Source organism: Triticum aestivum, chromosome 7A, assembly GCF_018294505.1.
Source record: "Triticum aestivum cultivar Chinese Spring chromosome 7A, IWGSC CS RefSeq v2.1, whole genome shotgun sequence".
Classification (NCBI taxonomy): Eukaryota; Viridiplantae; Streptophyta; class Magnoliopsida; order Poales; family Poaceae; genus Triticum; species Triticum aestivum.
Genome location: NC_057812.1, coordinates 590076740 through 590148828, shown reverse-complemented (window position 1 = coordinate 590148828; position 72089 = coordinate 590076740). Strand labels below are relative to the sequence as shown.

At 41.7% G+C, this 72089-nt stretch overlaps 5 long non-coding RNA genes across 14 annotated transcripts in view; 2 read left to right on the top strand and 3 right to left on the bottom strand.

Annotated features, from left to right (window-relative positions):
- Positions 1-693, top strand: part of LOC123148480 (uncharacterized) — a 5057-nt gene extending 4364 nt beyond the window's left edge. For 8 of the 9 annotated variants that reach the window (XR_006473913.1, XR_006473921.1, XR_006473919.1 and 5 more), the window contains one exon: positions 1-693. This exon is cut by the window's left edge. This is a non-coding gene — a long non-coding RNA (uncharacterized lncRNA). The other variant, XR_006473917.1, reaches the window with a different exon arrangement.
- A 57742-nt stretch (positions 694-58435) lies between these two features.
- LOC123147554 (uncharacterized) lies at positions 58436-59391 on the bottom strand. Its single transcript, XR_006473296.1, has 2 exons — positions 59161-59391; positions 58436-59087 (listed from the first exon to the last, which is right to left on the bottom strand). It is a non-coding gene; the product is annotated as an uncharacterized lncRNA (long non-coding RNA).
- A 124-nt stretch (positions 59392-59515) lies between these two features.
- On the top strand, positions 59516-62294 carry LOC123152437 (uncharacterized). The gene is made up of 3 exons (XR_006476193.1): positions 59516-59894; positions 60005-61558; positions 62044-62294. It is a non-coding gene; the product is annotated as an uncharacterized lncRNA (long non-coding RNA).
- A 2411-nt stretch (positions 62295-64705) lies between these two features.
- Positions 64706-65553, bottom strand: LOC123154765 (uncharacterized). 2 transcript variants are annotated; one of them, XR_006477052.1, is made up of 2 exons: positions 65359-65553; positions 64706-65269 (listed from the first exon to the last, which is right to left on the bottom strand). It is a non-coding gene; the product is annotated as an uncharacterized lncRNA (long non-coding RNA). The 2 variants fall into 2 exon arrangements; XR_006477051.1 differs by having other exon boundaries at positions 64706-65116.
- A 720-nt stretch (positions 65554-66273) lies between these two features.
- On the bottom strand, positions 66274-69193 carry LOC123152436 (uncharacterized). Its single transcript, XR_006476192.1, has 5 exons — positions 68891-69193; positions 68690-68780; positions 68505-68582; positions 68140-68254; positions 66274-67439 (listed from the first exon to the last, which is right to left on the bottom strand). It is a non-coding gene; the product is annotated as an uncharacterized lncRNA (long non-coding RNA).
- Positions 69194-72089: the final 2896 nt, after the last annotated feature.

Genomic DNA, 72089 nt, shown 5'->3' with positions numbered 1-72089 from the left:
CATTCAATCAAATTATAATGCCGGCCGGGGAGGTCCTCCATGAGCGCTACTGAGCCGACATCGACTACTGCGACAAGAACGGGGTGAGATGATACAACCACCTTGTAAAAAGTGCAGTTACTAAATTATTTATGCCAACAAAAACACTGCAGCTGTTAAGCAAGACAGGAAAAGGTTATCTGCATCCTTCAGCGCAATTGGTTACTGCAAGAAGTGCAGTGTTTGTTTGATGAGATAGAAATCTGAAATTACATATGGTTCTGCAGATGCAGTAGCAACTTATATTTCAGTTGTGCATATGATAGCATGATCAACTCCCCCACCCCCAAGCTGATTTGATTCTATTTGGATCAATGGACTCACAAAAAGGGCATCTTCTAAAATTGTTACGATGCAACCATTTTTTCAGCTGGGCTTTGCAGTTATCTCATTTTCTATCTTTTCTTGGTTAGTTCTGGTACCCTCCTTCAAAGACACCGGCTGAGAAGGCAGCATGGAAGTTTGCAGAGGAAAATGGATTGGATGTGGTTGTGGTCAATCCAGGGACTGTTTTGGCCCCGATGATTCCGCCAAGGATCAATGCTAGCATGGCCATGTTTCTTCGCTTAATCTTGACAATGCTCTGGTCATAGTTTAAGATATTTTTCATAATTTTCCAGATAAAGAAATTTCTATAGTACTACTCTTTAATCATTATTAGTCCCTCTAGAATGTTTGCTGATAGGATAGCAATAATATCATGAGTAGCAGACTGAAGCAGGGGAAATTCATGAACTTGTGCAAACTGAACACATTCTTTTCCCGATGAAACCTTCATATAACATCAAAATTCATAAGCTTAAGAATCAGAAAACGAATGAGCCATTGGGTTAAGGATTTGTTGTTTTTCCCGTTGCAACGCACGGGCATTTGTGCTAGTAAACCAAAAAAAGTGGAGAAACAATACGTCCTTTAATATTAGGTAAAGATAAAGATATCCCAAGAATCAACATTCCAGGCCTCTTGGTCTATTGGTTGTGAGATACCGTAGCGTCCCTGAGGTCCTGAGTTCGATGTCCACAAAGACACAAATTTTTTTGAATCTTTTTTTAGTTTCCAGGAAGTTGGGGCGTGAGCCACCTGCGGCCAGCGGACGATCGAACGAAAGTTGCAGGGGTTCCAAGACGGACGAAAATCGTATGGGTCCCACCGTAAACCAAAAAAAGTGGAGAAACAATCCATCCTTTAATATTGTTGGGTTTCGTAGTAATTTTAAAAAAATTCCTACGCACATGCAAGATCATGTGATGCATAGCAACGAGGGGGGAGAGTGTTGTCTACGTACCCTACGCAGACCGACTGCGGAAGCGTTGACACAACGTAGGGGAAGTAGTCGTACGTCTTCACGATCCAACCGATCAAGCACCGAAACTACGGCACCTCCGAGTTCGAGCACACGTTCAGCTCGATGACGATCCCCGGACTCCGATCCAGCAAAGTGTCGGGGAAGAGTTCCGTCAGCACGACGGCGTGGTGACGATCTTGATGTACTACAGCAGCAGGGCTTCGCCTAAACTCCGCTACAGTACTATCGAGGACTATGGTGGCTGGGGGCACCGCACACGGCTAAGGAATAGATCACGTGGATCAACTTGTGTGTTCTAGGGTGCCTCTGCCTCAGTATATAAAGGACTAGAGGGGGGAGGTTGGCCGGCCAAGGTGTGGCGCGCCAGGAGAGTCCTACTCCCTCTGGGAGTAGGATTCCCCCCAATCCTAGTTGGAATAGGATTCGCGGAGGGGGAAAGGAGAGAGAGGGGGCCGGCCACCTCTCCTAGTCGGAAGGGGGAGGCGCGCAGCCCATGTAGGGCTGCCTCTTCTCTTTTTCACTAAAACCCATCATGGCCCATTTAGCTCCTGGGGGGTTCCGATAACCTTTCCGGTAATCCGGTAAAATCCCGATTTCACCCGGAACACTTCCGATATCCAAACATAGGCTTCCAATATATCAATCTTTACGTCTCGACCATTTCGAGACTCCTCGTCATGTCCGTGATCACATCCGGGACTCCGAACAACTTTCGGTACATCAAAATGCATAAACTCATAATATAACTGTCATCGTAACCTTAAGCGTGCGGACCCTACGGGTTCGAGAACAATGTAGACATGACCGAGACACGTCTCTGGTCAATAACCAATAGCGGGACCTGGATGCCCATATTGGCTTCTACATATTCTACGAAGATCTTTATCGGTCAGACCGCATAACAACATACGTTGTTCCCTTTGTCATCGGTATGTTACTTGCCCGAGATTCGATCATCGGTATTCCAATACCTAGTTCAATCTCGTTACCGGCAAGTCTCTTTACTCGTTCTGTAATACATCATCCCGCAACTAACTCATTTAGTTGCAATGCTTGCAAGGCTTAAGTGATGTGCATTACCGAGAGGGCCCAGAGATACCTCTCCGACAATCGGAGTGACAAATCCTAATCTCGAAATACGCCAACCCAACATCTACCTTTGGAGACACCTGTAATGCTCCTTTATAATCACCCAGTTATGTTGTGACGTTTGGTAGCACCCAAAGTGTTCCTCCGGTAAACGGGAGTTGCATAATCTCATAGTTATAGGAACATGTATAAGTCATGAAGAAAGCAATAGCAACATACTAAACGATCGGGTGCTAAGCTAATGGAATGGGTCATGTCAATCAGATCATTCAACTAATGATGTGACCTCATTAATCAAATAACAACTCATTGTTCATGGTTAGGAAACAAAACCATCTTTGATTAACGAGCTAGTCAAGTAGAGGCATACTAGTGACACTTAGTTTGTCTATGTATTCACACATGTATTATGTTTCCGTTTAATACAATTCTAGCATGAATAATAAACATTTGTCATGATTATAAGGAAATAAATAATAACTTTATTATTGCCTCTAGGGCATATTTCCTTCAAATATTAGGTAAAGATTTTTGGGACTAACCTATTAACCCAGAGCCCAGTGCCAGTTTCTGTTTTTTTTTGCCTATTTTAGGGTTTCGAAGAAAAGGAAAACCAAACGGAGTCCAATTGACTTGAAACTTCACGGAACTTATTTTTGGATCAGAAGAGGCCCAGAAGACTTGGAGTGCACGTCAGGGGATCTACGAGGAAGCCACGAGGCAGGGGGGCGCCCACCCTCTGGGCGCGCCCTCCACCCTCGTGGGCCCCTCGTGCCCCCCTGACATACTACTTCTGCCTATATATCTCCATATACCCAAAAAACATCAGGGAGCACAATAGATCGAGAGTTCCGCCGCCAAAAGCCTCTGTAGCCACCGAAAGCCAATCTAGACCCGTTCTGGCACCCTGCCGAAGGGGGCAATCCCTCTCCGGTGGCCATCTTCATCATCCTAGTGCTCTCCATGACGAGGAGGGAGTAGTTCTCCCTCGGGGCTGAGGGTATGTACCAGTAGCTATGTGTTTGATCTCTCTCTTTCGTGGTCTTGAGGTGATATGATCTTGATGCATCGCGAGCTTTGCTAGTATAGTTGGATCTTATGATGTTTTCTCCCCCCCTCTACTCTCTTGTAATGGATTGAGTTTCCCCTTTGAAGTTATCTTATCGGATTGAGTCTTTAAAGATTTGAGAAAACTTGATGTATGTCTTGCTGTGTGTATCTGTGGTGACAATGGGATATCACATGATTCACTTGATGTATGTTTTGGTGATCAACTTGCAGGTTCCGCCCATGAACCTATGCATAGGGGTTGGCACACGTTTTCATCGTGATTCTCCGGTAGAAACTTTGGGGCACTCTTTGAGGTCCTTTGTGTTGGTTTGAATAGATGAATCTGAGATTGTGTGACGCATATCGTATAATCATGCCCACGGATACTTGAGGTGACATTGGAGTATCTAGGTGACATTAGGGTTTTGGTTGATTTGCGTCTTAAGGTGTTATTCTAGTACGAACTCTAGGGCTGTTTGTGACACTTATAGGAATAGCCCAACGGATTGATTGGAAAGAATAACTTTGAGGTGGTTTCGTACCCTACCATAATCTCTTTGTTCGTTCTCCGCTATTAGTGACTTTGGAGTGACTCTTTGTTGCATGTTAAGGGATAGTTATATGATCCAATTATGTTATTATTGTTGAGAGGACTTGCACTAGTGAAAGTATGAACCCTAGGCCTTGTTTCAATGCATTGCAATACCGTTTGTGCTCACTTTTATCATTAGTTACCTTGCTGTTTTTATATTTTCAGATTACAAAAACTATTATCTACTATCCATATACCACTTGTATCACCATACGCTTCATATTTTTAATATCTTTAGAGAGTATGATGGAAACGAAAATTGTGCCAAAGTGTTAGAAGAAGAATGCATTAAAATGTTTGGCACTAAATATTTGAATGATGAGCATGATTGCAATGTTGTTAGTATGAATTCCTTGAATATCCATGATGCTAATGATATGCAAAGCCACAAGCTTGGGGAAGCTATGTTTGAAGAACATGATATTTTTTGTCCCCCAAGTTTTGGTGAGAAAATTTATTATGATAAAAGCATGCCTCCTATTTATGATGATTATATTGATGAAAGTGGATTTGGAGAGGTCATGACTTTATTTTGTGATGAATCCACTATTTCGGAAGAGGTTCCAATTGATTATGGGAACAAAGTTGTTATCTATGATGATTATTGTGATAACTTGTATGCTATAAAGAATAATGATAACCATGAAACTTGTCATCATGATTTTAGTTTTCAATTGTATTATGCCTCACATGATAGTTATTTTGTTGAGTTTACTCCCACTATTCCGAATGAGAAGAATTTTGCTTATGTGGAGAGTAATAAAAATTCTATGCTTGTAGATCATGAAAAGAATGCTTTAGGTGCTGGTTATATTGTTGAATTCATTCATGATGCTACTGAAAATTATTATGAGGGAGGAACATATGCTTGTAGGAATTGCAATAATATCAAGTTTCCTCTCTATGTGCTTAAAATTTCGAAGTTATGCTTGTTTTACCTTCCTATGCAAGTTGATTATTGTTCCCATAAATTGTTTGCTCACAAAATACCTATGCATAGAAAGTGGGTTAGACTTAAATTTTCTAGTCAGATTCTTCATGATGCTCTCTTTATGTTTCAATTCTTATCTTTTATGTGAGCATCATTGAAATCATCATACCTAGCTAGGGGCGTTAAACGATAGCGCTTGTTGGGAGGCAACCCAACTTTATTTTTATTCCTTGCTTTTTGCTCCTGTTTAGTAATAAATAATTTATCTAGCCTCTATTATGGTTTTTATTTTTGTGTTTAATTAGTGTTTGTGCCAAGTAGAACCTTTGGGAAGACTTGGGGAAAGTCTTTGCGATCATGCTGTAAAAAATAGAAACTTTAGCGCTCACGGGAATTGCTGCAATTTTTATTTTTAAAGTGCTATTTAGTTAATTCTTTTTTAAGATGATTAATAGATAAATTCCTCAGGTCCAGAAATTTATTTTAGAATTTTATGAGTTCCAGAATTATACGTTTGATTCAGATTACTACAGACTGTTCTGTTTTTGACAGATTCTGTTTTCATCGTGTGGTTTGCTTATTTTGATGAATCTATGAGTAGTATCGGAGGGTATGAACCATAGAGAAGTTGGAATACAGTAGATATTACACCAATATGAATTTAGAATGAGTTCATTACAGTACCTTATGATGGTAATTTGCTTTCTTATACTAACGGAGCTTACGAGTTTTCTGTTAAGTTTTGTGTTGTGAAGTTTTCAAGTTTTGGGTAAAGATTCGATGGATTATGGAATAAGGAGTGGCAACAGCCTAAGATTGGGGATTCCCAAGGCACCCCAAGGAAATATTCAAGTACAACCAAAAGCCTAAGCTTGGGGATGCCCCGGAAGGCATCCCCTCTTTCGTCTACTTCCATCGGTAACTTTACTTGGAGCTATCTTTTTATTCACCACATGATATGTGTTTTGCTTGGAGCGTCAATTTATTTTGTTAGGATTTTCTTGCTGTTATTTATAACAATATTTTGCATCTTTTATTCCAATAAAAGTGGCATTGATAGTCTTTACTATGCCTATGTTACAAGTCTTCATGTTGCTGTTTGAAAACAGAAAGTTTACCGCTGTTACAATAATTCCCTAGAAAAGTCAGAATGTGATAAAATGTTGAAACCTTTTGCATATTAAGATCTGATAAATTTACTACAGTGGGAATTTTCTTTCATAATTTTTGGAGTTAGGGAAGTATGGATCTTGCTGCACTCTTTACAGACTATCCTGTTTAGGCAGATTGCTGATATGTTTGCATTGTTTGCATATGTTTGCTTCTTTAATGATTCTATTTGAGGACAGGACTATTAAATATGCAGAGTAATTTAGTATGCAATGTTGAATAATAATTTTAGTGATTTGATACAGTAGAGTATGATAAGGTTTTGGCAATGGTTTATGCTAACTTATCTCACGAGTCCTTGTTGAGTTTTGTGTGGATGAAGCTTTTGAGATTTAGGGAGACCGTGATATGAGAGGAATTAAGGAGACACAAAAGCTCAAGCTTGGGGATTCCCAAGGCATCCCAAGATAATATTTCAAGAAGTCTCAAGCTTCTAAGCTTGGGGATGCCTCGACTGGCATCCCACCTTTCTTCTTCAACAACTACCGGTTAGTTTCGGTTGATCCTAAGTTTTTGCTTCTTCACATGATGGTTGCTATTCTTAAAATGCCATTTTATTTTGCTTTGCCTGCTGTTTGAATAAAATACCAAGATCTGAAATTCTTAAATGTTAGAGAGTCTTCACATAGTTGCATAATTATTCGACTACTCATTGATCTTCACTTATATCTTTCGGAGTAGTTTGTCGTTTGCTCTAGTGCTTCACTTATATCTTTTCAGAGCACGGTGGTGCTTTTATTTTGTAGAAATAGATGAAATCTCATGCTTCACTTATATATTTTTTGAGAGTCTTAAATGGCATGGTAATTTGCTTAAATAATCCTAATATGCTAGGTATTCAAGATTAGTAAAAACTTTCTTATGAGTGTTTTGAACACTAAGAGGAGTTTGATGCTTGATGATTGTTTTGAGATATGAAGGCAATAATATCAAAGTCGTGCTAGTTGAGTAGTTGTGAAATTGAGAAATGCTTGTGTTGAAGTTTGCAAGTCTCGTAGCATGCACGTATGGTAAACGTTGTGTAACAAATTTGAAACATGAGGTGTTATTTGATTGTCTTCCTTATGTGTGGCGGTCGGGGATGAGTGATGGTCTTTTCCTACCAATCTATCCCCCTAGGAGCATGCGCGTAGTACCGAGGTTTTTGATGACTTGTAGATTTTTGCAATAAGTATGTGAGTTCTTTATGACTAATGTTGAGTCCATGGATTATACGCATTCTCACCCTTCCATCCTTGCTAGCTTCTTCGGTACCGTGCATTGCCCTTGCTCACATTGAGAGTTGGCACAAACTTCGCCGGTGCATCCAAACCCCGTGATATGATACACTCTTTCACACATAAACCTCCTTATATCTTCCTCAAAACAGCCACCATACCTACCTATTATGGCATTTCCATAGCCATTCCAAGATATATTGCCATGCAACTTTCCACCATTCCGTTTATCATGACACATTCATCATTGTCATATTGCTTAGCATGATCATGTAGTTGACATCGTATTTGTGGCAAAGCCACCTCTCATAATTTTTTCATACATGTCACTCTTGATTCATTGCAATCCCGGTACACCGCCGGAGGCATTCATATAGAGTCATACTTTGTTCTAGTATCGAGTTGTAATCATTGAATTGTAAATAAATAGAAGTGTGATGATCATCATTAATAGAGCATTGTCCCAAGTGAGGAATAAAAGAGAGAGAGAGAAAGGCCATAAAAAAGGAGAAGGTCCAAAAAAGGCCATAAAAAAGAGAAGGCCCCAAAAAATGTAAAAAAAATTGAAAATGAGAGAAAAAGAGAGAAGGGACAATGCTACTATCCTTTTCCACACTTGTGCTTCAAAGTAGCACCATGATCTTCATGATAGAGAGTCTCTTGTTTTGTCACTTTGATATACTTGTGGGAATTTTTTATTATAGAACTTGGCTTGTATATTCCAACAATGGGCCTCCTCAAGTGCCCTAGGTCTTCGTGAGCAAGCAAGTTGGATGCACACCCACTTAGTTTCTTTTGTTGAGCTTTCATACATTTATAGCTCTAGTGCATCCGTTGCATGACAATCCCTACTCCTCGCATTAACATCAATCGATGGGCATCCCCATAGCTCATTGATTAGCCTCATTGATGTGAGACTTTCTCCTTTTTTGTCTTCTCCACATACCCCCCATCATCATATTCTATTCCACCCATAGTGCTATGTCCATGGCTCGCACTCATATATTGCGTGAAAGTTTATAGGTTTGAGATTACTAAAGTATGAAACAATTGCTTGGCTTGTCATCGGGGTTGTGCATGATGAGAGCATTCTTGTGTGATGAAAATGGAGCATGACTAAACTATATGATTTTGTAGGGATGAACTTTCTTTGCCATGTTATTTTGAGAAGACGTGATTGCGTAGTTAGTATGCTTGAAGTATTATTGTTTTCATGTCAATATTAAATTTTTGTCTTGAATCTTATGGATCTGAATATTCATGCCACAATTAAGAAGAATTACATTGAAATTATGCCAAGTAGCACTCCACATAAAAGTTCTGTTTTTATCATTTACCTACTCGAGGACGAGCATGAATTAAGCTTGGGGATGCTGATACGTCTCCAAGGTATCTATAATTTTTGATTGCTCCATGCTATTTTATCTTCTGTTTTGGATGTTTATGGGCTTTATTATACACTTTATATTATTTTTGGGACTAACCTATTAACCCAGAGCCCAGTGCCGGTTTCTGTTTTTGGCCTATTTTTGAGTTTCAAAGAAAAGGAAAACCAAACGGAGTCCAATTGACCTGAAACTTCACGGAACTTATTTTTGGATCAGAAGAAGCCCAGAAGACTTGGAGTGCACGTCAGGGGAACTACGAGGAAGCCATGAGGCAAGGGGGTGCGCCCACCCCCCTGGGCGCTCCCTCCACCCTCATGGGCCCCTCGTGGCCCCCTGGCGTACTTCTTCCACCTATATATCTCCATATACCCAAAAAACATCAGGGAGCACAATAGATCAGGAGTTCCGCCGCCAGAAGCCTCCGTAGCCACCGAAAGCCAATCTATACTCGTTTCGGCACCCTACCGGAGGGGGTAATCCCTCTCCGATGGCCATCTTCATCATCATGGTGCTCTCCATGACGAGGAGGGAGTAGTTCTCCCTCGGGGCTGAGGGTATGTACCAGTAGCTATGTGTTTGATCTCTCTCTCTCTCTTTCTCGTGTTCTTGAGGTGATACGATCTTGATGTATCATGAGCTTTGCTATTATAGTTGGATCTTATGATGTTTTCTCCCCCCTCTACTCTCTTGTAATGGATTGAGTTTCCCCTTTGAAGTTATCTTATCGGATTGAGTCTTTAAAGATTTGAGAACACTTGATGTATGTCTTGCCGTGCGTATCTGTGGTGACAATGGGATGTCACGTGATTCACTTGATGTATGTTTTGGTGATCAACTTGCAGGTTCCGCCCATGAACCTATGCATAGGGGTTGGCACACGTTTTCATCGTGATTCTCCGGTAGAAACTTTGGGGCACTCTTTGAGGTCCTTTGTGTTGGTTCGAATAGATGAATCTGAGATTGTGTTATGCATATCGTATAATCATGCCCACGGATACTTGAGGTGACATTGGAGTATCTAGGTGACATTAGGGTTTTGGTTGAATTGTGTCTTAAGGTGTTATTCTAGTACGAACACTAGGGCTGTTTGTGACACTTATAGGAATAGCCCAACGGATTGATTGGAAAGAATAACTTTGAGGTGGTTTCGTACCCTACCATAATCTCTTCGTTTGTTCTCCACTATCAGTGACTTTGGAGTGACTCTTTGTTGCATGTTGAGGGATAGTTATATGATCCAATTATGTTATTATTGTTGAGAGGACTTGCACTAGTGAAAGTATGAACCCTAGGCCTTGTTTCAACGCATTGCAATACCGTTTGTGCTCACTTTGATCATTAGTTACCTTACTGTTTTTATATTTTCAGATTACAAAAACTATTATCTACTATCCATATACTACTTGTATCACCATCTCTTCGCCGAACTAGTGCACCTGTACAATTTACCATTGTATTGGGTGTGTTGGGGACACAAGAGACTATTTGTTATTTGGTTGTAGGGTTGCTTGAGAGAGACCATCTTCATCCTACGCCTCCTACGGATTGATAAACCTTAGGTCATCCACTTGAGGGAAATTTGCTACTGTCCTACAAACCTCTGCACTTGGAGGCCCAACAACCTCTCCAAGAAGAAGGTTTTGTAGTAGAAATCAACAGACGCTGATGGTAATGTTACTGTCTACAAACTTTGACTTGTTGCAAAAGGTTTTCGACAAGTTCAAGGAGTTGACTACGATGAGACCTTCTCACCCGTAGCGATGCTTAAGTCCGTCCGAATCATGTTAGCTATTGCCGCATTTTATGATTATGAAATTTGGCAAATGGACGTAAAGACTGCATTCCTAAATGGATTTTTGGAAAAAGAATTGTATATGATACAACCTGAAGGTTTTATCGATTCAAAGGGTGCTAACAAAGTGTGCAAGCTACAGCGATCCATTTATGGACTGGTGCAAGCCTCTCGGAGTTGGAATAAACGTTTTGATAGTGTGATCAAAGCATATGGTTTTATACAGACTTTTGGAGAAGCATGTATTTACAAGAAAGTGAGTGAGAGCTATGTAGCATTTCTAATATTATATGTGGATGACATATTGTTGATTGGAAACGATATAGAAATTCCTTGGCAAAGCACATACCTTGACAAAGCATATACCTTGACAAAGTTTTGAAGAAGTTCAAAATGGATCAAGCAAAGAAAGGGTTCTTGCCTGTGTTATAAGGTGTGAAGTTGAGTAAGACTCAATGCCCGACCACTGCAAAAGATAGAGAGAGAATGAAAGATGTTCCCTATGCTTCAGCCATAGGCTCTATCATGTATGAAATGCTGTGTACCAGACCTGATGTGTGCCTTGCTATTAGTTTAGCATGGAGGTACCAAAGTAATCCAGGAGTGGATCACTGGACAGCGGTCAAGAACATCCTGAAATACCTGAAAAGGACGAAGGATATGTTTCTCGTTTATGGAGGTGACAAAGAGCTTGTCGTAAATGGTTACATTGATGCAAGCTTTGACACCGATCCGGATGATTCTAGATCGCAAACCGGATACGTGTTTTTATTAAACGGTGGAGCTGTCAGTTGGTGCAGTTCTAAACAAAGCATCATAGTGGGATCTACATGTGAAGCGGAGTACATAGCTGCTTCGGAAGCAGCAAATGAAGGAGTCTGGATGAAGGAGTTCATATTCGATCTAGGTGTCATACCTAGTGCATCGGGTCCAATGAAAATCTTTTGTGACAATACTGGTGCAATTGCTTTGGCAAAGGAATCTAGATTTCACAAGAGAACCAAGCACATCAAGAGACGCTTCAACTCCATCTGGGATCAAGTCCAGGTGGGAGACATAGAGATTTGCAAGATACATACAGATCTGAATGTTGCAAACCCGTTGACTAAGCCTCTTCCACGAGCAAAACATGATCAGCACCAAGGCTCCATGGGTGTTAGAATCATTACTGTGTAATCTAGATTATTGATTCTAGTGCAAGTGGGACACTGAAGGAAATATTCCCTAGAGGCAATAATAAAGTTATCATTTATTTCCTTATATGATGATAAATGTTTATTATTCATGCTAGAAATGTATTAACCAGAAACATAATACATGTGTGAATACATAGACAAACAGAGTGTCACTAGTATGCCTCTACTTGACTAGCTCGTTGATCAAAGATGGTTATGTTTCCTAGCCATAGACAAAGACTTGTCATTTGATTAACGGGATCACATCATTAGGAGAATGATGTGATTGACTTGACCCATTCCGTTAGCTTAGCACTTGATCGTTTAGTTTGTTGCTATTGCTTTCTTCATGACTTATACATGTTCCTATGACTATGAGATTATGCAACTCCCATTTACCGGAGGAACACTTTGTGTGCTACTAAATGTCACAATGTAACTGGGTGATTATAAAGGTGCTCTACAGGTGTCTCCGAAGGTACTTGTTGGGTTGGCGTATTTCGAGATTAGGATTTGTCACTCCGATTGTTGGAGAGGTATCTTTGGGCCCACTCGGTAATACACATCACTTAAGCCTTGCAAGCATTGAAAGTAATGAGTTAGTTGCGGGATGATGTGTTACGGAACGAGTAAAGAGACTTGCCAGTAACGAGATTGAACTAGGTATTGAGATACCGACGATCGAATCTCGGGCAAGTAACATACCGATGACAAAGGGAACAAACGTATGTTGTTATGCGGTTTGACCGATAAAGATCTTCGTAGAATATGTAGGAGCCAATATGAGCATCCAGGTTCCATTATTGGTTATTGACCGGAGACGTGTCTCGGTCATGTCTACATAGTTCTCGAACCCGTAGGGTCCGCACGCTTAAAGTTCGATGACGGTTATATTATGAGTTTATGGTTTTTGATGTACCGAAGGTAGTTCGGAGTCCCAGATGTGATCATGGACATGACGAGGAGTCTCGAAATGTTCGAGACGTAAAGATCAATATATTGGATGACTATATTTGGATACCGGAATGGTTCCGGGTGAGATCGGAATAATACCGGAGCACCAGGAGGTTATCGGAACCCCCCGGGAGGTACATGGGCCTTAATGCGCTTTAGTGGACAGGAGGGGAAAGGAGCAAGGGAGGGGGCGTGCCCCCAAGCCCAATCCGAATTGGGAGGGGCGGCCCCCCCTTTCCTTCCTCCCTCCTTCCTCTTCCTTCCCTCTCCCTCTCCAAATAGCAAAAGGAGGAGTCCTACTCCCAGTGGGAGTAGGACTCCCCCCTTGGGCGCGCCTCCTCCCCTTGGCCGACCCTCTCCTCCCCTCCTTTATATACGGAGGAGAGGGGCACCCCATAGACACAACAATTGATCCATTGGATCTTTTAGCCCTGTGTAGTGCCCCTTTCCACCATAGTCCACATCGATAATATCATAGCGGTGCTTAGGCGAAGCCCTGCGACGGTAGAACATAAACATCGTCATCACGCCGTCGTGCTGACGGATCTCTCCCTCAATGCTCGACTGGATCATAGTTTGAGGGACGTCATCAAGTTGAACGTGTGCAGAACTCGTAGGTGCCGTCCGTTTGGTACTTGATGGGTCGGATCGTGAAGACGTAGGACTACATCAACCGCGTTGTGCTAACGCTTCCGCTTTCGGTCTACGAGGGTACGTGGACACACTCTCCACTCTCGTTGCTATGCATCACCATGATCTTGCGTGTGCGTAGGAATTTTTTTTAATTACTACGTTCCCCAACAATTCCCCCCTTCGACAGGGTGCCAGAAAGGGTCTAGATTGGTTTTCGATGGCTACGGCGGCATTTGGCGGCGGAACTCCCAATCTATTCTGCTCCTCGAAGTTTCTAGGGTATATGGATATATATAGGCAAACGAAGTTGGTCAGGGGAGCCACGAGGGGCCCACGAGGGTGGGGGCGCACCCAGGGGCAGGCGCGCCTCCCTGCCTCGTGGCCACCTCGTTGCTTCCCTGACGTACACTCCAAGTCTCCTGGATTGCTTCCGTTCCAAAAATAACTCTCCCAAAGGTTTCATTCCGTTTGGACTCCGTTTGATATTCCTTTTCTTCAAAACACTGAAATAGGCAAGAAAACAACAATTTGGGCTGGGTCTCCAGTTAATAGGTTAGTCCCAAAAATAATATAAAAGTGTAAAATAAAGCCCATAAACATCCAAAACAGATAATATAATAGCATGGAACAATAAAAAATTATAGAAACGTTGGAGACGTATCAACATCCCCAAGCTTAATTCCTGCTCGTCCTCGAGTAGGTAAATGATAAAAACAAATTTTTTGATGTGGAATGCTACATAACATATTCATCAATGTAATTTTCTTTATTGAGGCAACAATATTCAGATCCATAAGATTCAAGACAAAAGTTTAATATTGACATAAAAATAATAATACTTCAAGCATACTAACAAAGTAATCATGTCTTCTCAAAATAACATGGCCAAAGAAAGCTATCCCTACAAAATCATATAGTCTGGCTATGCTCCATCTTCATCACACAAGATATTTAAATCATGCACAACCCCGATGACAAGCCAAGCAATTGTTTCATACTTTTGATGTTCTTAAACTTTTTCAATCTTCACACAATACATGAGCGTGAGCCATGGATATAGCACTATAGGTGGAATAGAATGGTGGTTGTGGAGAAGACAAAAAGGAGGAAGATAGTCTCACATCAACTTGGTGTATCAATGGGCTATGGAGATGCCCATCAATAGATATCAATGTGAGTGAGTAGGGATTGCCATGCAACGGATGCACTAGAGCTATAAGTGTATGAAAGCTCAAAAAGAAACTAAGTGGGTGTGCACCCAACTTGCTTGCTCACGAAGACCTAGGGCATTTTGAGGAAGCCCGTCATTGGAATATACAAGCCAAGTTCTATAAAGAAAAATTCCCACTAGTATATGAAAGTGATATCATAGGAGACTCTCTATCATGAAGATCATGGTGCTACCTTGAAGCACAAGTGTGGAAAAGGATAGTAACATTGTCCCTTCTCTCTTTTGCTCTCTTTTTATTTTTTTCTTTGGGCCTTCTTTTTTTCTTTTTGGCCTCTTTTCTCTTCTTCTTTTTTTCATCCGGAGTCTCATCCCGACTTGTGGGGGAATCATTGTCTCCATCATCCTTTCCTCACTGGGACAATGCTCTAATAATGAAGATCATCACACTTTTATTTACTTACAACTCAAGAATTACAACTCGATACTTAGAACAAAATATGACTCTATATGAATGCCTCCGGCGGTGTACTGGGATGTGTAATGACTCATGAGTGACATGTATGAAAGAATTATGAATGATGGCTTTGCCACAAATACGATGTCAACTACATGATCATGCAAAGCAATATGACAATGATGGAGTGTGTCATAATAACGGAACGGTGGAAAGTTGCATGGAAATATATCTCGGAATGGCTATGAAAATGCCATAATAGGTAGGTATGGTGGCTGTTTTGAGGAAGGTATATGGTGGGTTCATGGTACCGGCAAAAGTTGCGAGATACTAGAGAGGCTAGCAATGGTGGAAGGGTGAGAGTGTGTATAATCCATGGACTCAACATTAGTCGTAAAGAACCCACATACTTATTGCAAAAATCATTAGTTATTGAAACAAAGTATTACGCGCATGCTCCTAGGGGGATAGATTGGTAGGAAAAGACCATCGCTTGTCCCCCACCGCCACTCATAAGGAAGGCAATCAATAAATAAATCATGCTCCGACTTCATCACATAACGGTTCACCATACGTGCATGCTATAGGAATCACAAACTTCAACACAAGTATTTCTCAAATTCACAACTACTCAACTAGGATGACTCTAATATCACCATCTCCATATCTCAAAACAATCATCAAGTATCAAACTTCTCTTAGTATTCAATGCACTTATATGAAAGTTTTTATATTTTTTTCTAAAGGACTCTCAAAATAATATAAGTGAAGCATGACAAATCAATTATTTCTATAAAATAAAACCACTGCCGTGCTCTAAAAGATATAAGTGAAGCACTAGAGCAAATGACAAACTACTCCACAAGATATGAGTGAAGATCAATGAGTAGTTGAATAATTATGCAACTATATGAAGACTCTCTAACATTTAAGAATTTCAGATCTTGGGATATTATTCAAACAACATGAAACTAAATAAAATAAAATGACGCTCCAAGCAAAACACATATCATGTGGTGAATAAAAATATAGCTCCAAGTAAAGTTACCGATGAACGAAGACGAAAGAGGGGATGCCATCTGGGGCATCCCCAAGCTTAGGCTATTGGTTGTCCTTGAATATTACCTTGGTGTGCCTTGGGCATCCCCAAGCTTAGGCTCTTGCCACTCCTTATTCCATAGTCCATCAAATTTTTACCCAAAACATGAAAACTTCACAACACAAAACTTAACAGAAAACTCGTAAGCTCCGTTAGCGAAAGAAAACAAAACACCACTTCAAGGTACTGTAATTAACTAATTATTTATTGATATTGGTGTTAAACCTACTGTATTCCAACTTATATATGGTTCATACCCTCCGATACTACTCATAGATTTATCAAAATAAGCAAACAACACATAGAAAACAGAATCTGTCAAAAACAGAACAGTCTGTAGTAATCTGGATCAAACGTATACTTCTTGAACCCCAAAAATTCTAAAATAAAATGTTGTACGTGAGGAATTTATCTATTAATCATCTACAAAAAGAATTAACTAAATAGTACTCTCCAATAAAAAATGGCAGCAATTCTCCTGAGCGCTAAAGTTTCTGTTATTTACAGCAAGATCGACAAGACTTTCCCCAAGTCTTCCCAAAGGTTCTACTTGGCACAAACACTAATTAAAAGCATAAAACCACATCTAAACAGAGGCTAGATGAATTATTTATTACTAAACAGGAACAAAAATCAAGGAACAAAAATAAAGTTGGGTTGCCTCCCAACAAGCGCTATTGTTTAACGCCCATAGCTAGGCATGATGATTTCAATGATGCTCACATAAAAGATAAGAATTGTAGCATAAAGAGAGCATCATGAAGAATATGACTAGCACATTTAATTCTAACCCACTTTCTATTCATAGGGATTTTGTGAGCAAACAACTTATGGGAACAATAATCAACTAGCATAGGAAGGCAAAACAAGCATAACTTGAAAACTTTAAGCACATAGAGAGGAAACTCGATATTATTGCAATTCCTACAAACATATATTCCTCCGTCATAATAATTTTCAGTAGCTTCATGAATTAATTCAACAATATAACTATCACATAAAGCATTCTTTTCATGATCTACAAGCATAGAAAATTTACTACTCTCCACTTAAGCAAGATTCTTCTTATTCGAAATAGTGGGAGTATCATAAGAAACTCGAATACTATAAATTGTTTCCATATTAAAAGAGTAATGTTCAGAAAAGGGGTAATCATAATCATGAAAAGGTTTGTAAATATAATAATCACTACTTTTATAGCATAAGTATCATCACAATAATCATCATAAGTAGCGACTTTGTTCTCATCATAATCAATTGAAGCCTCTTCCAAGATAGTGGAATCATTACTAAATAAAGTCATGACCTCTCCAAATCCACTTTCATAATTATCATAATAAGATTCAACATCCTACAAAATAGTGGGATCATTACTTCCTAAAGTTGACACTCTTCCAAACCCACTTTCATCAATATAATCATCATAAGTAGGAGGCATGCTATCATCATTATAAATTTGCATATCAAAACTTGGGAGACTAAAAATATCATCTTCATTAAACACAGGATCCCCAAGCTTGGGACAAACATTAATTGCAGCAAATATATTCTCAAAAACATCATCTTCATCAAACATAGCATCCCCAAGCTTGGGCCTTTCCATATCATAAGCATAATCACTCTCATCATTAATAGTATGTATAGCACCAATAGTATAGCAATTATCATCATCACAATGAGTAATAGGGGCAACATCATTTGGGAGGGATACCTTTCTACCTTTACTTCTCCGTATTTTCCTTTTCTTCTTCACATCATGTGTGGGTTCAATCCTCTTTTTGGAGCTCCTTATTAATGAGATTGGTTGAATAGAAGGCTCCTCCTCGTTACCTGATTCATCATAAGAAATAATAGGAGGATATTAGGAAGCCTCTTCCCTTTCATTAGTATTCTCTTCATCTTCTATTTGTTTTCTTTTCTTTATACACTTGGCAATATAAGGATTTTCAATGCAATTCACCGCACAATACATATAAATTTCCTCTAGATCAAAATTAAGAACTCTATAAAGGGCAAATTCTGGAATAACCTTAGATATACATTTCATTTATTCATAACCCAAGAGCAAACTAAGTTCATTATGATGTGCAAGGGAAATAAAATCATCACGATTTTTGGACACGATACGATCATGAAATAATTTGCATTGGGTACTGAAATGATCATGTTCATTGCAAAGTTCACAAGTACGGCTAAGAAAGTTTAAATTTTCAGCACAAACATCTAGCCTTTCTTGCAACCATTTAGTTTCCAAATACTTATGCGTTTTGCAGAATCTATCTTCCCTGTTTGGTATGTACTTGCAAACTCTATGCACTCCACAAAAATCGACATGATTATAAGAGATATTTTCATCATGACTAGTGCAATCATCATTAGTACTATGGATATTCAAAGAGTTCATACTAATAACATTGCAATCATGCTCATCATTCAAAGATTTAGTGCCAAACATTTTATAGACTTCTTCTTCTAGCATTTGAGCATAATTTTCCTTTCCATCATTCTCACGAAAGATATTAAAAATATGAAGCGTATGAGGCAAACTCAATTCCATTTTTTTGTAGTTTTCTTTTATAAACTAAACTAGTGCTAAAACAAGAAACAAAAAGAGTCGATTGCAAGATCTAAAGATATACCTTCAAGCGCTAACCTACCCGGCAACGGCGCCAGAAAAGAGCTTGATGTCTACTACACAACCTTCTTCTTGTAGACGTTGTTGGGCCTCCAAGTGCAGAGGTTTGTAGGACAGTAGCAAATTTCCCTCAAGTGGATGACCTAAGGTTTATCAATCCGTGGGAGGCGTAGGATGAAGATGGTCTCTCTCAAACAACCATGCAACCAAATAACAAAGAGTCTCTTGTGTCCCCAACACACCCAATACAATGGTAAATTGTATAGGTGCACTAGTTCGGAGAAGAGATGGTGATACAAGTGCAATATGAATGATAGATAAAGGTTTTTGTAATTTGAAAATATAAAAACAGCAAGGTAACTAATAATAAAAGTGAGGACAAACGGTATTGCAATGTGTTGAAACAAAGCCTAGGGTTCATACTTTCACTAGTGCAAGTTCTCTCGACAATAATAACATAATTGGATCATATAACTATCCCTTAACATGCAACAAAGAGTCACTCCAAAGTCACTAATAGTGGAGAACAAACGAAGAGATTATGGCAGGGTACGAAACCACCTCAAAGTTATCCTTTCTGATCGATCTATTCAAGAGTCCGTAGTAAAATAACACGAAGCTATTCTTTCCGTTCAATCAATCATAGAGTTCGTACTAGAATAACACCTTAAGATACAAATCAACCAAAACCCTAAGGTCACCTAGATACTCCAATGTCACCTCAAGTACCCATGGATATGATTATACGCTATGCATCACACAATCTAAGATTCATTTATTCAACCAACACCAAGAACTTCAAAGAGTGCCCCAAAGTTTCTACCAGAGAGTCAAGACGAAAACGTGTGCCAACCCCTATGCATAAGTTCACGTAACTCGCAAGTTGATCACCAAAACATACATCAAGTGGATCACGTGATATCCCATTGTCACCACAGATAAGCACATGCAAGACATACATCAAGTGTTCTCAAATCCTTAAAGACTCAATCCGATAAGATAACTTCAAAGGGAAAACTCAATTCATCACAAGAGAGTAGAGGGGGAGAAACATCATAAGATCCAACTATAATATCAAAGCTCGCGATACATCAAGATCGTACCACCTCAAGAACACGAGAGAGAGACAGATCAAACACATAGCTACTAGTACATACCCTCAGCCCCGAGGGGGAACTACTCCCTCCTCGTCATGGAGAGCGCCGGGATGATGAAGATGTCCACCGGAGAGGGATTCCCCCCTCCGGCAGGGTGCCATAAAGGGTATAGATTGGTTTTCGGTGGCTACGGAGGCTTCTGGCGGCGAAACTCCCGATCTATTCCGCTCCTCAAAGTTTTTAGGGTATATGGATATATAGGCGAAAGAAGTGGGTCAGGGGAGCCACGAGGGGCCCACGAGGGTGGGGCGCGCCCAGGGGGCAGGCGCGCCTCCCTGCCTCGTGGCCACCTCGTTGCTTCCCTGACGTACACTCCAAGTCTCCTGGATTGCTTCCGTTCCAAAAATAATTCTCCCGAAGGTTTCATTCCGTTTGGACTTCGTTTGATATTCCTTTTCTTCGAAACACTGAAATAGGCAAGAAAACAACAATTTGGGCTAGGCCTCTAGTTAATAGGTTAGTCCCAAAAATAATATAAAACTGTAAAATAAGGCCCATAAACTTCCAAAACAGATAATATAATAGCATGGAACAATAAAAAATTATAGATACGTTGGAGACATATCAGTCCTCGCCGCCTTCGACCTCATCATCGAATGAGGGCGCGATAACCTCGCCGCCCTCCGCACCAGCAAAGATCACCCGCTCCGCCTCCACCAGCTCCGGGTGTTGCCGACAGAACTCTTGCATGTAGGCCTCGTCGGCGGCCTCGGCCTTGAGGCGCTCCCACGCCCCGCGGTCCTCCCACGCCATAGCCGAGCTCACCACCACTGGCTCCGACGGAACGAGGTGGACCAGACGTGTGCCGAAGGGGAAATTGAGCCTAGCCGCCGCGCCGTGGTAGCGGACCTGCCAGCGCCATTGGGGTAGGTTTGGGTATATGCTTCTCACAAACCATAGCTTCTCACAACAAGCATGATCATTTCGGTAGGGAACGTCCCACCTTTGGGGACGAAACGATATCCATTGCCTCTTATTGCTTTCAAAAAATTTCTAGTGTCAACATAGAACAACAGGAGTGTTGTGTCAATTTTTGTGATTTTTCGGGGTTCGTTTGGACATTTTTTTGCATTAACTGGGTTTTCTAGGCATTTTATGTGCATAATTAAAATTTGAACTATAAGCACATGCTCCAATGCACTAAGGTTGGTTGATAAATCTAATCTGTGTCCTTGGGTGAATTTCTAGGTCCCATGCAAGAGATGGGAATGAAATTCAAATACCAGGGCATCGTTGATTGCAGGCGAAATATTGAGATGCCTGGTTTTTAAATTCTAGTAAATCCAAAACTCGTCTGAAATTCATGAAACTTGGCATGCTTTCATGAAGCGGTATGAACATGCTGTGGTAAAAAATTTGTCCCGTTTGGGGCAGGTTTGGGTATATGCTTCTCACAAACCAGAGCTTCTCACAACAAGCATCATGGTTTCGGTAGGGAACGTCCCACCTTTGGGAACGAAATGATATCCACTGCCTCTTATTGCTTCCAAAAAATTTCTCGTGTCAACATAGAACAACAGGAGTGTTGTGTCATTTTTTGTGATTTTTCGGGGTTCTTTTGGACATTTTTATGCATTAACTGAATTTTTAATGCATTTATGTGCATAATTCAAATTTGAACTACATGCACATGCTCTAGTGCCTATAAATTGGTTGAAAAATCAAATATGTGTCCTTGGGTGCATGCTTAGGTCCCATGCAAGAAATGAGAATGAATTTCAAACACCAGGGCACCGTTGATTGCCGGCAAAACATTAAGATGTCTGTTTTTAAATTCCAGTAAATCCAAAACTCGTCTGAAATTCATTAAACTTCACATGCTATCATGGAATGGCACCCGACATGATGTGGTATTTTTCGTGTCCATTTTGAGAGAAGGCGCCGAATAATGACAACCAACAAAGGCATTTTGAAAAAATAGCTGCCACTTTAATATCTCAAACATTTGTGATGACCCACAAGTATAGGGGATCTATCGTAGTCCTTTCGATAAGTAAGAGTGTCGAACCCAACGAGGAGCAGAAGGAAATGATAAGCAGTTTTTAGTAAGGTATTCTCTGCAAGCACTGAAATTATTGGTAATAGATAGTTTTGTGATAAGGTAATTTGTACGGCTAACAAGTAATAAAAGTAAATAAGGTGCAGCAAGATGGCCCAATCCTTTTTGTAGCAAAGGAAACTACTAGGAAAAGTCCTACTAGTGGCGCACCAGTTTTGCCTACTAATGGCGCACTACTGGTGCGCCACTAGTACCATGCCACTCGTATTTTTTACTAATGGCGCACCACACCGTGCGCCATTAGTATAGACCACCATGCACCATTAGTATGCCTCCTAGGGGGCCATATTTACCCACGTGCTTTGGCATACTAATGGCGCACTGTGGGGTGATGCGCCATTAGTATCCTTTGGCATACTAATGGCGCACTGTGTAGTGATGCGCCATTAGTATCCTTTGGCATACTAATGGCGCACTTTGAGGTGATGCGCCATTAGTATGAAAATTAGGTTTTATTTTTTTTACTTTTCTGATTTTTGCACAGGTTACAAAATATATTATTGGACACAATATAGACAGCAGCACACAACAACAGCAGATTCATCAAATACAATAGAAGATTAGTCTCCGAATACAATTCATCATATTAGTCTCCGAATTCAAAAGACCGAACAAAGATAAAACATTACAAGTCTCGAGACCGCGAGTAGCGAGTTTGTCTTTACATTACAAGTCGATATCGATCATCTAAACTACCATCACATAGAAGAGAGATGCGGTCATCACGATGAGCATCATCGCGATGAAACTGGTCTTCATCCGGTTCCTCCAATGCTCCCTCCTCTCTCCCGCTAGATAGCGGGAGTATCTAGATCCCGCCTCTGCCCTAGTGGTGTACCCTTTGTAACTGTTACCGCTGAAACGGTGAACCTGTCTCCGACACTCCTCCCAGTCGTCGTAGACTCCGGGAACCTTACCCTTGTACACGACATACGACGACATCTCTATGCAAAAGCCAAACAACAGACAATACATAAGCAATATATAAGTATGCAACAAAAGGATCGGAAGAGAAAAGCAAGACATTAATAGCATGATTCATGGTCCTACTAATAAATAGCATCGATTACATCTAAGTTGAACGACTATCCAAACCAAAGAGACATACAATTCATTAAAGTTTAATTACAACATGAGCCAATCAATGTTTCAAAACTAGACATAGCATCACTACTTTTGACTCGACTCATGGGACCGGAGTGTGGATGAAGCCGCCGTCTGTCGTGATGGTCATGAAATCACGGGCGTTGTCAGCTTGCATTTGTAGCGTTGTGTCTATCTCATTGTTGGACGGTTGATATCTGAGGTAGAACTGCCCCGAGGTATGAAGGACATCTTGATGGATGATTTCCGCAAACTCCGACTGGATGCAAAAGAATTCTTGTCTGATGTCCGCGTCCTAGATTGCCGACAAGCTCGCGGCCCAATCTTTGAGATTATATGGTAGCAGAAGGTGATGATGGTCCCGTACGATCGCCCACATGTGATGGAGGGCATAGTAGGCATCCTTCTGACCGCCAGGCGGCTGCTTGACGCAGCAGAACTTAGTATTATGGGTGAACACTTGCCTGTCGTACCTACGAACTGGCCTGGTGAAGGTGCCTCCAGATTTGGCGTAGCCGGGGAGAACATCATCAAGAACTTTCTTGATATTTGTGTAGTCTATCTTGGAGTCATGGTTCGGGTCGAAATACGTGGCCATGGAATATTTCGGGCTTAAGAGGATGAGTGTGCAATGTGTGTCATTGCACAGAACACGGAATGTTAGAAAAAAGAAAGAACGATCGAAATCTAAGAAATCATTTGTTTTGGGGGCGGTTAAGGGATGACTTACTCGGGAAAGTAAGACGCAATGAAGTTATCCTTATCTGGGTTTGCCAGAATGACGCCTTCGAGGTGTGAACTCGTGACTTGGCGGTCCCCAGCACTGCCCAAGAGCTTGGCACGCATGTAGAAGGAGTCGACTATCACGATGTGCGGGGTCTTGTCTCTAATGATCCGCATCTCCATACTCAGCGAAAACAGCCGAACGAAGATGTACTGCAGCGGATGAAGGTTAAACATAGCAAAGATGTCATCAAACCGCAGGACGATCGTACCCCCGATGGTGCCATCCACAAAGCCCTTGCCCTCTGGCACCTTGGCCATGAAAACCGGGTATGCCACATCATTCTCTCCGAGATGCCGCTTCTCAAAAGAAAGAACACTGTCATACAGACTCCGCATAGCACCGGTTGCAGCATTGAGCATATTTGTCGGTAGCATCGCCCTACCCGCCACATGCACCCTCCTCGAGATATCCTTAGATGAAGGTGGCCCGTCCTGAGCACGGATCGTACTCGGTGCTGGCTAGCTTGCACCGGCGCCCTTTTTAGCCTTTCGTTTCCATCCCTTCTTCTTGATCTGCTGTAATGGGACCGAGTTCTGCTCACAGACCGCCTTCTTGAGCGTGTTGGGGCTGATAATATTTCGCACCTTAGCTATCTGAGGCTCGGTGAAGGCGGCAGCTGGAGGCATCTCCTGAGAACTGAACGCCAGACGACGCCTGTTGCAATTGGGTTTCTCCGCCGTACCATCTAGATCGCGGTCGTCTTGGTTGGGTTCTTGAGAAGGAGGCCTGCAGAACTCATCACCGTACCCATGTTTGGCAAAGTACTTATTGACGTTGGTAAATGTACCGTCGTTGTTGTCGTCGTCGTCCGGATCCTGTGCCATATGCATGTCCAGATCCTGTGCCATAGGGATGTCCGACATGTCCAGTAGCGTTGCGGCGTTCTTGCCATGGCTTGGCACCGGCACGACTGGCGGTCTTGTCTGTGGGGTGGTGTCCCCCGCCCCCAAACGAATCTGGCTCTTCGGCCAAAGCAGGGGCCAGCTTACGCAGGCGCTGAGGGTCATCTCATCTTCTTTGTTGGCCCCAGTGGGTCGAATCAGAGGTAACAACTCGTCGCAGCCTGGCAGCACCCGAACCACTTCAACCCTATACACTGTGGGTGGCATCGGATTACTGTGGAACACAGGGTTGCCCGGTTGAACGATTCTGCCCTTGGCGACATCGACCAACTCGCCGCCCACGAAGTGCAGGAGAGTGCAAGGAACGTCCCGGCGCCCTACGAAAACATGTAGGGCGTCAGGGATGCCCAGTCAAAAGCAAGGAGATGAAGTCATCGGCCGAGAGGCTTAGTTACCATGATGCCGTCGAGCTTGGCTAATGTCGAGGCACCGCCAATGGCGGGCGTGCAACTGACGGAGGGGCCGCTTGCTGGTGAGGTGCCGGCCGGCATACACTCGGGTGCATTAAGCTCCAATGCCCGTGTCGGCACCAGAGACACGAATACCGCCTCCGCCAGAGACACCAATGGCGCCGCCGGAGACACCAATGGCACCGCCTGCGCGTTGTGCGAGTTGCTGGCCGTGAAGCTGGGAACCGGGGGAGGCCCCTGTTGGCCGCCCGCAATCCACGTCGTCAGCCCATGAATCAACATAGGCACCATGGCGTTGAGCGTCGTTCCCAGTTGTTGTTGCACTTGCTCTTGGACAATCTCCGGAATCCGCGCCACTTGTGCCTTGAGTGCTTCAACCTCGCGCAACTGGCTTTCCGAGCTGGTCTTTTTCTCCTTTCGCCCACCAGCGGTATAGTATGACGACCATTTTGTGGACAAGCCTTTGCCGGCCACACGACCAGCTGACGTCGGCTTACTGAGCTTATCCTTGTTTTTCATTATGTTCAACGCCCTATTTAAAGGGGTGTTGAAAGGGGAGCTCTGAGACGACCCCACGCTACTGCTTTCATTGTACTGCGAAAGGAACGTGAACCATTTAGAAATATTGGGGATTAATTAGAATGCAACCATATGGAGCTAATTACGCGGGGTTGTATTCCTTACCAGAACAAGCTCAAGCGCCCTGGTCTTCGGATCCGTGGTAAGCTCCTTTGTTACCGGGTCCTCCTTGTACTGGGCCCTGAGAAGGTTCCTGGTCTGCTTGTCACGGTATTTCTCGAAGTGGGGCGGTAGGCCTTGCTCGGCACACTCCGCGTCCTCCTTGTCCCATATAGGCTCCGCCACTCTGTAACCGCCGGGACCGAGTTGGTGGACCCCTAAGTTCAACTTCCGCATTTCTTTCCCCCACTGACTTGATTTGGAGGTTGCGCTGCTCTCGCACTTGATCTTGAACTCCTTGTAGTCATCTTCGCTCATCAAAGGATATTTCGCCTTGATCTTCTCATAACTATCACCTTTTTCAATCATTGCCTTCACTGTGCTTTTCCAAGTAGACAGGGCCGTGCTCATCCTCGTGAGGGCGGCACCGTTCACTTTATTCCCTGAGAGGCGTGTGTTGGCAAACTCAGCGGGGAACTTGTATTGTTCATGCAGCTTCATGAAGAGGAGGCTGCGCAAATTCCCTCGGTCCTTATGCCTTAGGTTCTCGGTGTTGATCGAGATGGTGCTCCAGAGAATGCACTCGAGCTGAACCGAGTACCCCTTGACTACTTCTTTGGGCGCCGTTGGATGCCCGTCGGAGTTCACTTCAGTAAATTCCTCCCTGACGGTGCCGAGCACGCTCGGGCGCCTGTCCTTCCGTTGCCTCTTCAGTTGGCTGCCATCTGTGTGTGCGCCGCCATCATTAGTGGTGGCATCCACAGCGCCATCATCATTGGTGTCATCCCCGACGCCACTAGGGGTTGTGTAGTCAGGATCGGTGTCTTTCGTGGCATCCTCATAGTGCTGAGGTTCTTCCTCCAACTCCTGGGACAGCTCCTAGAATTGCTTGCCGCCCGAACCGCCGGCCTCATCGTTGTGGGCCATGTTTCGCTCTAAATAGGAAAAAAGTTTGGTCAAAAAGTTGGTTATTGTCAAGGAACAAATCATGGTCTCATCATTTAGCGTTTTTCGAGACCGAGGCATCCTAAAAGCTAAGCTTTTATCATTTAGGGTTTGTCGACGCCGAGGCACCCTAAAAGCCTAAGCGTACATCATTTAGGTTCTCATCGACACCGAGGCACCCTATAGAAGCCAAGTTAAGTTTTCATCATTTAGGGTTTATCGATGCCGAGGCACCCTAGGTTGGGCCTAATCACTTGGCACTAATCACTTGGCTCTATTGCCACCCATGCTGGGTTTATCATTTAGGGTTTATCGATGCTAAGGAGAATTCTAAGTTGAGCCTAATCACTTGGCTCTATTGCCACCTATGGTTTAATGCAGCAAGAATGGCAGGGCAGTTGATCCTACTTAACTAAGTACTAAGATACCCCGACCCATGCATTAGTCGCAAGTACCCCATATGTCCTATTTTTTTAGCAAAGTCATGCTAAAATTCACGGAAAATTTCAGCATGACCTTTGCTGAAAATAGGACATATGGAGTACCCTAATTTGCCGGAATGGAAGTTAATCGACATTTCGGCAAACTCAAGGGCCTCTCGGGGTACCTGCAAATTCATCATGACACAATGGTCGGAGACAAAACCCAACAACTTTACAAGTCTTTCACAGATTTGTTTGCAAGTTCTGATATGTAATAAAGATGAGCCTCAAAGATGAGCCTCCAATGTTGATTTGTTTGCCTCAAGACAAGATGAACCTCCAATGCAACAAGTAATAAAATGTTTGCAAGTATCATATCTGGTTATTAACAGAACAACAGGAGAAAAAAGAAAACAAATCATATAGAAGCACATATGAGAAGATTCATCGAATCTGCATGACTTCACAGAAAAGATACCTTTACCTGGCACCATCATGTTTGTTGGACAGAAAGAAGAAAATCAACCTCTTGTTAATGTTTAATTATTGTGCAACTCTGTTAGGCATGCAGTGCTGCTGTACTACTTAGGTACACAGACAGTATGATTCTCCTTAAAATGCACCTATTTTTTTCCTTACAAAAGTAACTAAAACATTTTTGTCAAAAGAGCACTACTACTGAAATAAGATGTTCTGCATGCATAGAAAATGAGGATTAAACATACTCAAGTCAAGCATTGTGACAGGTTCTCAACATGAACATGAACATGCATTGACAGTCATATCACCTGGGCTGGGCACCATGCCACTGCCCTAATTAAACCCTAAAATAAACATTTCTCTTTCCCCTCCCCCTCCTATCCCTCTGTCTCTCTTTCCCAGCTCCAACCCCAAACACAAATTAAACCCTATATTTACTTGTAATTAAGATCCAGCCCTGGATAATCAACATACTCATCTTGAACCCTATATTTACTTGTAATTAAGAGTCCATATCTCTTGACTAGAACCACACCAAACCCATCTTGTGTTATGTATCACACCAAACAGACCAGCAATTGAATACTGGGGCTTTAAGTTGCTTGCAGAGACTAGATAGCTGTACTCATTCTCAGGAGCCAGCACTACATACTTTATCCTATATTTTATTTTACTGGGATATAATAAAGAGCACAATTTGCAATTAGTTTGTATCTAGTTGCAAACAGGACTGGATCCAGTTTCAGTCCTACATGTCTCTTACCTTGCAGGACAGTGGTAGCAGCACACTACTTGCAATGGTTAATGTCCAAAATAACTCATTTTCATCTATAAACCATGGACAAATACATGATACAGTGCATTTTTCTTTAGTGTGTCCAGTGCATTTTTTCGTCTATAAACCTTGGACAAATACATGTTTGCTAGGCACCAAGTACTCATTGCGTCATTTATGTAATAGTTTAGCGGCTTATTGCATAGATGAAAAATAAGGACATGTTTTTTGGTAGTGCTATATAAGAAGAAAATTCTCTTTACATGGCACAACAAAGATGAGAAATGCAACACATAGTGATAATTTGCTAGGGGCAGCAAGGTTAGGTAAAAGATTAGGTAGGAAATGATACCAGGGAAGTGACACGGGAAGAAGAGCCGCAGGATGACTACAACGAATGCAATCTAGGCACCAACCTCTCCCCTGCAATTTTGATGTTTGATGATCACAAATTTGATTCAAATGTCTATATCTAATGCTATACAATTAAAGCAACAGAGGATATAGCACCATGGAAGTGTCAGCCAGTGAGGCAGAGGCAGTGATCCTTCAACCAATAGACAACAAGCATGAAAAAGATACCTCGACTTTTGCAGTTGAGTGTCCAAATCTTGCAGGTACCAAGTAATCCAATGCACATGGAGTACTAATTATTCATGTTTGCTAGGCACTACTCCCACAATTTTTTGAACCTAATTTGACCCAAATTCAAGAGGGATTTGACCTAAACCTAGAAAAAGAGAGAAGAAGAGGGCATGGCCGGGAGGGAGGAGAGGAGGAATAGAGGAGAAGAGAGGAAGAGGGAGGAGGGTTACCTGACCACGATGAGGTGGTGGCCGGAGCGGAGACGACGGAGGGCGAAGACGGCGAGCTTGGGGGAGGCGGGGATAGACGGCGGGGAGGTCGCGGGCCTCCTCTCCTGGTGGACGTGGGGCCTCCTCTCCTGGTGGACGTGGGGCCTCCTCTCCTGGTGGACGTGGGGCGGCTCCGAGGCTCCAAGTCTCCGCCGGCTCCGAGGCTCCAAATCTCTGGCGGGTTTCTAGGGTTTCGAGGGAGGCGAGGGAGGCGGCGCTCGGGGGAGGCGGGGCTCGGGGGCGAGGCGACGCTCGAGGGGAGGAAGGGGAGAGGGAGGCGACGGGGGCGCGTGGGCGGCTGCGGCGTAGTGGGTCAGGGTAGCGGCGGCGGCGACACGGTGGAAGGAGGGACGAGGGAGGGAGCGGCGCGGTGGAGGGAGAGGGACGAAGTGTCTGGCGAGAGGGAGGGACGAAGTGTGTGGATGGGGGAAGATTACTAATGGCGCACCCCCTGGCGGTGCTCCATTAGAATGTTTTTTTCATAGCAATGGTGCACCAGCGGGACCGTGCGCCATAAGTATTCTTTTTTTAAGATAGCAATGGCGCACCAGCCAGCCGTGCGCCATAAGTAAGATTATTATTATTATTATTTTGTTGCATCTAATAATTTTTTAGAAAATGAATATGAATATGAAACAGTAATAAATTTTTATAAAAACAGTAATATTTTTTTTAAAAATATCATCAGATTTGTTATTTGAAAATATTTATGAATATAAAAAAATATCATCAAATTTGTTATTTGAAAATATAATCAAATTTGTTTTTTGAAAATATAATCATTTTTGGATTTTTAGTTGCATTCATTTGTGACGGTGGAGCGGGGGAGGGTACGGGGGTCGTCGGCGGTGGTGGAGCGGGGGAGGGTGCGGGGGGTGCTCGGCGGCGAGGGGGATCTGGCGAGGGGGATAGCGATCAAGATGGAGGGGGATCGAGATCGAGTGTCCTCATGAATATTCAATATTTTTTCATGAATTCAAAAAGTGCCCATGAAATTTAAAAATATTCATGATAGTTCAAAAAGTGCCCATGTAATACAATCGAGAAATGAAGACTACAATTTAAATACAATCGATCTTAGCTAGCTAGCTATCTGTTCACAATCTTCTTGCCCTTCTTTTTCGCAAATGGAGTTCTTGTGTGGAACGGACGTCCTTTAGGTAGGGTGGTCCTGCTTCTTCTTGTGGTGTATGCTGCTACTTCATCATCGTCGTCATGTTCGATCTTCGGGTCGCCGTACTTGTCGAAGTCTTGCTCATTGGCTACTCCATCCATTCTGATGATCTTCCTTTTGCCTCTCCTCACGACAACATGACTGGGCTTTGACGGGTCGGTAATGAAGAAGCATTGGTCCACTTGGGAAGCCAGTACCCATGGCTCATTTTTCGCGGTGACGTTTGCGCCCACGGTCTTGGATTTGGCTTCGGGTATAACCATGGTGGTGAAATACCGGTCTTCTTTTAGGACGCTCTTGGCCCATCTGACACGGAACATCGGGACCTTCTCTCCAGCGTAGCTCAGCTCCCAGATCTCCTCGATCCTTCTGTAGTATCTGTCCTTGCCGTTACCGGTGTAGGATTCCATCGTTACCCCAGAGTTCTGATAACCATCGCTCTTCATGTCCTTGTCCTCGGTGTAGATTGTGTAGCCATTGATATTGTACGCCTCATAGGTCATCAGGTTATGCTCGGCGCCCTATGACAAGGCGAATATGAGTTGTTCTTCCGCGGAAGAATCCTCATGTAAAGGGTACGACAGAAGCTTCTGCTTGAACCAACGCATAAAACATGAGTTGTGCTCTTTGATTATATCTCCGTCCGTCCTCTATTGGCCTCGGTCATTGTACGTCTTCTCAATAAAGGTTTTGTGCTCTACCACCCAAGGATCGACCACGTCTATGTGTTGTAGCGTGACTAGGTTTGCTCTTTCAAAGTCGGCGAGTCGACGCTCAAAGTCGACATGCATTTCGCGGCGACCCTCACGGTGACCCCATCCAGCGAGCCTGCTGAGGTGCCTGTTGACGGGCAGACCAACGGGGTTCTCGATGCCTAGATAATTCATGCAGTAGGAGATGCACTCTTTGGTCAGAAAGCCCCTGGCTATACTTCCCTCTGGACGTGACATGTTGCGAACGTATCCTTTGATGACACCATTCATCCTTTCAAACGGCATCATGCCGTGCAAGAACATCGGCCCGAGTTGGATGATATCCTCCATGATATGGACCAGCAGATGCACCATAATGTCGAAGAATGCGGGCGGGAAGTACATCTCAAGCTCGCATAGTATCACCACGATCTCTTCCTGTAGCCTTCTGAGTTGCCTCACGCCAACCGACTTCTGAGAGATGACGTCGAAAAAGTTGCATAGGCCAAATAGCATTTCACGGACGTGCGCGTCCATGATCCCACTGATTGCAACTGAAAGTATCTGTGTCATCAGCATGTGACAGTCGTGAGACTTCATCCCGCTGAACTTCTACTTCGCTGGGTCTAGGTATCTGCTTATCTTCCCCGCATAACCGTAAGGAAGTTTTACTTCTACGAGGCAGGTGAAAAACTGCTCGATCTCCTCCTGACTTAGAGTGAAGCACGTGGGAGGGTAGTCATTTCCGGTCTTCTTGGCCTTTTTGCCTTTGCGACGACTTTCTATGTCCTGCTTCGCCTCATCATCATCATCATCATCATCATCATCATCATCATCATCATCATCATCATTAGCGTGAAGCTCCTTCCTGATGCCCATTGATTTCAAGTCTGCCCTTGCTTTTGGCCCATCTTTGGTCCTCTCTGGCATGTTGAGCAGGGTACCAAGCAGACTCTCACACACGTTCTTCGTGATATGCATGACATCAAGGCTATGAGGCACACGGTGGATCTTCCAGTACGGCAAGTCCCAGAAAATAGACCTCGTTTTCCATACCTTCAGCAGTGGCTCTGGCGCCTTTCGCTTCTTTCCAGGCTCTGGCGCCTTTTGCTTCTTTCTCGACAGTGGGCAATCTTTCCAATTTTTCAACAACTCGTCTATTTCCTCGCCGCTCCTCATACGCGGGCGTCTTCGGGGTTCGGTTTCACCATCGAACAGATCCTTGCGTTTCCTCCACGGGTCATCGTCGCGAAGCCACCTTCGATGTCCCATGAACACGGTTTTCGAAGACCCGGGATCTCTATCTAGCTGCCGATAGGTTGTGTCATCCATGCACCTGACGCATCCAGAAAATCCATGGACCACCTGCCCCGCGAGATATCCGTAACCGAGATAGTCGTGCACCGTCGTGAGCAGTGCGGCTCTCATAGGGAAATATTCTTTCTCTGCGGCGTCCCACATATTGGCTGGCGTTTTCCACAGCGTGTCTAGCTCCTCTTTTTGCAGCCCCAGATACAGATTGATGTTGTTCCTTGGTTGTTTCGGCCCTTCAGTTAGCATACTCATGTGAATGTACTTCCTCTTCATTTACAACCAGGGGGAAGGTTGTACATCCACACAAACACATGCCAGGTGCTATGTGTGCTTCTCTGGCTGCCAAATGGATTGACTCCATTGGTGCTCGCGCCCAGCACAATGTTCCTTGGATCCTTCCCAAATTCTAGGTGTTCAAAGTTCAACGCTTGCCACTGGCTCCCATCCTTAGGGTGACTCAGCATCTTGTCTTTTTTATTTATCTCCGGATCATTTGCGTCATCTTCTCGCTTCTTCTCCTCCCTATCCGCGTGCCAACGTAGGAGCTTTGCTACCTTAGGGTCCGCGAAATACCGCTGCAGACGAGGAGTGATCGGAAAGTACCACACCACTTTTTGAGGAGCTTTCTTCCTCTTCTCGTATCGAGTGATGCCGCACACCGGACATATGATAGACTCCGCGTGATCGTGCTGATAAATGATGCAATTGTTCATGCACACATGGTATTTCACGTGCGGTAAATCCAGAGGACACACGATTTTCTTCGCCTCCTCGAAACTGGTAGGGCACTTGTTCCCCTTGGGAAGACGTTCGTGCCAGAATGACATGTTCTCATCGAAGCATGCGTCGGTCATTTTGTGTGTTACCTTCATCTCTAGAGCCATGAGCGTTACTTTCAGGCGGGTATCCTCGGGACTGCATCCTTCATACAATGGAGTAACCCCATCTATCTCCAGTTGATCCAGCTTGGCTTTCTCTCGGGCGGCAACTCTTGCGCTATCCGTCTGCTTGAGAAGCAGCTCTTGAATATGAGGGTCCTGCACCCAGCCCATCGATGGTCCATCGTCGTCTGCTCCGCCGGCATCTTCATCTTCATGATCATGACCTTCGTCTGCTCCGGCATCTTCCTCATCATCATGTCCAGCATCTTCTACATGATGACTGTGTACAGCATCACCGTCGTGATCATGTCCTGGAGATTCTTCGTCTTCTCGCCCGCCCGAGCCGCGGTGGTTCTCTTGCTGCCCTTCCTCATTTCTTGCCCGGCCCCCATGGATGACTTCATAGTCATCTTCATCACCTTTCCACCGATAGCCATCCATGAAACCACGCAAGAGTAGGTGGTCCCGCACCTGCCCGGAATCCGGGCCCGCAATAAGGCTCTTCAGCTTGCATCTTCGACACGGATATCTTATCTCAGTCTTGTTCTTTTGAAGCATCTCGGCCTTCGCGGATCTCAAAAACCTATTCACGATGCCTTCGGTCATCGTGCGGACCATGGTCACCTATGGGGTAGAGCAAAATGATATTTTAGAACCAAGAAAAAATTTGGCATGACTTTCCCTAAAAATAGGACCAAAAAGAATGCATAGTGCCAAAATTCTCGCCGAAACGGAAATGAATCAACATTCTGGCAAAATATTGGCAACTATCGCATTTCAAATACCGGTACCTGCAAACACAAACATATATGCAACACCACAAACATATGAAACACCACAAACATACATAGATCTAGCTAGGCCACAAAAAGTGCATGTGCATGTTGTTGGAGCGAGCTAGGGAGAAAAAAGTAGATCTACAACATAAAGATAGCTTTCCCCTTACTTACCTATCAAAAAAGGTAATTTAACCACTTAATTTTGATGAATCTATGGTGCAAATGAGGTGAGGAGGAGGAGGCAGCCGACAAGCTTGGAGAAGGAGGTGGAGGGAATGAAGTGGGGAAAGTGAGTGTGTAGGTGTGGCTGTCCAAAATATCTAGATGGTCCCAGGTTACTAATGGCGCACCACCCACCCTTGCGCCATTAGTAACCCAACATACTAATGGCGCACCTGCTGGCCGTGCGCCATTAGTAGTTTTGCAAAATAAAAAAAATATATATATATATACTAATAATGGCGCACTATGCCACGGTGCGCCATTAGTAGTTTTGCAAAAAAAGAATAAAAAAATACAGTAGTGGCGCACTGTGTGGCTGGTGCGCCATTACTAGTTAGAACTAGTAATGGCGCACTTTGTCTGGATGCGCCGTTAGTATGTTTGGAAAAATGAAAAAAAAATTGTTACTAGTGGCGCACCATGTGTCTGGTGCGCCATTAGTGTGTTCCACACTAATGGCGCATCAGCACATGGTGCGCCATTAGTATATAGTAGTGGCGCACCACTTGTCTGGTGCGCCATTAGTGTCAATTTCATCTATAGCCCTTTTCCTAGTAGTGGGACAAGCCTGGACAAACTCTTATATAAAGGAAAGTGCTCCCGAGGACACATGGGAATTATCGTCAAGCTAGTTTTCATCATGTTCATATGATTCGCGTTCGGTACTTTGATAATTTGATATGTGGGTGGACCGGTGCTTGGGTACTGCCCTTCCTTGGACAAGCATCCCACTTATGATTAACCCCTATTGCAAGCATCCGCAACTACAAAAGAAGTATTAAGGTAAACCTAACCATAGCATGAAACATATGGATCCAAATCAGCCCTTTACGAAGCAACTCATAAACTAGGGTTTAAGCTTCTCGTACTCTAGCACCCCATCATCTACTTATTACTTCCCAATGCCTTCCTCTAGGCCCAAACAATGGTGAAGTGTCATGTAGTCGACATTCACATGACACCACTAGAGGAAAGACAACATACATCTCATCAAAATATCGAACGAATACCAAATTCACATGACTACTTATAGCAAGACTTCTCCCATGTCCTCAGGAACAAACGTAACTACTCACAAATCATATTCATGTTCATAATCAGAGGGGTATTAATATGCATAAAGGATCTGAACATGTGATCTTCCATCGAATAAACCAACTAGCATCAACTACAAAGAGTAATCAACACTACTAGCAACTCACAGGTACCAATCTGAGGCTTTGGGACAAAGATTAGATACAAGAGATGAACTAGGGTTTGAGATGAGATGGTGCTGGTGAAGATGTTGATGGAGATTAACCCCCTCCCGTTGAGAGGATCGATGGTAATGACGATGGTGATGATTTCCCCCTCCCAGAGGGAAGTTTCCCCGGCAGAATAGCTCCGTCGGAGCCCTAGATTGGTTCCGCCAAGGTTCCGCCTCGTGGCGGCGGAGTTTCATCCCGTGAGCTTCCTTATGATTTTTTCTAGGATGAAAGACTCCATATAGCCAAAGATGGGCATCAGAGGGCTGCCAGGGGGCCCACCACGCATGGGGCAGGCCTAGGGGGTAGGGCGCGCCCCCACCCTCGTGAATGGTGGGTGGCCCCCCTCCGGTACTTCTTTCGCCCAATATTTTTTATATATTCTGGAACATGCTCCCGTGAAGTTTCTGGACTTTTGGAGATGTGCATAATAGGTCTATAATATTTGCTCCTCTTCCAGCCCGGAATTCCAGCTGCCGGCATTCTCCCTCTTCATGTAAACCTTGTAAAATAAGAGAGAATAGGCATAAGTATTGTGACATAGTGTGTAATAACAGCCCATAATGCAATAAATATCGATGTAAAAGCATGATGAAAAATGGACGTATCAACTCCCCCAAGCTTAGACCTCGCTAGTCCTCAAGCGGAAGCCGATATCAAAAAATATGACCACATGTTTAGAGATAGAGGTGTCGATAAAATAAAATACAGACATGAGGGCATCATGATCATTCTTATAACAGCAATATATATATACATATATATATATATATTGTCATATGACTTCTTATGCTAAAGTAACAATTCATTCAAAATTTCAAGTATGAATCAGAAACTCCATTGAAAACTTAACAAACTATAATCTCAATCATTAAAGCAATTGCAATTTATCATAACATCTGAAAGAGTCAATATAGGAGCTTTTCAGCAAGTCCACATACTCAACTATCATTTAATCTTTCACAATTGCTAACACTCATGCAATATTTATGGTTATGAAGTTTTAGTCGGACACAGAGAAAGATAGGGGCTTATAGTTTTCCCTCCCAACCTTTTACCTCAAGGGTAATGTCAACAATAATAATTCATGAAAACTCACACCAATTAGCTATATATATCAGGATCTTTCCAACACATTGTGCTTTCCAAAGGATAAAATGTAAAAAGGAAAGGTGAAGATCACCATGACTCTTGTATGAAGTATAAGACAAGAATAAAAGATAGCCCTTCGCAGAGGGAAGCTGAGGTTGTCATGTGCTTTTATGGTTCGATGCACAAAATCTTAATGCGAAAGACGTCACTTTATATTGCCACTTGTGATATGGACCTTTATTATGCAGTCCGTCTCTTTTATTTCTTCCACATCACAAGATCATATAAAGCTTATTTTCTCCACACTAATAAATCATACATATTTAGAGAGCAATTTTTATTGCTTGCAACAATGACAACTTACTTGAAGGATCTTACTCAATCCATAGGTAGATATGGTGGACTCTCATGGCAAAACTGGGTTTAAGGATATTTGGAAGCACAAGTAGTATCTCTACTTGGTGCAAAGAATTTGGCTAGCATGAGAGGGAAAGGCAATCTCAACATGTTGGGTGATCCATGACAATATAATTTATCTCAAATGTAAGAAAACATAACCCATTACGTTGTCTTCCTTGTCCAACATCAACTCTTTAGCATGTCATGTTTTAATGAGTGCTCACAATCATAAAAGATGTCCAAGATAGTATATTTATATGTGAAAACCTCTCTTTCTTTATTACTTCCTATTAGTTGCAACGATGACGAAAACTATGTTTGTCAACCCTCAACAACTTTTATTCATCATACTCTTTGTATGTGAAGTCATTACTCTCCATAAGATCCACATGATCTCCTTATTTCTTTTTATTCTTTCTCTTTTATTTTTATCTTCTCAAGATCATAGCAAGATAATCAAGCCCTTGACTCAACACTAATCTTTATTATATATAGCTCACGAACTCAATTACATAGAAGGATCATAAAGCAAAACTCAAAAATATATCATACTAAAACATTATTCTACTAGATCAAGATATTACCAAAAGGATCGAACTAAGAAAAACGGTAAAGGTAAAAGTGTGATGGTGATACGATACCGGGGCACTCCCCCAAGCTTGGCAGTTGCCAAGGGGAGTGCCCATACCCATGTGTTTATGTTTCCTTCCTCGGAGGTAGTGATGATGGAGTTGTTGACGATGTAGGCTTGTCGTCCATATCTTCCAAGGCATATGCTCACTATCATAGAAGGATGACCGAGTCTCCGGGATCCTCGAATCTGCAGCCAAACTCATCCTTTTGAATCTATATTCATACTCACAGTTTTGGTTTTGCAAGTCATAGATTTGAGCTTGGAGGTGCTCAATTTTCTCATGAAGCTTGAAGATCGTCTCCCCGATGTTGTCAGCATCCAGCTTGTGTTTGTTGGTGAACTCTGCGATCATCGTGTAGTTGGAGTTGAGTCCACGCTCCACCATCCCCTAACACTTGAAAACTTGTTGCTCCATTGCTTCGAGCCTCGTCTCCACGCTTCCGGTCCCCTTCGGTCCCTTAGCATCACGGATGTGCAGCAACCCATCATGCATCTCAATGGTTTGCGGGTGTCGCTGCACCTCCGCTAGGTAAGGGTTGATGACCTTCTTGAAGAACTTGTCCTTGGGTGCACTTGGAGACGTCATGATAATCTAGATCTGTCAGAAAAACAACTCGAAACAAAGACAAGAGATTTTTGCGTGATACAGGAGTCAAACCCCCGGGAGGTTATATAATGAATTTTTACCGACCCAAATACGTGTGATGTAAGAAAACGGAGTCCGGAGAGCACACGAGGTGCCCACGAGGTAGGGGGCGCGCCCTCCACCCTCGTGGAGCCCTCGTGTCCTTTCTGGACTAGTGCTTATTTTTCTATTTTTCTAAATATTCCAAAACAGAGGAATATTGCCTTAAAAACTGTTTTGGAGTCGGTTTACTTACCGTACCACATACCTATTCCTTTTCGGAGTCTGAAATGTTTGGGAAAGTGTCCCTTATGTATTCCTCCGGGGTTACGGTTTCAATAACATTGGTTTCAACATTTATGGGATTACCTGAGATATAATGTTTGATTCTTTGACCATTTACCACCTTCGGATTTGTGCCTTCGAAGTTGTTGATTTTTATGGCACTGGAACGGTAGACCTCCTCGATAACGTAGGGACCTTCCCATTTAGAGAGAAGTTTTCCTGCAAAAAATCTTAAACGAGAGTTGTATAGCAATACATAATCACCTAGATTAAACTCACGCTTTTGTATTCTTTTATCATGCCACCTTTTAACCTTTTCTTTAAACAACTTGGCATTTTCGTAGGCTTGGGTTCTCCATTCATCAAGTGAATTAATATCAAATAACCTCTTCTCATCGACAAGTTTAAAATCATAATTTAGTTCTTTAATAGCCCAATAAACCTTGTGTTCTAGTTCGAGAGGTAAGTGACATGCTTTTCCATAGACCATTTTATACGGAGACATACCATAGGGTTTTTATATGCAGTTCTATAGACCCATAATGCATCATCAAGTTTCTTGGACCAATTCTTTCTGGACCTATTAACAATCTTTTGCAAAATTAATTTGAGTTCTCTATTACTCAATTCTACTTGACCACTAGACTAAGGGTGATAAGGGGATGCAATTCTATGATTAACATCATATTTAGAAAGCATTTTACGGAAAGCACCATGAATAAAATGTGAACCACCATCAGTCATTAAATATCTAGGGACTCCAAACCTTGGAAAGATAACTTCTTTAAGCATTTTAATAGAAGTGTTATGATCAGCACTACTAGTTGGAATAGCTTCTACCCACTTAGTAACGTAATCAACAGCAACTAAGATATGTGTATAACCATTAGAGGAAGGAAAAGGTCCCATATAGTCAAAGCCCCAAACATCAAATGGTTCAATAACAAGTGAATAATTCCTAGGCATTTCTTGACGTCCACTAATATTACCAATTCTTTGACATTCATCACAAGATAAGACAAACTTGCGGGCATCCTTGAAGAGAGTAGGCCAATAAAAACCCGATTGTAGTACCTTATGTGCAGTTCTATCTCTAGCATGGTGCCCTCCATAAGCTTCGGAGTGACACTTGCGTAGGATCTGTTCCTGTTCATGCTTAGGTACACAATGTCTAATAACACCATCTACTCCTTCTTTATAAATATGTGGGTCATCCCAAAAGTAATGCCTCAAATCATAGAAGAACTTTTTCTTTTGCTGGTATGTGAAACTAGGTGGTATAAACTTAGCAACAATGTAATTAGCATAATCAGCATACCATGGAGCAGTATGAGAAGCATTTATGACATTTAGTTGCTCATCAGGAAAGCTATCATCAATAGGTAGTGGGTCATCAAGCACATTTTCTAACCTAGACAAGTTGTCTGCAACGGGGTTCTCGGCTCCTTTTCTATCAACAATATGTAAATCAAATTCTTGAAGCAAGAGAACCCATCTAATAAGTCTAGGTTTAGCATCTTTCTTTTCCATAAGACATTTAATAGCAGCATGATCAGTGTGAATAGTTACTTTAGAATCAACAATATAAGGTCTAAACTTATCACAAGCAAATACAACTGCTAAGAATTCTTTTTCAGTAGTAGCATAATTTCTTTGAGCATTATCTAGAGTTTTGCTAGCATATTGAATAACATTTAGTTTCTTATCAACTCTTTGTCCTATAACAGCACCTACATCATAATCACTAGCATCGCATATAATTTCAAAGGGTAAATTCCAATCAGGTGGCTGAACAATAGGTGCAGAGATAAATGCTTTCTTAAGTATTTCAAATGCTTCTGCACAATCATCATCAAAGACAAATGGTATATCTTTTTGTAATAAATTAGTCAGAGGCCGAGAGATTTTTGAGAAGTCCTTAATGAACCTCCTATAAAAACCGGCATGACCAAGGAAACTTTTTATACCTTTGAAGTCCTTGGGAAATGGCATCTTTTCAATAGCATCAACCTTGGCTTTATCAACTTCAATACCTCTTTTAGAAACTTTATGCCCCAAGACAATACCTTCATTAACCATAAAGTGGCACTTTCCCAATTCAGGACAAGATTAGTTTCTTCACATCTCTGCAAAACTCGATCAAGGTTGCTCAAGCAATCATCAAAATAAGATCCATAGACGGAAAAGTCATCCATGAAAACCTCACAAATATTTTCACAAAAGTCAAAGAATATAGCCATCATGCATCTTTGAAAGGTAGCAGGTGCATTACATAAACCAAAAGGCATACATCTATAAGCAAAAGTACCAAAAGGGCATGTAAAAGTAGTCTTTGATTGATCTTTGGCTGACACAGGTATTTGAGAGAAACCAGAATAACCATATAGAAAGCAAAAATGTGTATGTTTGGATAATATTTCTAGCATTTGATCGATAAAAGGTAAGGGGTAATGATCCTTTTTAGTAGCCTTATTTAATTTGCGGAAATCAATTACCATCCTATAACCAGTAATAATTCTTTGAGGGATCAATTCATCTTTATCATTAGGGACAACAGTAATACCTCCCTTTTTAGGGACACAATGGACAGGACTTACCCACTTACTATCAGCAACGGGATAAATTATACGTGCCTCAAGGAGCTTTAGTATCTCCTTTCTTACCACTTCTTTCATTTTAGGATTCAGACGGCGTTGATGATCACGAACTGGTTTAGCATCTTCTTCCAAATTAATTTTATGTTGACATAGAGTGGGACTAATGCCCTTAAGATCATCAAGAGTATACCCAATAGTAGCACGGTGCTTCTTCAGAGTTTTTAATAATCTCTCTTCTTCATGTTCTGAAAGATTAGCACTAATAATAACAGGGTATATCTTTTTCTCATCAAGATAAGCATATTTAAGAGTATCGGGTAACGGTTTAAGCTCAAACACGGGATCACCCTTGGGTGGAGGAGGATCCCCTAGGATTTCAACAGGTAAATTGTTTTTCATAATAGGTTCCTGCTTAAAGAATACTTCATCTAATTCTCTTCTTTCATTCATAAGCATATCATTTTCATGGTCTAGCAAATATTGTTCTAAAGGATCACTAGGAGGTACGGCAATGGAAGCAAGACCAATAATTTCATCTTTACTAGGTAATTCTTCTTCACGGTGTTGTCTACTAAATTTAGAAAAATTAAATTCATGAGTCATATCATCTAAACCGATAGTAACAACATCTCTTGTGCAATCTATGGTAGCATTAACAGTATTTAAGAAGGGTCTATCAAATATAATGGGACAAACGCTATCTTCTGGGGAACCAAGAACAAGAAAATCAGCAGGATATTTAGTTTTCCCACACAAGACTTCAACATCTCTAACAATTCCCATTGGTGAAATAGTATCTCTATTAGCAAGTTTAATTGTGACACCAATATCTTCTAACTCAAGGGGTGCAATGTCATGCATAATTTCTTTGTATAAGTCAATATGTATTGCACTGGCACTAGCACCCATATCACATAAGCCATGATAACAATGATCTCCTATTTTAACAGAAATAACAGGCATACCTACCACAGGTCTAGGTTTATCTGTATCACGAGGTTTAGCAATTCTAGTAGTTTCATCACAGAAATAAATAACATGCCCATCTATATTATCAGACAAGAGATCTTTAACAATAGCAATATTAGATTCAACTTTAACTTGCTCAGGAGGTGTATATGTTTTAATATTGCTTTTACGAACCACAGTTGAAGCCTTAGCATGGTCCTTTATCCTAACAGGGAAAGGTGGTTTCTCAACATAAGAAGTAGGAACAATAGGATCATTATAAGTGATAGTCTTTTCTTCAACTTTAATAGGTGCAGCTACTTTTACTTCTATGGGAGGACGATATTTAAACCACTTCTACTTGGGAGATCAACATAAGCAGCAAAAGATTCACAGAAAGAAGCTACTATCTTAGAGTCAAGTCCATATTTAGTGCTAAATTTACGAAAAATATCGGTATCCATAAAAGATTTAACACAATCAAAACTAGGTGTCATACCTGACTCCTTACCATTGTCGAGGTCCCAATCTTCGGAGTTGCGTTTAATTCTTTTCAATAAATCCCATTTGAATTCAATAGTCTTCATCATAAAAGAGCCAGCACAAGATGTATCAAGCATGGTGCGATTGTTATCAGAAAGCCAAGCATAAAAATTTTGAATAATCATTTCTCTTGAGAGCTCATGATTGGGGCATGAATATAACATTGATCTACGCCTCCCCCAAGCTTGAGCGATGCTTTCTCCTTCGCGAGGCCAAAAATTATATATATAATTGCGATCACGATGAACAAGATGCATAGGATAAAACTTTTGATGAAATTCCAATTTCAATCGTTTGTAATTCCAAGACTCCATATCATCACATAGCATGTACCATATCGATGCATCTCCCCTCAAAGATAAAGGGAAGACCTTCTTCTTAACAACATCTCCAGGTACACCTGCAAGCTTAAATAATCCACAAACTTCATCCACATATATTAGATGCTCATCAGGATGTTTTGTTCCATCTCCCAAAAAAGGATTAGCTAGCAGTTTTTCTACCATAACCAAAGGAATTTCGAAGCAAGCATTTTCATTTTCAGTAGGTTCAGTAGGTTGAGGAGCAACTCTTTGATCTACTTCTCAGAGTGAAGATATCCCGAACAAGCCCCTCAGAGGATTATTTTCCATAGTAACAAGTGACAGTAAATTTCAGCACACTATATAAATTTTTCTTTACCAAAGTCCACCTACCAAAGGCGCTTCACTCCCCGGCAACGGCGCCAGAAAAGAGTTTTGATGACCCACAAGTATAGGGGATCTATCGTAGTCCTTTCGATAAGTAAGAGTGTCGAACCCAACGAGGAGCTGAAGGAAATGATAAGCGGTTTCCAACAAGGTATTCTCTGCAAGTACTGAAATAAGTGGTAACAGATAGTTTTGTGATAAGATAATTGTAACCAACAACAAGTAACAAAAGTAAATAAGGTGCAAGAAGGTGGCCCAATCCCTTTTGTAGCAAAGGACAAGCCTGGACAAACTCTTATATGATGTAAAGGGCTCCCAAGGACACATGGGAATATCGTCAAGCTAGTTTTCATCACGCTCATATGATTCACGTTCGGTACTTTGATAATTTGGTATGTGGGTGGACCGGTGCTTGGGTGTTGCCCTTACGTTGAAAAACATACCACTTATGATTAACCTCTATTACAAGCATCTGCAAATACAACAAAAGTATTAAGGTAAACCTAACCATAGCATGAAACACATGGATCCAAATCAGCCCCTTACGAAGCAACGCATAAACTAGGGTTTAAGCTTCTGACACTCTAGCAACCCATCATCTACTTATTACTTCCCAATGCCTTCCTCTAGGACCAAACAATGGTGAAGTGTCATGTAGTCGACGTTCACATAACACCACTAGAGGAGAGACAACATACATCTCATCAAAATATCGAATGAATACCAAATTGACATGACTACTAATAGCAAGACCTCTCCCATGTCCTCAGGAACAAAAGTAACTACTCACAAAGCATAAAAATGTTCATAATCAGAGGGGTATTAATATGCATATAGGATCTGAACATATGATCTTCCACCAATTAAACCAACTAGCATCAACTACAAGGAGTAACTAACACTACTAGCAACCTACTAGCACCAATCCCGGACTTGGAGACAAGAATTGGATACAAGAGATGAACTAGGGTTTTGAGATGAGATGGTGCTAATGAAGATGTTGATGGAGATTGCCCTCTCCCGATGAGAGGAGCGTTGGTGATGACGATGGCGATGATTTCCCCCTCCGGGAGGGAAGTTTCCCCGGCAGAACAGCCCCGCCAGAATCCTAGATTGGTTCCGCCAAGGTTCCGCCTCGTGGCGGCGGAGTTTCATCTGAGAAGATGGCTTATGATTTTTTTTCCCATCGAAAGAGTCCATGTAGCAGAAGATGGTCACCGGAGGGCCACCAGGGGGGCCACGAGGTAGGGGGGCGCGCCCCCCACCCTCGTGGGCAGGGTGTGTCTCCCTGGTGAAGTTCTTGCGCTCAATGTTTTTATATATTTGGAAAACATCATCCGTGAAGTTTCAGGACTTTTGGAGCTGTGTAGAATAGGTCTCTAATATTTGCTCCTTTTCCAGCCAGAATCCCAGCTGCCGGCATTCTCCCTCTTTATGTAAACCTTGTAAAATAAGAGAGAACATGCATAAGTATTGTGACATAATGTGTAATAACAGCCCATAATGCAATAAATATTGATATAAAAGCATAATGCAAAATGGACGTATCAGAAGCGAGCCCTTTGACTTCCATGGCCGCCCGCCTTCCTCTGCATTAATGGCGCCCGAGCCGCTGTTTAATACGGGTAGCCTTACTGTTCGCCTCCCATTCCCCTCCCCCCTTTAGACCTCCACCAACGCCATGGCGCAGAATGATCATCTGCCACTAGTCTTCAAGTTTGGTGAAGTCGACTCCGAGCCGAAGGAGATAGAAAATAAGGAGGAATGGGGCCTCATGGACATGGCCCAGAACGAGATGGCCGTGGCGGTTGCTGCCCCCTCTCCCTCCCAGCTCCCATCCCCGCGCCCGCGCCAGCGACCATCCCCGTAGAATTGACGAGCTGATCACCGAGCACTATCGCAGAGCTGGAAGCCGCGGGCGTCAGCGAGGTCTTCGCGGACCCGCACGATCTCGTGTACATGTCAGTGCTAGTGCCTGTGCTCGTGCGCGCCCCTCCACCCACCATGGCGCCGGCCCCCGTGCGTTTGGCTGCACCAGCTGCACCCGTGCGCGCCCCTCCACCCACCGCGGCGCCGGTCCCCATGCATTTGGCTGCATCCGCCGCGCCCGTGCCCATGCCCGTGCGCGTGCCCCCCTCGGCGACATGGGACGCTGTCGTCAATCGCTACCTCTCAGCGGTGCCAATTGTCGTCCTCCCGCGCCTCCCCCGTCGATTGCGTGACGACATGATGTTTGATTTACAAGTGAAGAACATTTTGTGCTGCCTTGAAGACTTCAACAACGGCATCCCGGAGGACGACAACGACAACGACGGCGCGGCACGCCGCCTCCGCCGCCGCCGGAAATAGTTTTTTTGGGGGTTTAATACTATATCTCGAATTCTCGATCATATGAATATAAATTCTTAGTGTGACTGAATGAAAGATATGGTTTGAACGAACTTGCGTTTTTCTCTCTTAATTTGCAGACTTATCAAATGATGTCCTTTTGAAAAAAACGTCAATGGTTTTTAAATATAAAACATTCATCGCAAACTTTTTATTTAGAACACCCGTATGCAAACCGACAGCTTCCCCAGGAAGCCAAGGAAAAATGTGTCGAGCAGGATTTCTGCATCTCTTCAACACAAACGGTTGTTCTGCATGACCCGTGTGCAACCACTGATATGTCCATTTTGCATCATGCTTTTATATCGATATTTATTGCATTATGGGCTGTTATTTCACGTTATGTCACAATATTTATGGCTATTCTCTCTTATTTTACAAGGTTTACATAAAGAGGGAGAATGCCGGCAGCTGGAATTCTGGGGCTGGAAAAGGAGCAAATATTAGAGACCTATTCTGTGCAACTCCAAAAGTCCTGAAACTCCATGGAATATCTTAAAATAAATAAAGAAAAATCATTGCCAAAGATGAAGTCCAGGGGGCCCACACCCTGCTCACGAGGGTGGGGGGGGGGGGGGCGCCCCCCTACCAGGGCGCGCCCCCTACCTCGTGGGCCCCCTGGTGGGTCTCCGACGTCCATCTTCTCCTATATGAAGTCTTTCGATGAGAAAAAAATAGGAAGCAACCTTTCTGGACGAGACTCCGCCGCCACGAGGCGGAACCAATCTAGAGCTCCGGCAGAGCTGTTCTATCGGGGAAACTTCCCTCCGGGAGGGGGAAATGATCACAATCGTCATCACCAACGCTCCTCTCATCGGGAGAGGGCAATCTCCATCAACATCTTCACCAGCACCATCTCATCTCCAAACCCTAGTTCATCTCTTGTATCCAATTCTTGTCTCAAAGTCCGGGATTGGTGCTAGTAGGTTGCTAGTAGTGTTGATTACCCCTTGTAGTTGATGCTAGTTGGTTTAATAGGTGGAAGATTATATGTTCAGATCCTTTATGCATATTATTACCCCTCTGATTATGAACATGAATATGCTTTGTGAGTAATTATGTTTGTTCCTAAGGACAAGGGAGAAGTCTTGCTATTAGTAGTCATGTGAATTTGGTATTTGTTTGATATTTTGATAAGATGTATGTTTTCTAGCCTCTAGTGGTGTTATGTGAACATCGACTACATAACACTTCACCATTATTTGGGCCTAGAGGAAGGCATTGGGAAGTAATAAGTAGATGATGGGTTGCTAGAGTGACAAAAGCTTAAACCCTAGTTTATGTGTTGCTTCGTAAGGGGCTGATTTGGATCCATATGTTTCATGCTATGGTTAGGTTTACTTTAATACTTTTGTTGTAGTTGCGGATGCTTGCAATAGAGGTTAATCATAAGTGGGATGCTTGTTCAAGTAAGAACAGCACCCAAGCACCGGTCCACCCGCATATCAAATTATTAAAGTATCGAACGTGAATCATATGAACGTGATGAAAACTAGCTTGACGATATTCCCATGTGTCCTCGGGAGCGCTTTTCCTATTATAAGAGTTTGTTCCGGCTTGTCCTTTGCTACAAAAAGGATTGGGCCACCTTGCTGCACCTTATTTACTTTTGTTACTTGTTGCTCATTACAATTTACCTTATTACAAAACTATCTGTTACTACTTATTTCAGTACTTGCAGAGAATACCTTGCTGAAAACCGCTTATCATTTCCTTCTGCTCCTCGTTGGGTTCGACACTCTTACTTATTGAAAGGACTACGATAGATCCCCTATACTTGTGGGTCATCAACCACGTACAAACAATTGGGTAAGATTTGCATATCTGTCATTTTGGCTATGTTGCCATTTGTCAAACTGGAAAGATTCACATTTGTTTATCTAGTAACATTGCCATTTGTCAACCTTGTTGTAACACTGCGATTTGTCAAAATATGCAGCTACAAATCACTAGCACTATCTAATTTTTACAACTAAAATCACTAGCACTATTCATATGGACACGACTAGCATGCGTGAGTTCATGAACGCATATGAGAATGTACTATCGATTATATACAACAAGTCATCAACCCACAACGAAAACGAGGATACACTTTGGATTATAGATCATTTCCAACAAAGCATTCTAGTAAAGTTTTTCTCACACAACAAATAACAAAGCGATGAAATGAACTTCAGCTCAACCACTCGTCGGCGTTGGAAACACTTGCTTTGAACCAGAAGTGATTCTCTTGGAAGGGCCAGCTATTGTCAATCTCGAGACTAACGCAGGACTGATCATCGAGGCGGAAGCGGCCTACGTCAGGACCCATATTGGGCCGGTAGGGAAGCATAGTAATGTCCGAGGTATAGACAGTTGCTTATCATAAATGGAAGTAATATTGTGTCCACAGCAGCTGGATCGCCTTCCACCTTCATTGGATAGTTTTGTCCAAGGAAGAGCGAGTTTCCTCCAAGACTTTCAATACTGAACCAGGGAGAAGGTGTTGGCGCTAGTACACTAGTATCCATCCCGAATACCCTACAATGGATGTTGGAATAGGTCCGGAGAGTGCGACCATACGAGACAACACCTGCTTCCTTAGTAACATCAGCAGTTCCCTGTATACAAACAAGAAGAGGTGATCCATCGGAATAAGTTTCTAGGCGCCACTGAGTATATGGGTCCTGCTCATCCTCATGCTCGTGAATAAAATTTTCAAGTATAGGTGGTGGAATGTTCACAGGACCTTGGAAACACAAGAAGGTTAATTAGTAAAGGGAAACTAGCTAACCCGCATGCATGTGGATGAAACAATTATAATTACAGTGGAAAACAAACGTACCGAAATCATAAGGATTCCATGCAAAAACAGTGCCACGAGTGGTGGCAGCAAACAAAAGACCCTCGTATTGAATTGGATCACAGTACTCATCTGTGTATAGAAACTGATTTTTGAGCAATATCCATCGAGTCGAACTATGAAGGACGGCAACAAGCTTGTCGAAGATAGCGACAACACAAGCTTTCCTATAACCCAAAGAGCGGTTGGGAACTCGAAAAATTGCTATCTTTCGTAGACGACAGTCGGCATGATCGTATTTGAACTCACGTAGAATACCGGTGTACTCAACCTCTGGGCAGTCATCTGAGATTTTTGGAAGTGGAACCCGGTGACGAGTGTACACATTCACAAGTTCCCACTCGTAGTTGTACCCAATATAAACAACCCAATCTCCATTTGCGCCTGCCCAAGCCTTGCCCTCAAGCGATGGCATCTTAACATCATACGTGTATCATTATCAAGCGGCATCAACTTACACAAGGCGAGGCTTCCCTCATCCCCGCGCCAGTCGGCAGGGTCATGGCGAAGAAGATAGGGGAGATCAAACCGCTCCTGGACCCTTGGGTTCCTTGTAATGATGTTATTAGTTGAGTCGAGAATGGTCTTGAACGAACCTGCCATGCTAGCCGAGGTGATGACGTCGCACTGATCAATGAGTTCCTCCATCGCGTCATCATTCAGATCGGGGCAAGAATAACGGGGTCGTTTCCGGCCTATTCCCTCCATGGAGAAGACGATCAAACAATGGCAGAAGGAAGGGTGAAGGCAAATGGAGGAGGGAGGAAGAGCTAGCGTGCGACAATAGTTCCAAATCGAGAGGGAAAGGCGAAGAGTCGGTGGACAGTTGCCACGGTACACGAAGAGGCACCTGGGAAGCGAACGGTTGCCACAGAGGTCACACACTGACGACAAGGGCCGAGTGAACCGCATGTGTATATCGACACACCTTGATCTGGCTGATCATTTCTTTTGTATTGCCTAATCACAAACAGTTCATCCGAGTGAACCGTATGTTGTATATCGCACACACCTTCATCTGGCTGCCCGTTTCTTTTGTGTTGCCTAATCACAAACAGTTCATCCGAGTGAACTGTATGTTGTGTCTCGCACACGCCTTCATCTGGCTGCCCGTTTCTTTTGTTCCTCCTCATCGGAAACAGTTAATTGAACTGAACCGTATGCCCTTCATCGCACACGCAACTAAAATCTGAACTGTGTTTGATGCATTCGTCATTGTAAACGTTTTATACATTTTTTACGGTTTTCATACACCGCCGTTTGCGATTATTGCATTGCACACAGTTTCTCGAAGGGTCTCTGATCATAGTGTCGCGTTAGCAGCATCCTGCAGTAGTGGACATTGGGGTAATCTATGCATAGGGGTTGATGCACGTTCTTATCTTTGTTTCTCTGGTAGAAATCTTGGGGCACTCTTTGTAGTTCTTTGTGTGGGTTGAGTATTACGAATATGAATATGCTTTGGTGTTATTCTAGTACGAACTCTAGGGTAGATCGAATGGAAAAAATAGCTTTGAGTTATTTTAGTATGAATTCTTGAATAGATCGAACGGAAAGAATAGCTTTGAGGTGGTTTTGTACCCTACAAACAATTTCTATCTTTTGTTCTCCGCTAATAGGAACTCGGGAGTGATACTTTATTGCACTTTGAAGGATAATCATATGATCCAACTATGTTAGCACTATTGGGAGATTGCACTAGCGAAAGTACGGACCCTAGACCTCATTTTCAAGCATTGAAATACCGTTTTTGTGCCCGTTTTCTATTTGCTACCTTGCTGTTTTTATTTATTCAGATTATAAAAATATATTTCTACCATCCATATTACACTTTTATCACCATCTCTTCGCCGAACTAGTGCACCTATACAATTTGCCATTGTATTGGGTGTGTTGTGGACACAAGAGATTTCTTGTATTTGGTTGCAGGATCATTTGAGAGAGACCATCTTCATTCTACACCTCTCACGGATTGATAAACTCTAGGTCATCCACTTGAGGAAAAATTGCTACTGTCCTATAAAACTTCGTGCTTGGAGGCCCAACACGTGTCTACAAGAATAAAGTTGCGTAGTAGACATCAGCGGTGGGGTGGGAAGGCAGGTGGTGCGGCGGCCGAAGGGGAGGCACGTGTCCGCGGAAGAAGGTAAGAGGGGACGGAGGGAAGGCGCAGGGGTAGGAGGCCGGAGGGCACCGGGCACGCGGCCGGCGGCGAGGCCCTTGGCCCTCGATGGGAGAAGCTAGGGGGTCGGGGAAGGTGTGGTCGGAGTGGGCTGGGGTGACCTCCACGCGTCCGAGGAAGGAGGAAAGAGGGGAGGAAGCGGGCGGCGCCGGGGAGAGTAGACTGGATGGGGGGCGCCGGGAAAGAAGACCGGAGGCAGGAGCTGAGCACGCGGCCGGCGGCGCGACACTGAGCCCCCGGCAAAAGAAGCTAGTAGGTCGGGGGAAGAAGGTGCGAGAGAGATGGGTGGTCGTGCTAGCTGCCAGGGGGATTTTTTTATTTTGTAGCCGCGGTTCGTTTGGGGTGGGTAGGGTGGTCGGTTTGGTGCTTTTAGCGGTGCTTAAGTGTGAGCAGAATAAGCCTGTTGTTAGCAAAATAAGGCTCTTAAGGGTGTTATCATAATAGACCCATCTTAATAGGACAAATGTTTCGTACGAGCGGTGGTAGTTACCACCATTTTCGTTTTGTATGTTATACGTAGTATCTATCAAAACCAAGAGTATGTCCGTGTAGTATGTATTATATAATAATGATTAGGTATTATATATATATATATTAATTTTTACGTAGTATGTACCATGTTTTGAGCATGCTCTTTTTTACGTACAAGTATATATACATATTTCACAAATAAAACAAAAACTATGGGCTCATATGCAATTTTTTCATGTAACTTGCTTTGAAATATATTAGATATAGTATATGAACATATATACAATAATAAAATAGGGGTCGCGCTATTCGTCACCCTGGTGAGAAATAGTTATTCTTCACCCTCTTCTATTTTACCATTAATGCACTGTAATTTTCCGTTCCGTAAGTTTTGTCTTATTTCCAACACAAAAAGGGACCGTAATAAAATATATAATCGCCGTAAACAATATTTTATGTTATGTAAAATTACAAACGTAAAAACATAGTCTAAAATACACATAAACTGTAAATTTTCTTGTCTTATGACATATATTTTTATTTTCTTATGTCAAAATTTACATATTGAATCAATAGGAATGTAACTATTTGAATTCCAAACGTAATTTAATTATGAAATGATCATAAGATTACCTCGGGTGAAGAATAACTTATTCTGCACCCTAAGTGATGAATAGTAACACTAAATAAAATAGTATATATATATATAGTATATATATATATATATATTCATTAACCAGGGTGCAGAATAATTTATTTTTCATCCGAGGTAATCTTACGATAATTTCATAATTAAATTACATTTGCAATTTAAATAGTTACATTCCTATTGATTTATTACGTAAAATTTGGCATAAGAAAATAAAAATATAAATCATAAGAAAAGAAAATTTGCAGTTTATGTGTATTTTACATTATGTTTTTATGTTTGTAATGTTACATAACATAAAATATTTTTTACAACGATTATATATTTTCTTACGGTGTCTTTTTACGTCGGAAATAAGAGAAAAGTTACGGAACGTAAAATTATGGGGCATTGATGGTAAAATAGAGGGGGGTGAAGAATAACTATTCCTCACCCAGGATGATGAATAGCACGACCATATATATATAGTATTATTATTCATCATCCAGGATGCAGAATAAGTTATTCTTCACCCGAGGTAATCTTACGATCATTTCATAATTAAATTACGTTTAGAATTCAAATAGTTACATTCCTATTGATTTACTATGTAACATTTGACATAAGAAAATAAAAATATAGGTCATAAAACAAGAAAATTTGTAGTTTATGTGTATTTTAGACTATGTTTTTACGTTTGTAATTTTACATAACATAAAATGTTTTTTACGGCGATTATAAATTTTTTTACTGTCTCTTTTTACGTCGAAAATAAGACAAAACTTAGGGAATGTAAAATTACGGTGCATTGATGGTAAAATAGAGGGAGGGTGAAGAATAACTATTCCTCAATCAGGGTGACGAATAACGCGACCATATATAGTGTTATTCTAATCGCAACCTGACTTGCTCCGTTAGTAGTACGTTGAACTTCCGTCAACATTGCCCAAATGGGGCTTGCGATATACCATTGGAAAGCTATGGACACCGGTATCTTGACCCAACTTAAATTTTTGGTAAATACAAGCGGCTTAAGAGCAGTTTTGAAAACTGTTTTTTCTTCGTACAAAAAACGTGAATCGTATTTTCGATCGCATTTCTAAACCGTTTATCGGAATGAGGCATATAATATGGCGTTGGAAAGCTGCTGCAAAACCGCTCCTTCCACATGTTGAAAGTTCTCTAATTCCCTATGGTTAAAGAGTAATTTGAAAAAATGTAAAATTTCGTAAACCGAACAGCTGAGTTCGTTTTTTCGATGTCATTTCTAAACGGCTAATCCAATAGAGGCATATGATACAACGTTGGAAAGCTTATGAAAAGGCGCTACTTTTTCATCTTGAAAGGCTTTTTTCTGATTTTGAATGATTTAAGAGTAATTTAGAAAATGGTCCAAGTCCTACCGAGTTTGTATTTTCAAGCTAATTTTTTAACCATGCGTTCGAATGCAGAAAATGATATGGCTTTGGAAAGCTTGAACAAATGCGAAACTTTTTGGTATGTATTGTTTCTCCCAATTATTTACGGTTTTAAGTCAGTTTCGAAAATGGCGAAAAAAGTATTTTCGCCGTAATTTCTACAAACTTTATCGGAATGGGGCAAATAATATACCGCTGAAAAGCTACGGAAAATGAGAAACTTTTTCATGTTGATGGTTTTCTCTGATTCCTAGCCGTTTTCAAGTAATTTCGAAAACGGCGGGATCATGCGCTCTGCCTTTATCGCGAAACAGATTCTTCAAAAATGCACCGCGTGAAGAACCTGAACTTCTTAGCGCGTGTACCTGAACTTCACTCTGTTTTTCACGTAATTTTTTTGCTCGTAGGTCTCCATCCACTGCTCCTAACTCTCCATTCATTCACCGGAATTGAGCAAGTGATATATCGATGGAAAGCTGCTGTAAGCACGCAAGTTTCCCGTATTGATCATCTTTTCATACTCGCGATGATTTTAAAAGTTTTTTATTTAAAATTCATTCAGCGTAGTAGTTGAACTTTGTGCTGTTTTCACATTGAACTTCTGTAACGTATTTTTGTTTGTAATTTTCTCATCCATTCATTAGTGTTACACAAATGATATTCCTTTTGTACAAACCTCTCTCACAATAATTTTTTTAACTTTCTCCGATGGAGGACTTGAACTTACACAAATGATATTCCTGTCGTTTTGATGTAAATTAGAAAATGGCGTGATCATGATTTCTGCGTTCATCGCGAACAGAAATGCACCGCGTGAAGTAGTTGAACTTCTGGGGCATGTCTGTCTGAACTTTACTCTGTTTTTTACGTGTTGTTTTTTGCCCGTAACTCGCAAACCAGTTGCCGGAATTTGGCAAATGATATACCGATGGAGAGTTGTTGAAAACACGCAACTTTTTCGTGTTGATCAATTTTTCATACTCGTGACGGTTCAAAATATTTTTTTTGAATTCGTAAAAATGTGTTTTTAATGGTATGCATAAAAAACTTCTAAGCCATTCATCGAAATATACCATACAATATACCGTTGAAAAGCTTTATGAATAAGAGCATCTTTTCATGTAGACAGACGTTACACATTTTTGTTGTTTGAGAGCAGTTTTAAAAATGGCAAAAACAAAGTCGTTTTTTCCTGTTTTTTACATGTAATTGAAGGTCGGACGTCTCGCACTAGAGATCTTGAACTTCACCGGGAGGAGCACGTGAACTTCTTGCAACAAACCTTTTAAGCTTTTTGTTTTCTGTTCTTATATTCCTATCTGAAACGCATTTCGTGTAGTAGTTGAACTTCCCGCTGTTTTCATCTTGAACCTCTCCCACAAGAATTTTTGAACTTTCTCGGGCCGAGCACTTGAACTTCTAGCAACAAAATTTTGGACTTCACCTTTTTATTCTTTTTTTCTTATACGAAATGCACACCATGCAGTACATGAACTTCTGACTGTTATCAACCTGAACTTCTCTTGGTTACGTGAAAATATCTGAGTTCTTTTATAGACATTTAACCGCTCTACCTTTTTTATTTGAACTTCATTGTGTATTTTTTAGAAATGTAATAAACATTGTACAACTTCTTGGTTATTTCCAACTGAACTTATTGGTTTGTTCGTTAGTAACGGTATTTTTTTTAGTTTTTGTAATAAATAGTGAACTACTCCGTTTTTTTGAAATTGAACTTCTTGGTTTATTATTCAGTAATGAAGAAAATCTGAATTTTTCATATACATTGAACTACTTTTTAAAAATTGAACTTCTAGATTTTTTTTCAATTTGGACATCTTAGTGTTATTCATTTGTAATGGCAAAAAATCCTAGTTTTGTAATAAACATCGTACAACTTCTTAGTTATTTTGATCTGAACTTCTTGGTTTTTCGTTAGTAATGGGAAAAATTCAAATTTTTGTAAAGCTACATTTTTTGAAATTAAACTTCTTTGTATATTATTTAGTAACGAGGAAAATTAAGGTTTTCATACACACTAAACTATTCCATTTCTTAAAATTGAACTTCTTGGTTTTTTCAATTTGGACTTCTTGTTGTATTCATTTTATAACGGAAATGATGAAAATAGTTTTTTATGAATTTTCGACTACTCTACATTGAAATTTTTTACTTCTTGTTTTTTATCTTCCTTTTTCATTCTTTAATAATTTGGAAAATCTGAATTTTGTATAGACATCGATTTTGCTTTTTTTAATTTGGACTTCTTGTTTTTACTTAATTTTGTAAGTGTTTTTTCTCCACAAACTAGACATGCTTGAACTTCAGGACATGTGGTTTCTTCTTTTACTTATTTTTTCGTGAATCGAACTTCTAAATTTCCCCCACTTTCGCGAGTCTGACAATATGAAGTTCTAAATTAGATATTTCTAATAGTACAATATGTATATGAAAATTCAAGCAACAAAATTTTCCCCCGCAAACAACAGAACAAAAAAATTCGGAATGTGAATACGGAGTGATGAAGATCAACACATTGGACTGGATACGTACCCATTACTGCAGAAATTTGTGGTCTTCAAAAGTTTCAATTACTGGGTAGTTCTAATACATAACCTTTCCACGTAATAATATATGAACTTCTCGAAAACATAATTTTTGTTAAGAACATTTTTAAGTACAAAACATACATGAAGGAGGTCGAAGATGTGCGCACGGACGCATCAAAGTGTAGGAAAGTTTTTGGATGCTCTTTTTTTAACAATATTAACTCTCAAACATCAGCGACAACCTAAAGAAAAAAGTACCGGTTCTGATTTGGCATATCAATAAGCATATAGAGAGGACATAATCAGATCTTGCTCTCGGCATTAATTCACCGTCATTGCTTTTTTGCGTCCTAAACTAGTTCTCCTGGAGCACAGGATGGAGGAGAGGCTGGACTATGTGCAGGCTGCCCTGCCAATACTTTTTCAACTTGCAAACTTTTTTGAAACTATGACGATGGGGAAGTTCGATGAAATTTGCCGGGGAAGGTCGCTGAGAGCAATGACAACAGGTAACACATGAGAGATGGCAGACATATGGCTAGATTGTGGCGATCAGGACCTCAGGGAAGCTGCCAAGTGCCGTGCCGTAGCAGGAGAGGCTCGGCGGAAGGTCGAACAGAGGGGCAAGGGAAGGTCGCAGGTGGCAGCTTGCTCGAGATGGTGATGGGAAGGGAAGGTCAGAGAGAGTTGGCAGGGAAAGTCGCTCGTCGCGTCTGGCTTTCTGTGACACGGGAAGCAAAGAACTTGGGGGAGGAGCACGGAAGATTAGACGGAGATAGGTGGTGGACCTCCAGCTTGCATCCTGGCGCGGCGGCTGTGGGAGATGGAGGGGACAACCGCCACCGTTTTACAAAAGGTCGGGGATGCACCCGCAGATGAACGTGGTCGGCGTCACACGGTTGAACCCCGGCGGTGGCACCAGTTGGAAGCGAGCAGCGGCGAGCAGGTGGAGACAGCGGCATGAGCGAGATCCGTTTGCCGGGGAGGAAAGTGGGGGAGGCGGCCCGTCTGCCTGGGAGGAAGGTGGGGGGAGGCTCTGTCCAGCGGTGGCGCGCGATGGCTGGGTCACGCCAGCGGCCAGAGCTTGTTCGCAGTTGAGGCCGCGCCAGGTGAATGTCGGTGGAGGCGAGCCCGGTGGATGGCGACGGCGGCCGGGAAGCGGGACGCGGGGCGGCGGCCGAGGAGAGAGGCGCAAGGCGCGGGGCGCGGGGCGGCGACCGAGGAGAGAGATGCAGGGCGGGAGCTCGGTGGCGATGGGATCGGGGGAGATTGGGGACGAGCGGTTGTGGGGTGGGATTTTTTTTTCCAACGGGTTCGGGAGTTCGGGAGGACCTCCGTCGCCCCTATATAGGCTGGCGTGATGTAAATAGTTATTTTGATCCCGGAATTAGAATAGTGTCACTATATATATATATAGTGTTATTATTCATCACCCAGGGTGCAGAATAAGTTATTCTTCACCCGAGCGAATATTACGATCATTTCATAATTAAATTATGTTTGGAATTCAAATAGTTACATTTTTATTGATTCACTACGTAAAATTTGGCATAAGAAAAAAAAAATATAGGTCATAAGACAAGAAAATTTGCAGTTTATGTGTATTTTACACTATGATTTTACGTTTGTAATTTTATATAACATAAAATATTTTTTAGAACGATTATATATTTTCTTATGGTCTCTTTTTACATCAAAAATAAGACAAAATTTACGGAACATAAAATTATGATGCGTTCATGGTAAATAGAGGGGGGGTGAAGAATAACTATTCTTCATCCAGGGTGACAAATAGTGCGACCATATATATATATGACAAATTTTATCTACAAGCAGTGGTAGTTATCACCTAATTGTTTGACCTCCACGTGTCCCTCAAGCCGTAGCACCAATTGGGTTGGTGGGTGCCAAAAAACCCGTTAGTGTTCAAGCCTAATTTAATCATTTAGTTAAAATGTTTTACCAGCCAACTATTAGCAACAACCTGCTAATTTCAGGGCTGCATGCAGCAGACCTCACCGAATGGATAAGTGCGAGTAGCTATCCACTAGGAGACATTGATTTTAAAACAACCTAGCTGGACACGTACTGCCCATACAATGTACGTACACATTGATGTAAAAATGCTTATTATATGCGTGCTCCTTAAATCCAAAGAGATCATAATTCCATATGTGCTCCAAAACTTAAAATTATAAACACAATATTTTCCCAGTGTTCTGATTGTCCATAATGTATACTCAAAAATTTAATCCTAGAATATATACTTGCTATTTAGATGGAGTATGAAGTTCTGGAGTATGGAGTATGGAGTATGAAGTATCAGGATGCATGTACTTCATAGTAAATGAGTGTGCAAAAAAATATGGAGTATGCCGAAGAGCCAAGAATATAGTATGGAGTAACCCTAAAAAAAATAGTATGGAGTATGAAGTACGTGGTATGTACTTCATAGAAAAAATATAGTATGGAGTACCCCGCAAAAATAAAATAACAGTATGAAGTATCATAAAAAGAGGATAGTATGTAGTATATCTCATAGTACAAAATATGGAGTATATTTTTTTAGAAAAGGAAATATGGAGTATATATAAATATCAGTATGTCACGTTGATGGATACGCTAAATACAAATACATTCATGGCTTCATGGACTCCTGAGCGATTGGTTTGAAACACCATATACACATGTTGTTTCCATCAATGCATGTACGCATGTTCTTCCTTCTCATACATCGCCATCTCTCACGATGGAGTATATACTGTGAGTATATGTACATCGCCGTCGTCGCCGCTGCCGCCGTGCTGGAGCAGTCACATGTCGGCCATAAACAGTATTGCGACGCAGCCGCCGCTCGCCTCGCCGGTGAGCCATCCGAGATGTGCAGTAGTATGTAGTCGTCTCTGCTACCTCATAGAGTAGTCGCTCGTCGGCGTGTGCAGCCGTAAATCGTTGTCACCGTCGCCGCACCATAACAATCTTATATTGGTGGTCGTTGCGCATCGCAATCTTACACGACGGATGTGTTTTTCTAGATGCATGGTTGATGTATCGGCTAGATGAACGCCTTGGAACATGGTCCTAATCCATGATCATAAAAAATCTGATTATATTATAAATCGACTAGGAGGAATATTATAGATTGGGTCCTCTGGATGAATACGTTGGAACATACATCCATGCTCCTAATCCCATCAGCCATCAACGTTGCCCGCGACCCCTGTATAAGAATGGAAATTAGGAACAATTAACAATCGATTTACACGATGTTTGTGTAGATGCATGTCGCATACCTTCTGTCTCTAATGATTTTTCCAGATCCAGCTTTACGTGAAGATTTTGACCGAGAAACATGGAGAAAGAGAAAGAACGCTCTGAGAGAGAGAAAGGGATTAGCGTTGCATGGTTTTATATCAAGCGATATACGGGGCTAGCCCAAGAAAATAGGAAGGTGGAGATCCGAGTGGAAAATATATCCTTCTTTATTTTACCCGCAACCCGTTAGGAGCCGCACACATCTCAAGCAATCAGACGGCAAAAAAGATGAAGGTAACTACCACCTAATGGTAGGATGTATTTTCCCTATATATATGTATATATATATCATTCCCTCGTGCTATCTAATTCGCTTTGTTTAGAGGAAAAAAATACATGCAAAATCTCAACCGAAACCGTGGTCATTACTCCGATTTTTCTGGCTTCTTTTTATAGTTGCCGTCGGACCACCTTATCCATTTGACCGCTTATCCATCTCTCCTCCTGTTTCATTGGCATCCAGCTGCCGCGGCGGCTCACATGGATGGACGGCTACAGCGGCGGCTAAGAACAGTTCGATCGGAAGGTCCATCTTCTCATCGCCAATTGTGATGACGTGAACCAGGTTGCTTTTCGGCACGGTGGCCATGGGTGAAATAAGACCGGAGGTGCACTCCAGCGACGCCTTGTTCTTTTTCCCGTTGATGTGAATCCTGCTCCAAGTTCTCCAACTGCAATTAGCTGCTTTTGAAGCCCACCAATCATATGCCAGGTACCTGTTCGATTTGTCTCACTACCATATACATACATAATTCCTCACGGCAACAATTCTGGTGGAGCTTCATTAACTCCGACTGATCTTCTTCTTATTCCTTCGTTCAGGTTATGCCAAGAACCACCACAGATCTGGTAAGTGGCACGACATGGTTGTATCTCCTCGTACAGTTGGCAACTATTTCTCGTCTAATTTTTATAGGGTCAATTGAACAGGAGGATGCCTTCTATGCCCATATGCCACATGCAAATAGTCCAAAATTTAGATTTGGGGATTTTTCTTCTGTTCATGGTTTGTATGAATTTAATTTAATTACAAATTCTGGTAAACAATTAGGGATGCCATCCGATTGTTTTTAGGTGCATTTCAATGAATTAATGCCATCCGATCTAATTTGTAAATGCAGTGTGTACGTCTTTGGGTACATTACGCCGCCCCCGCCGGCCATGTGCGGTGGAGCGGCCATGGTGAAGTTTGATGCATGCACGACGAGTGATCTCATGTTTCTTATTGATGATGACGTATATGTTCTCTGCGAAAAAATTGATGATGTATATGTACTCCTTCTGATGCATATGAACTGATTTTTTTTTATAAACTTACCTTTTATTTCAGATGAATATACTAATTGTTCTGTGAATGGATGAATGCATATATGTACTCCTTCTGATGTAGTATATATACTGTTTTGGTGAACACTTCTTCAGAAAGAAACTGCAGCACACTCTTTCAAAAATGCAGTATATACTTCTTAAACAAATGGCAGTATATACTCTTCTGAGTATTTTGCTGGTATATACTCCTTCAAAAAAATGGCAGTGTATACTCCTTCAAAAAATGGCAGTACATACTCCTTGAATGTTGTGAGTATATACTCCTTCAAAAAACTACTTAAAAGGCTGTATAGACCTGTTTATAAAAAAATGCAGTATATGTCTTGCATGTGCGTTGGGCACATATATATATAGGAAAATGGGTTAGTACTCCTAAAAGTATGTACTCCTACACACGTCTAGCTTGTTTTTTTTGTTTGCCCGTGCTATGGGATTCTATCCCCCGTAGCCTTTCATATTTTTACGTGAAAAAACCCCAACAAAACAGATCATTGCTCCGATTTTAATGTGGTGTTTATTTTTGTCGCTTGACCCGCCTTATCCATTTGAGCGCCTATCGATCTGCCCTACCGTCTCATTAGCGGCGGGGGCAACAATGGCGGCGATGCCGGCGGCGGCGGCTTGCAGCTGGCGCAAAGATATTGGCCGCGAAGACAAGATCTCGCTGGACAGTGGCTCTTCTTCTCACCGGCCAACGGCGACGACGACAGTGGCCGGCTTCGTTTCCGTCGCGCGACGACCATACTCAAAATCAAATCAATGGTTCGCTCATGTATCTCTTCTTTCGGCTTCCAGGTGGCTGGCATGGCCTGCCGCGTCGCTAGTGGATGAGCGTCATGCGAGAGAACAGTGGCGCCCAATTCTTCCCAATCGATGGTGGAGTCTCGTCCAAGTTTCCAACCGTAAGCAGCTGGCCCACGAATCAAATGCTAAGTACCCGATCGATTGGTCTCATTACCATCTGCTTGCATATATTCCTCATGGAAGCAGTTTAATCCCATTGAGCCGGATTGATTCTGCCGGCTCTACTCTTCTGAATCCTTTCAGGTAAACAGGTCTGAAACTACCACAGATCTGGTATGTTGGCGCGTGCGCAATTTTTTCTGCTTTTTTTTCTTATGATAATGGAGTGGTCATCGAATTAGGATCCTAAATTATTGGTATATACATCTCATGTTTAACGAGAAGTATGATCCAATCCATTATCCCGTGAGTGCAGTTCTAGTAAACTAAATGAGTATATGCATCCACCATTGTTTAATTGCCGTGGCTGCTGGCCAATTGATTGGAGAATCACTTTCTCTCACCCCAGCTGCCTAAATAAACTTTTGTTCCTCAAGATGTACACAAGTGCTAATAGATCAGGTCATCTATTGTCCATCCTGATGTAAACAAATTGAGAAGTTCTTTTTACTCTGTTTCTTTGTGGATGCATGGGTGCACCTAGTGCAGTTCTTTTTATATTTGTGACTTGGATATATTGTATACTTATACAGTATTTTTCAAGAAAGTCTAACTTATGTTGCTAACAGTTTTCCAGAATATCCAAGGATGCAATGCATGTAAATTTGTGTGATTGAGGAGAGCCTCCATGCGATCTCCAGAAGCATAGTTGTGTTATCTGCAGTTTTCTGGCAGACATAATCCTTTTCTTTGTAGCATAGCCTTTTTGAAGATCTAAAAGTAGTTGCATAGTCCTTTTTGCTTGATCGGTATAGATGTTTCTATTAAGATGCGAATTTATGTACTCATCTAGCAATGCATATTAAGCATGCTGGCCAGATAGACCAATACTTCCATATGAAGAAGCAGTATACACTTCTTTGGCAATATTCGTATGTATTTTTTTGGTGACAAGCAGTATATAATTCTTCGGTTGATAAGTACTAGTGTATATGAAAAGGTACTCCCATCGGAGAGAGTAGCATATTATATTTTTGAATAATAATAAGGATATAATTCTTCGAAGAAAAGAGGCCATGCTGAAGTATATACTGTTTGTAATCCCATGAAGTATATAATGTTTTAAATCCAGTGAGGTATATTGTTGTAAATTCAATGAATTTATATAGTGCTTTTTAAACAAGGGGTATATACTTAAATATCACCCCTTTTGCGGGAAAAATCATCCATTGAAGTATATACCACCTTTTTTGCGAATAGAAGTATATACCACCTTAAATAAGGAGTGTATGATGCATACTATTTTTATAGTATCATATACCCGTAAAAGATGTTAAAAAATATACCCGTAAAAGCTGCAGTATATATATTCCATAAAACAGTATATGCCCCTTAAATAAAGTAGTATATATACTCCTTGCAAAAACAATGTATATCCCTCACAAAAAATCAGTACATACCACCTCCTTCTAATAATATTTTTTATACATACTTGAAAGAAACAGTATGTACTATACCAACACAAATGAAGTATACAACTTTTGTAATAACTGATGTACATACCCCTTCAAAACGAGACTACAGAACTGAACATACTACATAAATGGAGACGTACAGAACCATTGTATCTTCCAAGTTGCTACGCATGGGATCCATTTTATTGGCACCAGTGCTAATTCTCCTTCCAAACGTAAGCACTTTATTTAAAATGTCATACACTCCTTAAGAAACGCGATATACTCCGGCAACCGAAATAGCTCTTAAACCGATACCTATTTTCTAGCTGATCAACATGGTCGTTCCTCCCTTCTAGGTCCAAGGACCCACCTTATACCGATTATTTTTCTGCCTTTTTGTTTTACGTTGGTTTACCTTATCCATCTGGGGTGGGAGTACATACTCCTGGGAGTATAAAACATGAGTGTAATTTTACTTTTCCTGGGAGTATATATATATATATATATATATATATATATATATATATATATATATATATATAGGAAAAATTTTATCTACAAGCAGTGGTAGTTACCACCTAATTATTTAGCCTCCACGTGTCCTCAAACATAGCTGCAAGCGAACGAAGACCTGGGCTATCATTTGCGGGCAGAACCCGCTAACCCATAGGCTGCCGCACTTAACAGGTGGAGAAAATCTATTCCCTAGATAAAGCATTCCCAGATTTTTAGGTGGGAAGGTACGTGTAACTTGTCAACAAATCACGGGTAAAGCTAGCTATAAAGAAGGGGTTGGAGATTATCTTGAATGGATAACATGCTCCTCCGATAATTTTTGTTCTCTTAATTAAATAATCCCGCAAGTGACATGCGTTAGTTCGACCACCACCTTTATTTCACGCCTACCTCGAACAACATGTTGATGAGTATATGTACGCTGAACGTGACATTGTGATTTTTCAGTTGGATTGAAAAAACATTTTTACATAGAGTACGTTAGTTTTTTCTAAGAAAATAGTATGGAGTATGTAGCGTGAAGTATGTGCGTTGTGAACAGATAAACAGAACATATTGTGGTGCATTTTCTGTGCATGCAAATGTATGTAGTATGTGCGTGCTGGTGGGTTGATTATTTGAATACATGTAGCCTCCTGGGTTGCTCAAATTACACGTACACTTCCATGTAATACGCACAAGATTTTAGGGTTGTAGTAGTAGTATGGTTGTGCATTAGCACTGTCATGTACCTAACTTTGCCTCGGCCAAAGAAAATCTTTGTCCATTTCTTTTTTGGAGGAATAAACTTTTTTCCATTTTTGAGGGATAAACCATTTTCTATTTCGTTTCTTAACGAGATAAGAATGATTATAAACACATTGATTTTGTTGTAATATGAAGTACATGTATGCTCTTTGCTGGGAGTATGAACTCTAGTTACGAGTCTCCACATTTCTATTCAGAGTATGGAGTATATAATATACTACTATTCTAGAAATTTGTACTTTGTAGAGTATGTAGTATGAAGTATCTGCAAAAAGGAGTATGAAGTATGGAGTATGTCCAAATGAGGAGTATACTATCCAAAAAAAAGGAGTATATTCCCACAGAAAATAGATACATACTCCAAGATGAGAGGAGTATCTCCAGAAAAAAATGTGTACATCTTTTTTTTTCTTGGAGTGGGAAATGCGTACATCTTGATACTGATGAAAGGAGTATATGAGATCAAAGGAGTCTGTAGATTGCAAGTAAAGAGCATATGTAAGAAACGTAGTATGGAGTATAATATGCAAGGCAATATGTAGTATTATTTGTTGGTAGAACAAAGGTAGTATGTAGTAGGTAGTATGTAGTATGTAGTATTATCCCTTGATATAAGAGTGATGTACTACACAAAAGCGCAAATAGTTCATCCATGATTTTATGGACTTCTACATGAGATCGACCGATCATATACAGTATATTCTCTTGTTTCCATCAGGTCATACGCCCATCTTCTCATCTCTAGAGTTTGTTTAGCAACTATAAATTTGGCTGGTCGTACGTCGGCGCAGCCGCCGCCGCGGTGCTGGAACAGTCACATCCCTCTAACATGTGCCACCATAGTTGTTGCCATCGTGATTGATGCATCGAGGTGTCGGAGCAGTACTGACCAATACGTGGTGAAGTGCAAAGCCAACAGAGTCGATGGACGTCGTCGGCAACGGCGACAACGACAGATCGGATGGCGGCATAGTTTGACCTGCTGAAAAATTCCAACAATAACAACGAATAATTAGCACGCTGGCACTCCGACAGCAATGGCGGGCGTGCGCGCGCGTGGTGCATGGCCGCCGGTCAATGGACGCATCTCTTTTGAATTGGCGTCAATTCTAGTATGCATGTACATACGCTAAATCTAGAAACCAGAGAAGGATGGATCAAAGATTAGCCTGCATATTCAAAACAAGATGGATTAATGAATTGAACCACCGTAACCAGTAATACCTTTGGAATGGCACCTCCCATGAAACATCACACCGGCGGCCGGTGGATATAATTTGAAATCGAGCTTGCTCGCTTGACTGCATGTAGTTATATATGGTAATTATCTGTCCACATAAATCGGGGGGCAGGTGGGGGATATGGCTGGTCAGTTTAGCCGGGTAGAGAAAGTCCAGGCACACTCAGAAGTCAAACCGAACCCGTTAATCAATGCTCGTACCTGGAGGAGATCCGACGGCTGCGAGGGTGGAGGTAACTACCATTAGATGGTAGTATGCATTCTCTCTCTCTCTCTCTCTCTCTCTCTCTCTCTCTCTCTATATATATATATATATATATATATATATATATATATATATATATATATATATATATATATATATATATATATATATATATATATATGCTAAATTGTGCCTGAGTGCACATTAATTTATCATGCGCGCTGACCCATCGCATAGGCAGACCACGTTCATTAGCAATCAAACGTAATCTGGCAGCCCTCAATAGTAATAGAGCAAAGTGGGTTACGACTCCAACACACAGGCTAATTTTTTACAGTAAAAAGTTTTGTGTATTGTAATGTTAGTACAAAATACAACCTACAGGAGGCCACCCACCCGTGCATGGCGTCCTCTAATTCAATGGTAATTTTAAGTCAATTGATAGTAATGGGTGTGAGTATTGTTACTATCTCTACGTTTACCAACTAGAAGGATCCGAGGGTAATAGATAGTAATTAGCCTAACCCGCGCGACGGCACCCCGTGCTTGATGATCACTCGCAAATGTGCATTGTATTGATTCAAGACTGCATCAGTGCATGTTCATTTAATCTCAAAATAATGTATAAAGACATTGAAGAAACCGGACATACGAAGCTATTGAAATGTTGGAAATGTAGTGATACAAAGGTACAAATTTAAAGTAGGCACACTTCAGAAGCAAACCAGTTATTCAAACTACATACAGTTCACTGAAAACAGAGAACTGTATATAAAAATACGAACACACTACATAAATGAGCTAGAAGTAGTTGCTAGTGGATTAGATCATCCTAGTATATCCTCTTGCAGGATTGATGCCTGTGAGAAAGTGGTAGAGTGATTTTGTTAATTCCTGCACACGTCCGACGGGAGGATGCGCGCCCATGTATGTGATAATGGGATCATCGCTATCTGGGCGCTGGGATACATGCGAAGTGGTAATACATCAAAGAAGCTGCTGCATATCTTTGCCGAAATCATTGTCTGTCTTGCAAACTCGTTTTGCTGTGTAGTTGCTTGCTGGTGGGCCATATTGAATTGCCATTGTTTTGTCTGAGCTTTCTGTCTTGCTATAAACAACCTTTCTTTTGTTACTTCAAGGGCGTAGTAATTATGGTCATTGATAGAAATATTATAATCTGCGCAGATGCATTCTAAGGCCACCTGAGCTGCCTTTTCCATTGCTTCATCTTCTTAATTAGTTGTTTCTCCTTCATATGTAATGGAGGATTCTCTGAAACTATCTTTCTGACGTGGCAGAGCAATTAGTACGGACGCTTGTATCATACCTTCATGAGCATACCAACATGTGTAGCCTTGTACTTCTAGACCAACTGTTTCAGTCACTGTTTCAAGCATTGGTCGTCTTGAAATGTATACTATAAGATTCTCCTCTGCATAGAAGGATTTGTAATATAGTAGTAAATTGCTTGCTTGCAAGGGATAAACTAAGACAAAAAGAGTTAGGTGAAGCCAAGAGTTTACCGAGCTGCTTCCGCTCCCATGCATAAAATTTAGAGCCGGATGATTACCCTTCTTCTTAACTTGCTTTCCTATGGAGGATGCTCATTGGGGACGGTAGGCTTCGTCCATTGTGGTGTACTCAGGTGATCTTGCCCGCGAGTGTACAACTGGTAATATATAGAGCATGTACAGGTGAGTGAGTCACCGTCCGACGGCACCAGCCGCACGAAGGGGCACCACTCTTGGATGGTTGACCACAGACAGAGCACCAAGTAAATAACGATCAAGATGGAGACCAGCAGGAGATCGGAAGGACGACCAATCGATCTGTCAGTCATCTGCACGACCGAGGAATCTGCAAACAAGTATTGGACACACCACATTAGAAACCGACCGAAGCTCATATGCCTGAACAGCTAAATCGAAAAACAAATGAGCACATCAGCTGGACCAGATGCAAATACCCACCCAAACAGCTCACAAGAAAAAAAAATGAAAACCAATTAAGGATATGTGTGGCCGATTTTTTTTAAATCGCCAACCATAATCTGCAACTTGATCAACTCCATAATAACCCCGTAAAGGGCTAGCATCAGTGCATTACTGGAATGCATGTGTGCACTGCATGGCTCGGTATATTTTCATTTGATTGCATGTGTGCACTGCATGCCGCGGTGTATTTTCATTCGATTGCATGCGTGCACTGCATGTGCGGTGTATTATCGTATTTTCAGTGGATTGCACGCGTGCACTGCATGCGCCGGCGTATTTTCAGTGGATTGCACGCATGGTCGGCGTACTTCCGTTCGAGTGCATACGTGCACTGCATGCGTCGGTGTATTTTCATTTGAGTGCAGGCAAGCACTGCATGCCGCGGTGTGCTTTCATTCGAGTAGATGCGCAAATACCCACCCAAGCAGCTCACAAGTACAGAAACCTGTCAACCAACCGGCACAGCAGCAGCAGGAACCAAATAGACGGCAGACATCTTAGAGTAGCCAAGCTAGAAAGCATAGGAGACAGAAAAAAAGCAAAAAAAAAAAGCAAGAACTCACCCGTTCGCACACTAGCGAGCCGAGCAGCAGGCGGAAGGCCATCAACCGCAAAAGAAGAACCGACACTAATGGTGGGACTCAGTTGATCTGTCAATCATCTGCACCACCAAGGAGTCTGCAAAGAAGTAATGGACAGACCACATCACAAACCGACAAAAACTTACATAGCCGAACAGCTTCGCCCGTAAACAGTTAGACATATCAGACAGACCAGACGGAAGAAAACAGGAGCGAACCAGCAGAAAAGCAACAGAGACCAAATAAACCGTGCACATCCTAGAATAGGCAAGATGAATAGCAGAGGAGGGAGGAAGCTGAGCAACAAAGCATATAGGAATCAAAGAAAAAAAAAGCAAAAAAAATACCAGTTCGCACACCAGCAGACCGAATAGCAGACGGAAGGCCATGACAGACGAAAGAGGAAGCACCACTGATGGTAGAATCTACAAGAAACAAGAAAAAAGCTGACCACAATATCCATAACAGGAAGAACAAACAGACCGCACCAATAAGGATCAGTTGCGTATGCCAAAGAAGCAGACACACTTACCAACAGTACAGTCAACAAACCGCTTCCCTAACAAAATCTCCCGACCGCGGCTATGAAAATCTCCATCAAGAAACTGCTCCGAGTCAGAATGCTGGGCACCAACAAAATAGAGCAAGCAAGTAAGATCTCCGCATTTCAAACAAAAGGAAGAAGTACGATCCAAACGGAGGTACAAACGCAGCATAAAACAGACAAACCAACCAGGCCGGCGAGAACGGAGCAGCCGGCAAGCCGCCGCGGAGCGGGAACGCCTCCCTGAATCAACTCCAGCAAACTGGCGACGCATAGCAGCTGCTGGTGTCACCGACGAAGAATCGATAGAAGGAACATGCATGCGAGTACGCCGAACACGGGCAATAATGGAGGCCCGAATCCCAGGAGGATGACCCCGACGGCGGCGTCCAGAACGAACAGAAGCAGAAGCAACCATGGCCGGCGCAAGAAGGAAGAACAGAGAGGAAATGGATGGCGATGGAATGAGGAACAAACGGGCAAAGAAGACGGTATTTATAGGAAGAGGAGAGAAGAGGAAGACAAATCGAAAACAACCATCGGGGATGATGTAGAAGCGCCCTGAAATCTGAAAGAAAGCGGCACCCGACAGAGAGGAGATCCCAGAAGGTGCGGGCGGCAGTCGACTTAACTGGGAGGGCGCGAATTGTGGATCAAATTCCCATGCAAAGCGCATGCAACCAATGGCGAACTGGCAAACAGCCATAACATGCAGCCAATGAATAAATTGGACCACAATTTTCTATAGTATCCGGCAGAAAATCACTAGGCGCACCAAACCGTGTACATAGCCAGGTCCCTCACAAAAGCACGTGGCAGTCATCCACTGGTCCATTTTTTACTGTCAAGAAAAAGGCAGAAAAACGTGGTAAATCAAACCTGTCAGGTTTAGTATATTTAGAATGGGTATGGGTGTCACGACTTGCATGTTTACCCATTATAATGATTATTATTTTATAATAAAAAAAGGGATGGCGATCAAATGAGTGGTACACGGCTCCCATTAATTGGTTTAATCCCCTTACCATATATCTAAATATCCATTACGATGCTTACTGTTTTTTTGCGAGGATCTATTACGATGCTTCCCACAAAAAAAAAATTAGTGAGTTGTAGTGTGCGGTGCATGCAATCCGATAGTAAGACTGTTACCATGTTGGCTAGTATGGTTACTCTTGTTACCAGGAAGTGTTGCAAGACGGACATGACGTGCATGCTTCAGTAATAGAAATTAGTTGCATTACTATTTTTCGCACTGCCTTTTACGATCATTTGCACAGAGAGCCGGGGGAGGTTGGTCCAGCGGCGCGCACAGTGAGGCAATTAGCGACCAGCACGTATGATTAGGCATTATGCGCTCCCACTTAGTTTAGCGACATATATATATATATATATATATATATATATATATATATATATATATATATATATATATATATATATATATATATATACGGCTGCGCTAAACTATGCGTGAGCGCAGACTTCTTATTCTACGCTCCGGCCATTCGTGCGCACTGTTCCAAGCCAGTTTGCCTCTTCTAATTAACCGCATGCCTTGGTTTTCACTTGCATGGCCGTAACAGGTGTGAATGATGTAGTAACCACATAGGACTCTTTACTAGTAGCTTTGTATGGTTCGGTTGACTGTAAACAAAGGTTGTTTGATGGTAAAGTTGGTGCAGTCATAGTAATGGAGTCTTGCGCGTTGGTTAGACCTGCCTGCTAATCCAGCCTCCCTTTCCAGAATCGTAAAGGCACTGCAAATCTATCGTAATGGTTGTGTGCATCAATCAAACACTCACTGACCAAAAAAAAAGAGAAAACCAGATTTGCCTCCACTAGCAATAGTTAGGTGAACTCCATGATAGTAATGAATCATGTTTGAATTACTATAACTAGACCTAATATTACCATTGATTTTTACATGGAGGTGGAGACCTAATGCTAGTAATGAATTACTATAACTGGACCAAATATTACCATCGATTTTTACATGGAAGGGAGAGACATAATGCTAGTATTGAATTACTATAACTGGACCTAATATTACCATTGATTTTTAGGGGAGAGACCTGATGCTAGTAATGAATTATTATAACTGGACATAATATTACCATTGATTTCTGCATGAAAGGGAGAGACCTAATGCTAGTAACGCATCATGTATAGATTACTACAAATAGATCCAACGTTACTAGCATCCGGAGAAACTGGCGCAAGCACCCGGTGGCTGGTCGGTTACTTAGAGTAGGAGCGCACTCGTACGAGCGGGCAGCGCGCAGAATAAACACTATACGCTCAGGCTTAGATTAGCGTGCCTATATATATATATATATATATATATATATATACATATATATATATATATATACATATATATATATATATATATATACATATATATATATATATATATGGGGTCGCGCTATTCGTCACCCCTCTCTATTTTACCATCAATGCATCGTAATTTTACGTTTCGTAAGTTTTGTCTTATTTCCGACGCAAAAATAGACAGTAAGAAAGTATATAAACGCTGTAAAAAATATTTTATGTTACGTAAAATTACAAACGTAAAAATATAGTCTAAAATACACATAAACTGCAAATTTTGTGGTCTTATGACCTATATATTTATTTTCTTATGTCAAATTTTACCTAGGAATCAATAGTAATGTAACTATTTGAATTTCAAACGTAATTTAATTATGAAATGATCGTAAGATTACCTCGGGTGAAGAATAACTTATTCTGCACCCTGAGTGATGAATAGTAACACTATATATATATATGTATATATATATATATATATATATATAGAGAGAGAGAGAGTCGCGCTATTCGTCACCTTGAGTGAGGAATAGTTATTCTTCATTCCCTTCTATTTTACCATCAATGCATCGTAATTTTACGTTACGTAAATTTTGTCTTATTTCTGACAAAAAAAGGGATCGTAAAAATTATATAATCGACGTAAAAAATATTTTATGTTATGTAAAATTACAAACGTAAAAATATAGTCTAAAATACATATAAACTGCAAATTTTCTTGTCTTATGACCTATATTTTTATTTTCTTATGTCAAATTTTACGTAGTGAATCAATAGGAATGTAACTATTTGAATTCAAAACATAATTTAATTATAAAATGATATATATATATATATATATATTATATAAATATATATATATAGTGTTACTATTCATCACCCAGGGTGCAGAATAAGTTATTATTCACCCGAGGTAATCTTACGATCATTTTATAAATAAATTACGTTTTGAATTCAAATAGTTACATTCCTATTGATTCACTATGTAAAATTTGACATAAGAAAATAAAAATATAGGTCATAAGACAATTTTTTTTTACAGTTTATGTGTATTTTA